This window comes from Vanessa atalanta, chromosome 20 (assembly GCF_905147765.1).
Source record: "Vanessa atalanta chromosome 20, ilVanAtal1.2, whole genome shotgun sequence".
Classification (NCBI taxonomy): domain Eukaryota; kingdom Metazoa; phylum Arthropoda; class Insecta; order Lepidoptera; family Nymphalidae; genus Vanessa; species Vanessa atalanta.
Genome location: NC_061890.1, coordinates 10,126,930 through 10,199,018, shown reverse-complemented (window position 1 = coordinate 10,199,018; position 72,089 = coordinate 10,126,930). Strand labels below are relative to the sequence as shown.

Genomic DNA, 72,089 nt, shown 5'->3' with positions numbered 1-72,089 from the left:
GAATAAGTAAGCGAGTAGTTGGGAGTTTTTTTTTAGGTTATCCTACTTCTGGTTTTTAATAATAAATGATACCCTACCCTTACTCCAGAGACTTATTTAACTGGTATTCACATCATGGAAATATTATCTTTTAACTTCAATTTATTAGAATCCCTTTTGATAACCACCGAATTTTTACATATAAGAATTTCGCGCGTGCCTTGGCGTGAAACATTCTCGACATTCGTTGGTCATACTAATAAGGAAGAGAGACAAATATATATGTTTTAATATAAGTAAGACAGAGTCAATGTGTTTTATTTTTAGTGTGCTATAAATTAAACTGCAAATCTGATCCAAGTTATAGTTTCGATAAAGAAAGGAAACCTCGTAGTTTACGAGAAGCCGACTGAAATTGAGGGCTGCGTTTCTTTATTTGATGTTATTCCAAGACTTTCAAGTCAAGGTCCACTGTCAATACGAAGATTAAAATAATCATAATAAACTAAATAAATAAAATTAATAATAATAATATTAAAAAGTTAAATAAATTAAACTTTTATCACTAAATTGTTTTTTATGAGTATTTTTAATGGACTGTAATTAACGGAGCAAAACAAAATAACAAAAGTAAAAACGTTACAAATGCCACGGATCAAAATAATGTGGAGGTACAATTAACAACGAGAAAAAAAAACCTGAGGCACAAATAATTCCACTAACTATAACGGTAATGATATAATCCCGTTTTCATTACGATCCAACTTCGACAAGTCCTCACAAAAAAAAACCTCACATCCAACTGAACCGCAACTCAATTTTTGTGTTAGTATGATAGGAAAACGGCTCAACGACAACGATCACGTTTCTATTCCATTGCGATAAAGTAACGAATCATTTAGTAAAAATAAAGAGAAATAATTCAGCTAAATATATTAGGGATCTGTCACAAATATAAATAAATTATTCGGTCAATGTACGGAACTAACAAAACTAGAAGCCCTAACAGACAGCAAATTCATTTCTGTAATAAGATTGAACGATTGCGAATCGTAAAAAGGATTATATCAAGTCCAAAGAACATATCTTGCACACAAAGCGTTAGTACATCCCTATTTGGAGTCCAACGATCGTCTAAAACGTTTCTAGGACACAACTCAATTGAGAACAACGTATTTGCTACCCACAAACAGAACTAAAGCTGCATCAAATTTGAATATCCTTTGTAGCACAGACTGCTCTTATAAAGAACCAGTAATAAAAGAAATATTAAAAGTCTATAGTTGCTGTTTTGACTTAAGAATTTGCAATCAATTGATTAATATTTGAATTTGGAAAACAATTACAAATACACATTTATAGTCATGTTAAATAAGTATTAATAAATGAGGCGTGTTATATACATTATCACATAGGCGATGAAGTATGTTGGGTTCGTTAATTTTAATATATTTAGCGTACAGAAGTGAAATAGCTTAAAAAAGAAATTAACTTAAAACAATTTACTAACAAACCAAAAATAGTTCTAATTCGTATCTATCTTAACATCAATAAATTTACAAAATCGTACATATTGAAGTAAACTACTTACTCACTTGAGCTTAATAATCCAAATAAAACACAACGTGCACTTTTAACAAATTACAAGACGCGCCGTTATCGACCTTACTATCCGCGTCCAAAAAGAAAAAATAATGGCGGTTTAATTCGGTTTCGCGCGCTTTTGTTTTTTTTTTGTTCTAGTGAGTCGTATGGATAAAGGAATCTCCTAAATATACATAAATTTAATTTAATTATTATTAATTTATTTTTTATATGATTATTAAATGTACATAATTATATAATCGATGAATAATAGTAATTACTGAGTTTATTGTGTGTTTTTCTCCGTAGATTCTACATTCCGAATTGGTGTAAGCTTTAGATTAAACCAATTTTGTAGAATGGCGATCCAAAAGTCCTTGTAAGAGCATATTTGAAGTATATTATGATTTTAATTATTTGTAAAATCGAAGCCAACCATTTTATACAAAGCATAATTAGTATCTATATATAATGTGAATTAATGTAACCTTCCTAGCAGAATTCCGGTAATACGGTGCTCAACCTTCATCATCCAATGGGCCAGCGATTCAATACGATTGAAGAATGATTATCGTGCTTTCAGAGGCATGGGACTCATTGTCAATAATAATCTTTTTATGGAAAGCCAGCAGTAACTCTTTGGTAACAGACGCTTAAATAGTTTCGCTCACAGAATTTACACTAACAACAAATTACGTCAGTATCGATATCAGTGGTTCGAAAGCGTGCATCTTAACCGATGATTTCGGGTTCAAGCCCGGGCAAGCACCAGTGAATTTTCGTGTGCTTAATTTGTGTTTATAATTCATCTCGTGCTCGGCGGTGCAGGAAAACACCGTGAGGAAACCACCTTTGCTTTGCCATGTGTCTAATTTCAACGAAATTCTGCCACATGTGTATTCCACCAAACTCCAAAATCTTATTTTCGAAGGGAGAGGAGTCCTAGCCCAGCAGTGGGAAATTTACAGGCTGTTAATGTAATGTAAATGTATCGATACACAATACACAGTTAAAAAATACATTACAAGATTAAAACAAAATACAAAATAAAACTTTAAAAGCAATATATCTCCGAGACGCGTTGCTATTTCCAGAACAATCTCTGAGATACTAACGAAGACTCCAGAGAAAACTTTAAAATAAACGAAATAAAAAAAAACACAGGCACCGTATCGCGAGTTGTTAAGAGTTCGTGAAACGTGCGTCGCGTCGTCTAGTTCTCTTTTGTTTTATCCGCACTATACGACAACTCATCTCTTTCTTTTTATGTGTCCCTGGTACTTGTATTCTGCTGTCGCTTCGAGCAAACGGAATGCATTCAGAGTTTTATGATAAGTTTTAAATTAAACTGAAATATAGCAGTTTTCATTTTTAGAGACACGAGACGAACGAACATTGTCATAAAACATTGTTCAAGAAAAGAGTTCTAGCTTTGCGTACCTTTAATTTGCGAAGCATCTGATTTTAATAGTTTATAACTAACTAATAATAATTAGAGATAATGAGTGACATAACAGATTTACTTTTTCTCCTTAAATCATACTCAAAACTACCAAGTATGTTAATTATAGTTACACATATAATATAAATCATTACACATATTTATTGACTGACGAAATTTACCAGCGATTTGAACAAACAAACAATTCTATAAGCATTACAGATAAAATAAACTCCATTAATTGCTATTTCTCTAAGACATATATACCACGTCAGTCACGTCCTGCGCAAATAGCAAGTTCACGGGGGCGAAGCTCGGTAGCTAAACCCGATAACAATACGAAAGTTTAAACTGAAAAGATTGATAACCCTCTTAGCTCTGCTGCCTACGTATTACATAGCCACTTGAGGTCAATGACCAAGAATAAAAAGTTAATGTATTATTATGTTATTAGAATATTCACGATATTATAAAGATGTAAGATTTTTTTTTTATATCGGAAAAATCCGGTTTTAAATAAATTTATCAAATCGATGTGAAACTTTGATTAAGTTTTCGTCTAAAGTTTCAGTCTAAGCTTAAGTCAATTTTGGTTCAGTACTTTTATAAACATGGAAAATATCTTGCTACTTATATAAACTCGTGAAAACTTAAACATGGCGTGTTTTACGATGATTAGTATGGCGCAGGTAAGAGATCACTTGGCGAATCTATCTCATTGATTTAAAAACAAGGTGATGTCGGAATTGGTAGCTTATATTCAATAAAAATGTAAGTTAACAATTAAAGATAGTGTAAAATGACGAAGTGTTATTATTTCCAGTTTGATGAAGATGATGAAAATTTTACAAATTTAAATAAATCATAGTCATGATATTATAATCGTTGAATAAATCGGTCTTTAATTAAATTACAATTATTTGTATTTGTACTTTATAATAAAATTTGAAATACAAGTTTATGAACTTAAAAAATACTTTTTTATATCATTTCAATTGATATAACGTCTATATAAAAAATAAACCGAGGCTACAACACGAGGGGCGATGGACATGATTTAAATATAAAAAAATTCTGCATCTATATTATTAGTAAAGATAAGACTCCGAAAAGTATCAATAAAAGAGAAATAAATTTATTTTTTATTGAATTACGATAAGAGCACCAGTTCCTTCGGCTACATTTTTAGCTATTTTTTTTACACAAATACATTCGTGAATTTGTCTTAAGGCATATTCTAATAAAATCTGTTTATTTAATCTTAGTTTCTGAAAATAGAAACTTGAAAGTACCTCCTCTATCTTTTAATGGGTCGTACAAGTATGTCACAGCCATCTCGACACTGATCGATGTGTTCTGCAATCTCCAACTGACGGATGACTGATACCGACCTTGCCATCTGCAGGATCTATCCTGATATTAAGGTTTTTGTGGATAAACTTGTGTTTGTTTTCCTTATATTGCCTCTACAGAATAAAAATTGAATTATTATTATGAATACTTACTTCGCACGAGTAAAATTGATTGCTAGATTTTCCCGATGTGAGAACAAAGGTTTTGCAAGGTCTACTTAGTGGTAATTCTTTGAGCAAAATCATTATACATATTCTTCATTCTAACGCCAAAAAGCAATACTTGTTTGAAGTGAGTGAGCCTGTATCTACAGCCATTCGGAACATAACATTGTGGTAGCACATGGGCGATGTACTTTTTACAGCAGACTATCACGTGGACCATTTAAATACATTATTAAAAAAAATAAAACAGATATTGTAAGCCGCATTGGAGCAGCGGTGAGAAATTTACAGGCCGCTAATGAAAAAAAAAAATGTAATTGTAATAAATATAAATAAAATCAGTCCGTAATTAAAAAGTTGTCTTTAAATACCCCATTAGGGTTAGGGAACGCGATTAGTTTCTACTCGTGGAAAAGTTTCGCAGCTTATGCCTCAATACATATACCCTAAATACCTATCTGGTAGATAAACATTTGGCAGATCTTTATTTGACATAATACGTTTGCTTACTAACGGTGTTTACCTTCAACTGCGAACATAAAATGTCTTATAAACACTAACTATGAAAAATAGTACTTGTCTGGGCTTAAACCCGTAAAAATTAAAGTGTTTTAACCAATGTTCTATATTGGCTATCTATTTGCCATCTGATTACGAGGATTAGAGATTAGAGAGAGATAGAGATATCTATGTACTTTATTGTCTAGTAATAGAAATTCTAGGAATATTAATCTTCAATGTAATATGTATTTTATTTTATTACTTAGCTCACATACAGGGCATATTTCACTAAGCTAGCAACTTTACAAATAGTTATTTTCTCGGCTTTATGATCTTTATTGTTAAGCGAATAAGGACTACGATGGATTGGTAATTTTTGAAATATGCAGCATAAGTATGAACCGGGAAGTGCTCCAGATATTTGTTGAATGCAATTTCCGAATTTCTCCGAAGATTCGGTCGATGTTCGACCAAATTGTAAAACTCAACGTATTTATACATATTTAAGTTGCCTCGTTGCAAAACTATATTTGCACTAAACATAATGAACAAAATACATTTTCTTAGCGATTAATTTAAGTTATTACAAAAAATATTAAATATTAATTTAATCTTGTGAAATAATATTTTAATCTGTTTCTGCTTAAAAAATGTAATATTGTTTTTTTTTTCAATGAAAGTGTTTGTTTTGTTTTAATATGATCCAACTTTGTGAGTACCAGTCGAAGTGCAGAATAACCAAAACTCATCCCATCATTTAAAACTTCGAACAATCAACAGAACGAAAGGAAAAATCTCACGTCAAATGTAGATACTTATCAGCTATACAAATAATACAATTCTTAGTATTCAGAATATTTTATTATTACATTGAATCGTTAATTATATTCGAATTTACATTATTTATATTCTCGTCGGTAAAATTTATAATTTCAACAACATGTAAAATATTATTTAAGCTAAGAACATTTGAATATCACGTAACAATGAAATATTTTTTCTTACAATTATAATTCACAAATAACACTTTTGTTAAAAATACGTACCTAATTATCATAATACCGGAAACATAAATGGAAGTCGGTTACGCAACTCTATGGTCTATTATAGTTCGACAAGAGCAGGAATTGAACCCCGGCTCGTTATGAGATTCTTCAGTAAAAATAATATTGGGATTTTGAAACCAATTCGGAAGCTGACTGGTAAGTACACTATTTGGACTCAGAATCAGATTTATAAAACAAATGGCAGATGGAGCACGCGGAACTTTATAGTAAACTAACAGAAGCAAATACAAAATCAATTCATCAAGGCAATAATTAATATGACTTTCGTCCTATTAAACAAAAGACGCGATTTTGTTGCTTCACTTTAATATTTTACACGCTCCATCTGTCTTTTCTTTTTATATTCGGTGTGTTTGGCAAACATCAAGTTAAAAATTATTATAATAATAGAAATGTTTGTAAATATATTTTTTTGCGTGTTTTTAGGCATGTTTCTTTTCTTCAAATATATAACATCTTATACTCATTAAACTTTTCGATTTAACATAAATGTCCCGAATAAAGTATTCCTTATTTAACCGTATGTATTAAATAAAAGGCAATGTCATGTCTTACTGACTAGCTATCAACAGCCTAAGTAATAACTCATAATAATATACTTTTAGTTTGAAGTGCTGTCTACTCGTAGACGCGCCCTAAGCTTAACTTAATCCAATTGACCCTTCTAAAGTGAAAATATTTTTAGTACAACAAAATAAATGATATTTAGTACATTAAAATATTATTTCCATAATAGTCCATCGTGTTCAATTTAAATAATTAAACATTATAATAAAAATGAAACTATTTGTTTATAATTTCGATTCTTTTTTTCATTCACTTCATTGTTTGTCAATTCCATGGTTCCCTGACAAAGGGCCCGATGTCTTGTTTAACCTTTTTCAACGTAACTAAATCTTATTATACCTCCGTCAGCTGCAGTGTCAGATATAAACGGGCTTTTTAAATTTAATTTAAGGAAAACAGACGAGCCAATTGGCCACTTGACAATAAGTGGTCCATCGACCACCACCACTGTGACCGTACCACTATGTATAAAGGGATACCAAGAATTACTACCTACCTGCAATTACTGGCTCACCTTTTAAAACGGGAGGGTAGAGTGACTACTAACCGCCCAGAGATGATTGCATTGACCCTGAACGTTATAGCTGTTTAAATTGAATTTGCGTGACTAGCTACTTAGTTAAATTAAGTAAGTAATGAAGCTCATGTTATTATGCGCTAAGATGTTTAACATAGGTTTTCTAACCCTTAAAACATTAATCGTGAAAAATCATACGGAACACATAGTATAATATTACGTGTACACAAGTTTATATAAGCTGACACTTAGTTAATAAAAAAAAAATATAATAGAAATAACGTAATATTTCGCTGGTGTTTAAGACTTAACAATAAAATAACGGTTGTTTATAGTGTTTCATTTAGAGGTTAAGACTTTCTACTTTCTGGGCTATAACATCATCCAAAATAATGTTTATTGAACGCCACAATATAACCATTGCCTTCGTTTAAAGATAAATCTTACTGTCGATTTATATCCCGGTAATTTGTTTCAAATTTGGTACTCGGTGTAATTCCATTGCCAAGTTTTGTTGACGCTGTTGTCGTAGACGGGTGATATTGGAGGCTTCGAGGGCTCCGGAATCTGCGAAACAAATTAAATTTTTGCTTTTTGTTTTTCTGAGCTGGATATGTTTGTGATAAAATAAACGTCACAAATCAAAGCATTATTGTTTATTCGAATTAGCTTTCACTTTCGTCGTAAACTACAATTGATTTGGAACGAATATTCTAATAAGAGATCCGACAAAATATATCCGTTGTTACTCTATCTATGTATTAATGTACTTAGGTATTTTAATTAAATACAATTATATTGAGCCGAGATAACGCAGTGGTTAGAACGCGTGCATCTTAACCGATGATTTCGAGTTCAAACCCAGGCAGGCATCACTGAACTTTCATATGCTTTATTTGTGTTTATAATTCATCTCGTGGTCGGCGGTGAAGGAAAACATCGTGAAGAAACCTGCATGTGTCTAATTTCAACGAAATTCTGCCACATGTGTATTCCGCCAACCCGCATTGGAGCAGCGTGGTGGAATATGCTTCAAACCTTCTCCTCAAAGGGAGAGGAGGCCTTTATCCCAGCAGTGGGAAAATTTACAGGCTGCTAATGCAAAAAAAAAAACAATTATATTGTTTTTTATGGAATACTAGGTGTCCCACACAGCTTCACTCAGGTTGAAAAGTAGCAGACACACAGAGAGACAGAGTTACTTTCGTATTTATAATAATAGTAAAGATAATTGTATTGGCCCGGCCGGAGACTTGTATCCTGACCTAGGGATTCGTAGCCGTATCGTGGCTAACTAGCCATTTAACTATCAAGACAGTTGTTATTAATAATTCGTTGTGTTCGATTCGATGTTCATATTAATTGTGACATTAATTTACCTGAATACTCTGCCCTGGCTCGTCTATCCCCCGAGGCTGAGGTACAAGGTTCAACGGCTCGTAGGCATCAGACACCCCACTGTCGGGTGAGTCGGGGGAGTTCATTGAATTGACGTAGCCTTGAGGCCCCCTACTTTTGTGCACGCAATAGTCACCAGTAAATGGATTCTGATAAGCCACTACAGTTCTGTAAAGAAGCAATATTGATTAATATTTGTTTCGGTCGGTTATGTTTGAAAAAAAAAATGTATGTCAAATTATTATCTTACAAACGAACGTTCCAGAAACTATTCAGGTGATAAAGATCTTATTCTCTAATCATAATTAAAGTTTTCATAAGACATCAGTTTGATAAGCGCTCGATTTGCAAATGTTTTTGGAATATTGCTGAATTTTTAATTGAGTTCAATATTTTTTATGCTCTAATTGAGTTACAATTATTAGTTACTGATATTTTAGGAAACGCTAAAAAGCTTTATAATTTAACTAGTCAAATAAGTAATTCAGAGAGACAGTCGTTTGTATAAAAAATTATTAATAATTGAATTAAAAACTGTTCCACTCTGCTCTGAAATCATAATTTGTCACTTGTTTCTTATCAAATTCATTTAAAACTTGAGCAATTCTATCATATCCGTATTCATTCAGTAGATATTTTCCTTTATACAAAGATGTATCCTAATAAACTGAACTAATTAAACTATCTTTCCTAATAAAATATACTAAGGTTGTTTATGTACATTTATTTGAGTATTATTCTAATTGTTAGTTCTGTCTTTGTGTATTTCTGATTAGTCTAAAGGTTGACTGGTAGAGAAAGCCCTCGGGCATTAAGGCCGCCTTTTGTATCAATTACAATAATTTAGCCAATGAAGTATTTTAAGCAAAACCTTTCTGTCACAAAATCTAATTGTACATAATTTCACACCAAAATTAATTAATTGCGCCATAAAAAGTAAAAACATCACTGATATTTATTATTATACACACACACATTTGTAGTAATTTAATAGATGGCACGATTCTGAAATACAGTTACCTATTTCAGCAACTAGAGCTACTTTGTATTGTGCAATTTTAATTTTTACATATATTATTTTTTTAAGAGCCGAGATGGCCCAAAGAGCCTAGATGGCCCAGTGGTTAGAACGCGTGCATCTTAACCAATGATTTCGGCTTCAAACCCAGGCAGGCACCACTGAATTTTCACGTGCGCAGTTTGTGTTTATATCTCGTGCCCGGCGGTGAAGGAAAACATCGTGAGGAAACCTGCATGTGTCTAATTTCAACGAAATTCTGCCACATATGCACCAAACCAAAGGCCTCCTCTCCTCAAACTCAAACTCAACTCAAACTCAAATTCCTTTATTCAATATAGAAGTATTACACTTTCTTATTGATTGTCAAGTTAAACACTACCACCGGTTCGGAAAAAGAAAACACCCTGACCTGAGAAGAACCGGCGAAAGAAACTCAGCGGGACTTTTTTTTTTTTTACGTCAAATTAATTATATACATAATTGTATATGAGTAGAAACAGCCAGGAGGCGATCGGTTCATTCCCAAGGTGTACTATCAAACATAAACTCACTAATTGTATAGTAACCTTTCGCACACAAGCGTTCCTTAACAATTTTTTTAAATTTCGCAACAGAAGCATTTTGAACGCTTTCTGGGATCCTGTTGTAGAAGCGTATACATTGCCCCACAAAAGAGTTACTGACTCTATGCAGTCGAGTAACAGGAGTAACAAGATTGTGTTTGTTCCTTGTACCAACGTTATGAGAATCACATTTTCTCATATAAACATTAATATTTTTCCGTACATACAAAACATTACAGAATATATATTGAGAAGCAACAGTCAATATCTTAATTTCTTTAAATTTATACCTCAAAGATTCCTTGGCTCCCAGGTTATAGATTGCGCGAATAGCCCTCTTCTGCAGCACAAATATAGTATGGATAGCGGCTGCGTTACCCCAAAGCATAATACCGTAGGACATTATACTGTGAAAGTAACTGAAATAAACTAGGCGAGCCGTATCAACATCGGTAAATAATCTAATTTTTTTGACCGCAAATGCCGCAGAACTCAGTCTACCCGCCAATCAGTTTATATGGGGGAGCCACTGTAATTTGGCATCAAGTGTAAGGCCAAGAAATTCAGTTGTTTCAACTGGATCCATCGATTCCCCATTGATAAGTACATCGGGTTTTACATTTTGCACGTTTGGTGTGCTAAATTTTACAATTTTAGTTTTTTTATTATTCAGCCTAAGATTATTTACGCTAAACCAGTGTACTATATCAGACATAGCATTGTTTACATCGTCATACTGTACCTGTTTCCTATTAATTTTAAAAACCAAAGAGGTATCATCAGCAAACAATACTATATCATGTTTGTTCCCAACAAGAAAGGGCAAGTCATTTATATATATGAGGAATAGAAAAGGTCCAAGAATTGATCCTTGTGGGACCCCCATACCAACTAAGACCCCAGGAGACCTTGTCCCTTTAACGTCAACCCTCTGAATTCTATTGTTAAGATAAGAAGTCAGAAGGTCGAGTGCAAATTCTCTAATTCCATAGTGATATAGTTTCCTGACCAGAGTTTCATGTTGAACACAATCAAAGGCTTTGGATAAGTCGCAGAAAATCCCTAAGGCATCCTGCGACCTCTCCCAGGCTTCATAGATATTTCTTATTAATTCGATACCTGCGTCGGTAGTCGAGCGACCCCTCAAATGGAGAAGAGGCCTTAGCCCAGCAGTGGGAAATGGAATGGTACAGGCTGCTAATGTAAAATATTTTTTTAATTATTATTATCACAACTAATTTTAATGCGCACAGAATAAATATCGCCTGTTAACCAACCTCAGCAACCGAATAAACAAACGATGAAAGTCATCAAAAAATATTTCAATATTTTTGAAATCATAACGCATCAAATTACTTAATTATAATTTAATTTATAAAATAATAGTACAATAATATGTGAATAACACTTAAGATCTAACCTCAGCTGTTCATTGACCTCTCCCTCCTTTTTGTGTGAGAATAGGACCTTGGTTGGCCGCAAGAGTATTGCCACCTGAAAGTATTAATTTATTATAATATATAAAATTAAGTATAGGATTAAGTTTTGTTACCATAATAGAAATACAATCAAAATTCGTAACCAATATGGCTCAATGAATAGAACACGTGGTTAATATTCAAATATCGTGAGTTCAATCCGAGCAAGTATCGGTATTTATAATAACAACTCGTGCTGGAGGGTGGAGTAAAAATCGTGAAGATTCGGGACAAACTGTGTGTGTTACTTAAGTTATATTTGCTCACTCACCTTTCAAACCGGAACGGCGGTAAACGTTTGGCGGTAATATCTGATGAGTGGGTACTACCTATCCAGACTTTGAGAAAGCCTTACCACCGAGTAAACTCACACGAAGCTTAAACGCAGTTGTTTTATTTAATAATTAAGGTGATATTATTTATAATTAATAACAGAATCTCACTGTATATCTTTTTATATTTTAATTATATAAAAGCATATTGAAGATGCGTATCGAACATTCATTTACTAATTAAATATACTTTTAAATCATTGAACGTATTAAGAGGAGAAGAGCTGAAGTGAGTTTTTTTTTAAATATTTTGTATGTGCTACAAAACTGAAGTCGGTAACAAGCCGGAGGCATATATATTTACTGTTTCACTTTAGCGATATAAACCACTTCATTTATTGACTACCTTACAAACAGGGCTTCAACCTGGTTGAGGTTTATGGCACGAAGTATTTTTTTATTTCATAAAGATAAACAGGAACTCTTTTAAACTGAATTTAATATAAATGTTTCAATAAAACTTGTCTTTATAATTAATAAAAAACATTAGTAAGTTACAAACTCTTACTTTGTTTATTTTATATTTGAATATAGTTAATCATACGATTGTAATGTGAATACTTTATGATCTAAGCTTGTAATGCTTAAAAAAACACTTAATATAAAATAAATAAAATACAATAAATAAATATAGATTAAAATTAATAAAAAAACAGAGTTTCATTAATAAAACTAATATATTTAACATGCCAAAATAAGCCAATAGATGTTCGACTTTAAACCAAAATAAAAAAACCCTGGAAAGAACGAAACAAGAAAATTATTTTCATCTATTTTTTTTGTCTAATAACTATTGAGTTATTTATTCAGAGGACAGCGAGGTCGCATGCGATCTTGACCTAAACGTTGCTCCATTGGTTACAACGCGTGCATCTAAGCCATTTTTCTGGATTACTCGGGTTCAAACCCGGGCAAACACCACATAACTTTAAACAATACTATACAATATTAACTATATCATAAGATATAGCTATTAATATATTTAATATAACGTCACATTCCCTACGTAGTAAATCTTATGTATTCATATTTAATAATAAATCGAGATAAAATATTTAACAAAAAGTAAAAAATGTATTTAATTTTTATAACTAACCAGCAACTGGCATAGAATTGGATCATTAGTTCCTGAGATTACTCTCTACATACAAATTTTATTTCCTTATAATTATAGAAGCATAAATATAGTGGCCAGCACAAGGAATGTCACAAGGATGAAGGATAAAAGCATAGGTTACCTGTCCACTGCGTTGGAGGCTATGCACGCGATACACGCAGTAACCACACGTGAATAGAAGAAGCAGGAACTGTAATATGGTATCATTCATTTAAAATTGTAAATATTTTAAATTTAACCGTATATTTTAATTAACGAACACAAATAAATCTTGTTTACCTATAACATTATAGTCTAGTGCATTCGAAGAAGGAATGAAAATAAACAAACCTTAGATCAATGTATTCCTGAGCTAAAAGCTCAGCTGTATTTTTTACGGCATTGTTTGGCGGACGGGCATATGGGCCACCTGATGATAAGTCACCACTGCCCATAGATAAAGGCGCTGTAAGAAATATTAACCATTCCTTACATCACCTATGCGCCATCAACCTTGGGAACTAAGATGTTATGTCCATTGTGCCTATGATTACACCGGCTCATTTACCCTTCTAACTGGGACACAACAATGCTGCGTACTGTTATTTGGCGGTAGAATATCTGTTGAGTGGGTGGTACCTACCCAGACGGGCTCGCACAAAGCCCTACCACCAAATAATATAATACAAATAATATGTGAGTATGCAATACAAACAGTTCTTGATTAATGTCTTTATTTATAATAAAAAACTTCACTTAACTACTTATATCCACTGTAATTACTTGCAAAGTTCCGATAACGGCTTAGTCGGCGTTCAATGCGCCATTTTTTTAAATACATAATGAATATCACAGATAATTCAAGCTCGATCAATGGTGACGCGCCGTTTCCACGTCTAATATTCTTTATTTGGCTTTTGCCCTCTTGTTGTTGAATGTTTTATCTACATACTTTCAACTATTCCTTTTAAATCTTATATTATAAAACACGTTATTAGCTAATATTCAACACACAACGCAGGATATTCAAGATCTTATTGTATATAATTGACTAAGTGTTTCATTGGAGAATAAATAGTAATTACCTACAAAGTTTCAAAGGTTCAAGCCAGCTAAGCATATGAAAACTGTACTCGCGTCTGAAAAACCCTTCGTATTACCTTGTTTTTAATATTTTTCGTCTAACATACACATACCGTTAATCACACACCCCTAACCCATACAGTAAGGGAATAATAGGGGTAACAACCCTGAACGTAAACATTTTTTTTCTTAGTGCCTATTGAAGATATCTTCATGAAAGTGAATCTGTATATGACTATCATGAGAACTTAAGTGCACTTGTATACGGCATATTTTTATTTTTATAAAAAAACATTTCAATTTATTACGTCCTTATAAATTGTCTATCAGTAAAATAAAATAACTACTGATTTTTTTAAATATACCAACGCTGTTTATTTTAAATCATTGTTCTCGAATTGAAAATATTTTGCATAGAATATCTTTGCTTTATCAGCCTTATACTATCGTTCATTCTACAAGATCGAATCTCCATTGAGAGCGGGCGCCAAAAAGACGATCAATAGAACTGGTATACTTCATCAGTAAGCAATTTTGAAATATTGCCAACTACAACTAACGCCATCTAGTTGACATTAAAAAAAATAGACACTGACACTAACTCAAAACTAAAAACTTAAATAAAAATATAAAACATACTAAACAATTTGCATCTCTGCTTAACTTGCCTATCAGTGCTATTCTCACTCTAACCCTCACTTCGAATCTCACTCGTGTAATGCTGAAAATCGTTTAACGTTACTATGAGATGTTGTATTGATGCGAGTATCCTTTAAATATTTATCATTATAATTATAGTCAATGCTGCATATGACTTTCTGACAGTTCTCGGTGGTGTTCTCTGGTTATTTAACTTACAGAAAAGCTCTACTATTACTAAATCATATATAAAAATAAAAGTTCTTATTCGGAAGTTACAGCAAAGAAATAGTTGAATAAATTAGCTTTTAAAACTACGTAAACATTGTGTATTGTTCACAAAATTATTCTATAAATCAACTAAGTATTGTTGAAGTAAATCGCTTACCAAAATAGCCAACAAAATAATATCAATGTAAATTATTATCATATTGTCACAACACTTCACGATAAACTCGTCATTATAAACAAAACAACGAAAGAAACACGTATTTTCAAAAAACTGTATGTTGTTCTCCTTCGCGGAGACGATAGACTGAAAATTAACGAAAAAGAATACAGTAACACTATTGGCTACATATGTTCCAGCTGTTCTATTATTGGTCAATATAACGATGTTACTGTTGAAGGACCAATCACAGTTTATTTCAGAATGCTACAGTTGAGATGTCGAAGCATCCACGTTTTTGGCAAAGACTATATACCTATTTGTAATACTTTTATACCTTTACACATCATTTTTAATAGTTTTTTACTGAATATAAAAACCGCGTGTCTAGATAAAAATAAAAACTATAAACATTTGATGAATTTTCAGAAATATTTATATTTTATTTACATTTAAACACACTAGATAATATAAAATTAAAGCTAAGTCCGGTTCGGAATGTAGATTTCTTTAACATTTTTTTACATACATTAGCAGCCTGTAAATTTCCCACTGCTAGGCTAAGGCCTCCTCCCCCTTTGAGGAGAAGGTTTGGCGCATATTCCACCACGCTGCTCCAATGCGTGTTGGTGCAGCGTGGTGCAATGTAGATTTAGCCGGGAGTAACTAGCAAGAACATAAGCAGTTACTCTTTTAGACCATTTAATTACTTGTTTATAAAATACAAATTAATTTATATTTCCTGTCTGGAAATCAACAAGTTTATAAAAAAATATTATCGTAGCTGTAAAAGACAGCTAAGCATTGTCTTCTGTATTACAATGATATCTGTTTTGTTTTTTTTTTTTGTATTTTGGACACATCGGCTTATTTAATACTCTTTGCTCCTCAGCGAGGCTTGGCGCCAGAACTGTCGCGACGTCTGCCTGCGAGCCCAACTTACCGATCTATATTCGTATGCTGATTCTGATATAATCAACTCTGATGAAGTAAAGAGGTACTCTTATCTTTAAATAACATAACAGTATAAGAATAAATCAGCCAGTTGATATGAATGGTCACCTCTGACTTGATATTTTAAAAGGTTTTACTAAAACGTGACTTAATATTAACTAGTGGGTCTCCCGCGAAACTTACACCACAATTTCGAAACCTATGACAGGTTTTGTTTTGATTTCATTTCATTGCAAGGAACTCATGTACATTTGGCGCCAAAATTATGACACCTCTTTTAAAAGATGAATTTATAACATCAAATAGTATATACATTAGTTCGGTTAGAATGTTCACGTTTTCATTTTTTTACTTATAAAGCCGCTCTCTAACCGGCCAGTAACGTTTTCCGGTCTCTAAAATTAATTCTTTGGTAAATCGTAACAATTTAGTAAATTGCAACAAATAGCTTTTATTTCAACAACCTCTCAACTTGTCGAATAATTCCAACTCGTCAAATATATTTTTTTTTTATTTAAGTCAAACATCATCATAATTTAATCAAATTTTATTAAATCGATCTTGGTACGTCACTGATTCCAGAGTAGAATGAATCAACGTGAGTATGGTACAACATCTCTTCGAGGAGTATGTAACAGGATCTCCTTCCACTCGCGAGTCAATCTTGGTCTAGAAAAGGAAAACCGATTGAAATGGTAATGTTTCCTTTAAATTTTATCGCTGCTAGTAAGAAAAATATTGGAAGGAATGCACAATTCAAAAAATACTGCGTCACCAACTCTCTGGTCCTTGATGAATTTTATTGGCACATTATAGAGGTTTTCATAAATTCGTTTTTATTACAAATATTGTTACTCAGGTAAAAATAACAGTCGGTAAACGCTCTGGTAACAAAACTCCTCTTCTTTTTTTTAGTTTGAAGTTTATTCCATGTATTGTAGATGTATTAATTTCTAGTAGATTTTTAGATTTTCATGAAGAAGGTGAAGCTTTGGCACACCTTGGGAAAGACTGATATCCAGGAGTAAATGATAATCTGTTGACGTAGACAATGACAGAATTCCTCACGACGTTCTCTTCACCAGACATGAAATGAATTAGAATTTCAAACAAAGTAAACGAAAAAATCGTGATATTCGCCTGGGAGAATCAAAAATATTTGATTGTCCACGTGGTCTGACCAAAAGGCTTAGTCGGGTTCAATTTGAAACGACAAGCGGTTCAAATTACTTACTAAACTTAAAATAATTAAATATAAACAGACAGTTTACCTTTTAACAACATCCATTATTGGAAAGTTTCAAGAAACTTGACCCAAGTAAACAGGAAAGGAAATTTAAACTTTATTGTTACGAACGAAGTCTTAATTAATTTAAATGATCTTTTTGGAAACATTACTCAATTGTTGTCTTGCTTGTTTCGAAAGATACGACGGCTCGTTATAATTGACTATCAGAATTAGAATTGTATTCGGTGAGATGTTTTGATAGCAGGTTGGCTCAAAAATCTTAAATTAAATGTCAGTGAAATTTACTTGGTGTTAGAGCTTAGGCATAGCCAAACGGGCTAGCCACTTGGGTACAAGCCACTCATCAAAAATTCTATTGCCAAGCGGTAATATTTTGGATTGTTGGATTCCGCTTTGAAGGGTCAGTGAGGCAGTCTTACTACGGGCTCAAGGGACACAACACCTTAGCATATTAGGTGACATCATCCAGCAGCTTCTCCAATCTGTGCCAAAAACGGCCATCGCACTGGTTCTAGTGGGTAGGAATATAACCTGGTTTGTCTCCCCCCAGGGTTCTAAGTATGTTTCTGAAGGTTTCGAATACTTTAAAAAAGACCCACCTGGTCGCACCCCGTTACATAAATTTTCCTACCGCAAAAGAACTTACTATAGAAAATACTTTATATTTAAATGTTCCAATTTGAAGTAGGTGATCCAGTACAATGGCTGCAGTGACAAGGGAAATAAAATCCTCAATCTTATGGTTGACAGCGTATTTATAGAACAAGGAAGAAAATTAAATGTTTCTGTCACTCCCATAGTCTACGGATAGGACTGATCACACATCAGGTGTACTTTCATTGGGTTCCGAGCATAACAGACATAACGAAATAGGGAAAAAGCGAGTGTCTACGAGAAGTTATCCTCTCTTATTGGCTCTTCATCGAATCGTCTCGATATCTTTCGATCACATGACGATTCTTTACAGTATGCAAATTGAGAATTAAAGGGTCTCGTTAGCTATGTGATTATATGTATATATTATAATACTTATTTATTTAGCAGCCACCTGTGTCGAGCGCAAGACTTATTTTGAGGTCCATCATATAATCCACTATAAAAGATATCCGTAGTTCAACTGATGATCGAGGGTGTAGGTTGTTTGCTCTTGCTGAAAGTTTCGAAATTCCCGAGAGCGCGAGACTATTGGCAAGACGCTCTCGACGGGTGTGTATAGCCGGAAATAGGAAACCAAAAAAAATACTACTTAAGGTATTGTGACACATCTGTTACATCCTTACCATAGAAAAATAATAAATACAAATAAATTAAAATTGAGAGATATATCTGTAAATTCAAAATAAATGCCTATTTAGTTAATATGCTTATTTGCAAGTTACCAAAACCTACTACCCCTACCCCCAGTACTCAATAATATAATATTTTAGGATACTCATACTGAATTACATGCTTATTATAATACAAAAACATATACACAATAAACTAAATAATAATTTTATTAAGTATTGCTGTTACCGGCGTCTTATTTTTACAAGTTGCTCTTATCCCAAAATGTATAAGAGCATTTTTATGTCTAAGTGTGCTAAAATAGTGAACTGAGATTTAGCTGACGATTGCTCATTCTGACCACTAAATTTTCATTTGATTTGTGTTTAAAGCAATTAATAGATCTCATGCTCAATGTTGATGTAAAGCATTATAAGAAAATCAGTATACGCCTACATGAACAAAAAATGCCGTGGTACGATGTGATCATTTTAAAGATGGATTTTCCCTTTAAAATCAAAATATCCGAAAATTTATTTTTAGTGCTATTCTATATTGTAACAGAGGCACTCGATAGATAGATAGAACATTGTCTTTTATTTAAAAAAAGATAGATTTATTTTCATTCCAGACAATATGTGTAATAAAGCTGCTATAAAAAGCAATTACTTGTTAAGTGAAACCATTGTAGATAAAATTACTGAACAAAGAGTAAGTACTACGTTTCAGTTTTCATTTTCAAAAGATTTCAACATCTATTTGTAAAAGAAATTAACTTTTTATGCAACTTACTTGTATTAACCAAGGTATTTGTTCTAGAACGTCTAGAACGTTCTAGTTGTCGTAGAACTAAGGTCCTTTATTATGATATTTGAAATAATTAAATTTAAATTTATGCTTTATTGTTTATATAACTTTGTTGTTTAATTATCTACTTTGAAGATTGTTCTTGCGTTGGGTTCAGTTAGAAACACGGCGTTTTCCCCTCTAACTTATTTGTAACTTTTTTATTAGAATTCAACGATTTACCGTCCTGGAGCCGGAGCAATGGAGTATAGGCGCCTATATCCACAAAGATATAATAAAATAAAAGAATTTCATAGAAAGATCTCTCATGCAGAACCAGTGGTTGCAGCCCTGCAAGTCCAGGACAAGTCTATTGCTTTTAAAATATTTATAAAATGGTTTTATCTGTTGACATCAATATGGTTCTTTCATCTTGTCTCCAGCTCACGACGGTATCTTAACTATTTACTTAAATTTTACGATTGAAAAATGTCGAATATTTCCTATAAAAGTTACTGAATACCTCGGCGGGTAACAGAGAGCTTCTTTGCATACATATTATGAAACAATTTATAGTTTTCTTTTATCTTTAAAGTTTCCGATCAGGAGTCATAAAACACATAATATGTATTTACTTGGTGGTAGAGCTGTTCAAACCCGTCTAGGTAGGTACCACCTATATATAGCTATACTTTATTGTCGTGTTTGGGTTTGAAGGATGAGTAAGCTTGTGTAACTGCAGGCACAAGGGACATCACATCTAAGCTCTCAATTAGTGGCGCTTAAGTGTGATGTAAGAAATGTTGACAACGCCAATTTCTATGAGCAGTGGTGACCACTTACCATCAGTTTGCCCATTTGCCCGTCTGCCTATATGAAAAATAAAAAAATGGATTCAATTTTTTTTTTTTTGGTTACTATTCTCAAAAGAGGGTAGCTAGCTGCGAGGGTGATATTTCAGTGCGGAAGAGAGTGCGTAAACACAGGTACACTCTTTTTTCTATCACTCTCGTCTCTCGCGTTCCAAGGCACGGGAATGTAATTACTAAAAATCAAGCCATAAAACATTATGAATGAATCTCCCACTGCTGGGCTAAGGCCTCCTCTCCCTTTGAGGAGAAGATTTGTAGCATATCCCACCACGCTGCTCCAATGCCGGTTGGTGGAAAACACATGTGGCAGAATTTCGTTGAAATTAGATACATGCAGATTTTCACACAATGTTTTCCTTCACCGCCGAGAGCGACATGAATTATAAACACAAATTAAGCACATGAAAATCAGTGGTGCCTCTGCCTGGGTTTGAACCCGATATCATCGGTTAAGATGCATGTGTTCTAACTCCTGGGCCATCTCGCTCTATGAATGCATGAATGAATTAAATATACTTTATTGTACACCACAAACAAAAATAAAGAAAGCTTAGGATTAAACACAAAAAATAAAATAAAAAATAAAACGAAATATATAAACAATTATTTCATGTATAATCATTATGACGGACTTATGGCTGATTAGCCATCTTTTCCAGACAACCCAATTATGCAACTGTGCGAGATTCTTGCCAAATCTTCTCGCTAAACCGAAATATTGATTGAAAATGATAAAAAAAAACATGACCTTTTATTTTTCATTAAATATTTACATGGAATTTGAACCTAGGACGATATAATCTAGCCACTATATGACTAGAGACAAAGACATCAGCCAATATTTATAGAAACAGTTAAAATATATACATTTTATGGAGGAGTACCTGTAAATAAGGTAGCAGTGTCAAAGATCGCGTTTGGCGAGTGGCGGATTACGTGCCTTATAAAATATTTACTTTTTTCGCTTTACACGTTTGCGAAGTTATACCATCCTGTTTATTTCTGGTTCTCTGTGTATAATACGAAGCCATTTGCTAGTTAAAAGGTAAAAGTGATCTTTGATTTATATTATTCAACGTGGCTTCGGAAAAGATTAACTACCGAGTTTGCCGATTCTTTTCCGTAGAAACTACATTCCGAACCAGTGGTAGCTCTAAATTCAATTTTATCCTGTAAAATTACAATATAAAAGTACTTTCTAAAGTCTTCTGGAATATTATATATTTGATTTGAGTAAATGATAGGATTAAAATAATCTTTTTTTTTTATTCTGGCTTTTATTTGTGCCAAGAGGAATAATCTTTTCATGGATATTTCAAAAGTAAAGAAAGAATAATTATGAAAACACTTGGGTACTTTATGTATTTATGTCTTATTATAAATTCAAAAATTTAAGCATGTTGCAATGTACTAGTTATAAGGATATTGCAATCAACAACGAGCGTTAGACTTGCATTGTTATCATCTTAACGTACATTAACAATTTTTCATATATATTCACTGTTCACCCTCACAGTCATCCTCCTGCCCTTATCCCAATTTTACTTGGGGTCGGCGCAGCAAGAAAAAGATTCTTCCATACTTCTCTATCAGACGTCATCTCACAAGTAACATTCTTTCTAACCATATCGTCTTTCACACAATCCATCCATCGTTTCTTGGGTCGTCCCCTACCTCTATATCCATCCACATCCATACTCAAAACCTTTCTCACAACATGAGACAACACAGTATCGAGGACAAAATATCAATTACTCCAAGAAATTCTATTGCAAGAACATAACTAATATAATTTATTAGAACATATTATAACGTAGAAGAGCAGTCGAGGGAACAAATCAGCCAAGAATTGGCAAATCCTTCGAGCATTAAAGCAAATAAATGTAAATTGCACCGAATATTCCGTTCGGGGTTAGTGCGGTCGTTTCGGAACGCGGGGCAGATGTCGACAAACCGAGGTGCGGTGATCCGAGACCTTGCCGTGGTAAAATCGATTTCATATAGATACTTAGTAAATAATAATTCAAGAAAATAAATATGAACTGATTTATGTTAGGTTTTTATACCTGGTAGTTTGTTCGAAGTATGAGTAAACTAGGCAGAGCCACTGGCGAATGTGATGTTGAGTGCTTTCAGGTAGAAGAAAGCACTAAACCTAGGACCTACCGGACATTAGCACTGTAACAAATAATAGTTCATACAGAACCAATAACTACTGTATTACCAGACCTGGGAACGAAGTTGTCCCTTGTGCCTTTAGTTACACAAGCTCACTTAACCTTCTCCCGGAACGCAACAATACAACTACTGCAGGATTGCTTTTACATGGCAGAATATAAGAAATAGGTGCGATCTACACCGGCGGGCTTGTACGAAGCCCTACCACCAAGTAAAAACTAACGAAATTAACAATATTTAAATAGTTAAAGCAAAACGGACTTGAGGGAAATTCCCTCACAAAGTGGCACGCCATAGTTTCCAAGCTCACGTTCCACAATGAACACTGATTGAAGAACATTACCGCACGCCTGACACGTCTCGTCACGTTTGGCTAATCTCAAGCACGAAATATTCTCGAAAATGATTTTTATAAGCCTTAAACGAGACAAATATTTTTGTGTATATTTGTGTGCGGTTGTACACATACAATACACGCTTGGGTATATAGTTTTCATTCCGCACGTGCCTGAAATGTGTAAATAAATTGGATAATCAAAGGTTTTTCCACTCGATTGTCAAATCTCTATAGAAATAAAGTTTTAGATATAATCAAGCCGTAAAAAAACGAAATGAATATCGATTATAAAAATTTAGTTATTATCACTTTTAATAACGTAATTTCAAATGTAAAATTACCACCGTAAATCCGCCTAGAAACTCAGAACTTACTTCTACTACTTCCACGATTATGTAAATTAATTATATACATTTTACCAGCATGATCGTTATCATCATTATCTGCTCGCCCGTAGACCACAATCTGTGTTCAGCGAGTACGCTTCGTAACAAGTGATGTGGCCGTCACGGGCGAAAGATATAAAACATCGAAATCATTATTACTGAACGTATTCGTTCAGTAATAATGATTTCGATATTGATATTGAAGAAGTTTTTGATTGTAATTGAAGATAACTAAATAAATATGGGTGGAATGTATTTTTTAATTATTGTAATTATGCAAGCTAAAGAAAAGAATACAGAGCAATTACGGCGGAGACAAGATCATAAGACAACGTCATGCCATTTGTCACCACGCAATAACACTCTTACCGCTAAAAGCGCCCAAAATGTTTTCAACTTTCTCTTACCATTCCCATACCATTTGCGTCTATTACCATTGACGCAAATTTGGGACCCGTGATGGTGCAGTGCTTATAACAGTTGAATCGTAACTGAACATTGTGATTAAATTACGTGCTGAACGTTGAAGGAAAACAGCCCGATAAATACTACCTTCAGAAATTTGGCTAAATATGTATTTACAGAAAATTGGACGTTCTCAAGGGGAGAGACGGTTAGGAGTGGGAAAGTCATAAAATAAATAAATAATAAATTGTAAATGTTCTCAAATTAACTTCCAAAATTGTCTCGTCGCTATTTATTAAATAAGTAACGATTATTAATAACAAAGTTTCTTCTGTTCCATTAATTATAATAACTGTCGCTAAATCATTCAAAGGATAAATTTATGACATTTATTGAACAAGTAATGGTTCAATCGCGGGCGACATCAACTTTCAGAATCTGTCAAAAGATTTGATATCCCTCATTTTAAGTTCACGACAATGATTTATAAGAAGTATTTCAATATCCTATATAGTATAATAGTTTTTTCTTATAACTTTACTTGAATATTTTACTTGTCCGATTTTCGAGTAAACATCTTAGTTTTAAAAATTATTGCAAAACGATAACGAAACACACACGCGTACATATAATGACGTGTGTCGCGTGCGTTGGTGTGTGTTTGGACGAACACGGACGCCTACATAAGCTTAAACACTTATATGCACACTCAATCTTAGTGTTTTCTTTATATTTTTATATCTTTTATATCGAATCATATTTGAAATTAAACGATTTTTGTTGAACCAAGAAATTAATAATAGATTAAATTTAAACACAAGCAAACACTAGTGCTTATTGAAATTCTAACCCGCGATCGTAGCTTATATTTATTTGACTCACTCAATCCACTGGGCTATTTTAGTTTTAATTAAATTATGTTCGAAATATTTTCAAAGCAAGCGTGCATGTTTACATAATATGCTCATAATATTAACATCGAAACAGTTTTATTACTAAACATTCGGTACACCGCACATATTTAAAATTTCCATTAACTATCGGTCCATCGAAGTACAAAACGCTATTACATTGAGTTACCAACACGAACGTTAGTGTGCACTTAGAACAATTACTTTGTCGGAAATCCCATGAAACAGTATTACAGTACTTATCGTGTCTTGGTGTGCATGAGATGACTGATGTGAGAGTATAGTCGGAAATAAATACATAAGATTATATTTCTTACACATACTTCTAAACACTCACAGACGTATAGTCAAATTAATCACATTGTATACGTAATTAATGTACATATATATTTCATCTTATAAAAACTAGATGGCGTTATGTCAAAATGTAGATAATTCTGAATCGCGATGGCAAGATTCGCTAATTGTTTGCATATAGCATTTAGGAATTTTTTGAATAAACATGGTTACCAGTGGCACCTAATAGTTTTATTAGTAAAACGTTAGTGTTGTGGAGAATCCTTAGGATCGACTGAGTTAGTTGTTCACACATATAATAAAATACTTGTAAATTACGTAATGACTAATGAGTGTACTTGAATTAAGTATACCTTGTTATTGATAATAATTATTAAATATAATAATCCCATTGTTTCTAGTAAATATAATTTATATTGGTCACTGTGCTATGACAAAAAAAGCTTTTAAAAGGGCAGCGTATAGAAAACCGATAATATAACGCATAAAAGTGATGGCACTTATTTTTGCCCTTTGTTCTGAGTACTCGAGCCTACCCTGCAATTAAACGGTCGATTCACTCTGCGACGCTCAATAAATTTTAATCTTGTTCACATCCAGTAACAATTTACCTGCGGCAGGGCTACAGGCCAGTCTGATGACCCCCACCTATTTATAGGTACCTACTCGCAATTCGCGAGTTCGAATTCCACTTATCATAAATTATTATTAGCAAAAGACTTGTGTTGATTTCATTCTACCATCATTTCAAGCACCATCCCCCATGAATCGTCTCGACACAATCATAATATAATATATTGTGGTTAAGTCTTTTATCAATATATTTTCTTAGAAGCCTTCATTATGACGTAGATTTATCTTCTTCTGCTGTAATTATATTACATTAGACAAATGTATAAAAGTAGAAATAATGTAAAAATTCATACATATTAGTGATTAAATTCAGTGGATTAAAACTTGTGGTTTTAAAGTTAACGCGGTGCTGAGCCAACTTTGGTTGTGTAGTCTGATGAAACTCGTGAAGGATTTCACCACTAACTTTTTATTTATTTATTTTTTACTTCTATGATACCGATAGGAAGAGCAAGTAGGCCACCTGATGGTAAGTAGTCACTACCGCCGTAGACATATAGTAGACAATGGTGCTGTAAGAAATATTAACCATTCCTTACATCACCAATGCGCCACCAACCTCGGGAACTAAGATGTTATGTCCCTTGTGCCTGTAGTTACACTGGCTCAGTCACCCTTCAAACCGGAATACAGCAATACTGAGTACTGCTGTTTGGCGGTAGAATATCTGATGAGTGGGTGGTACCTACCCAGACGGGCTTGCACAAAGCCCTACCACCAAGTACAGTAATTATCAGGTGACCCATTTCCAGTCCACCTTACTATGCTATTGTACAAATATATATGTAATTTATTAGTATTAAAAAATTAGAAAATAAGTTAACAAAGATTAGGACATCAAAATTATATCTAACTAGCTGAACCTGCAGCATTTCCCGCTCGAAATTTATAAAACTTTACCTATATCACACAAACTGTTACCATATGACCCAAGGGGTGTATTAAAAAATATCCTTCCCTGTGACTTAAACTTAGGCAACAGTGTCGTAAGAAGTATTAACCAACCTTGGGGACTAAAATGTTATGTCCCTTGTGCCTGTAGTTACACTGGCTCACTCACTCTTTAAACCGGAACACAACAATACTGAGTACTGCTGTTTGGCGATTGATTATCTGCTGGAACGTACCCATAAGGGCTTACACTAAGCCCTACCACCAATTAAATCTAAATTGGTTCAGGGCTTAAGCGTAATACTTACGAATAACGTAGGTAACTTAACGTACGTAGCATACGATAAGTTGCCTACGTCATGTCTCTCTTTGGGAATGCTTTTGCCTTTATGATCTCCAAAATCACATGTCTTTATTCTATTAAAAGAGTATTTTTTAAATAATTATGATCTATTGAAGCGGTTGAAGTCAAAATCAAAGTCAAAAATCTTTATTCAATATAGAAGTGTTTACACTAGCTTATTGATAGTCAAAAATCTACCACCGGTTCGGAATTTACACCTCGGACCTGAGAAGAACCGGCGAAAGAAACTCAGTGGGATATTTTTTTTCTTTTTTCCATTTTGCGTTTACAATAATAATTATATTTTAGTTATTTGAAATAGCCTGGAGGCGATCATTACATTTCCAAATAAATAATAGAATAATACGATATGAAGAGATATTTTTAAAACTATTAAACATATAAAACTTTATGTTATTAAATGTATGTATGTTACTAAATAATCGAATAAAAACTACCCTCATAAACATTATCAAAAACGTCATAACTTCGAATAATGCACAAACTAACCCAACTCAAAGTCCATATAATTTGCCACGGCATATTCTACAACAAAGCATTCATCCTTGTCTAGTTACGGAATTAAAACGGGGTGGAGAGAGACAGATGTATACAAAGTTTCGTTTTATAGGATAATGGGTAGGCCTCGACCTGCAATTATTCGCTCGATTCACTTTGTGTCGCCCAATAAATTTTAATTGCGTTCGCCTCCACAAATATTTACAATCCTCTGCTTCCGTTATCTGGATTCCTATTTCTACCTGTTGATTGCTTTGAATGTCTGTTTCATTTAATTCTTGGGAGTAGTTCTTCCTTGTTCATAAAATTGATTCACCGAACTCTACAACATTGCTGTACATAAGTTGTGGATAATTGTAAGTGCCTGTAAGTTCTAACATTATTTTAATAATTAAATCAAATCAAAATATACTTTATTCAAGTAATGTACAGTGTAAGTTGCGAGTACTTTTGAATTTACATTTTACTTGACTAAATTCAATTTAAAACTAACTATCGGAATGTAGATTCAGCAAACTACTTTTCCGTAATAATATAATAATTTCGTGTCAATATAACTTCTATTAGAACAATGCAAGAACTACAAGTACACAAAAAAAATTGTTTATTGTAAATATCATTCAACTTATATCACTTGTAAGTTTACTGTAGGCTTATACAATTGAATAGGATATTTTATTAAGCTGCGTATCAGCAACTATTAATGGTCTACAAATATTAACAACAATTTCAGAATACTGAATGAAAGGAAACTTCAAAGAAAATCCGTAACGAATGCTCCACGCTGATACTGTAGGCTGTAATCACAACCCGGAACTAGAGGGTGCGTAATGAGTCTTCAGCTCTTTATCAGACAGAATATTTTAATTAACGATTCAAATTATGGACGAATTTATTAACCTCCTTGGATGGCTAATTATAATGAAACATTTAATTATTTATAAAAAGATTCATTGAAGGATTGATTTGGAAAACCAGTATTTGATAACAAAAAAGAAACAGAAGAACAGCATTGTAAACAAATATATATAATATATATATACATATATATATAAATGGGTACGTTATTTCTTAATAAACCTCGTCACCTGCTGACTGTATGTGTGAATTTATCCTTACAACTGAACTTAAAGTTCCCTGTATCTATCTGAATTCTGCCACATGTGATTCATCCAGCCCGCATTGGATATGCTCCTAACCTATTCAAAGGGAGAGCAGGCCCTAGCTCAAAAGTGGTACAATAAAGGCCGGCAAGGTCGGCAGATGTCATATGCTGTGGTAGTCACTTTCCATCAGGTGAAACTCCTGCTTTTTTGCTCACCATACCAAAATAAATATACTACTAATCGATTGAATTTTTCACACTTTTTTTGACAATCAAGTATAATTACAAGTATGTTTTACCGGCTCTCTTCATTTATTTTACAATTTACGGTAATTAGCAAATGTTACTACAGACAAAAATAATATGATATCTTACTTCCCAAGGTTAATGGCGCATTGGTGTTATAGGGTATGTTTAATATTTTATACAGCACCGATGTCTATGAGCGATGGTGATGCCCTACCATCACGTAGCCCATTAGCCTTACCTATTTGACATTAAAAAAGTATTAAAGTGGGGAAACAGAGAGTGCCTTTTTCTTTAAACGTCATATTTAGATACTATAGTATCCTGTAAATATATAACTGTAAACAAGATGTTCTGAGCAGTTGGCCAACCTCCTTTGAGAATAGTTGTCGCGGTGGAAATCATTCAGCTGAATATAATGTCTAATTATAGTTTTCCCTTTGACCTGACCTATAATTTACTCGTTAACCGCACAAACTCGTAAATAAGTCATATATATCTGACAAAATAAACAAAATACAAGATAAAACTCTCGCCCCTACATTTTGTTTTAATATATGTTTGTATGTATATACATACGTTAAATATGTAACACTTTTTTTTTACCTCGAGTTTTAACTAAAATACTATTGTCCTGAACTTCTATTAGTCCTGAATCTCAAAGATGGTATGTTATAATTTATATCAATAAAATAAGACTAACTGAATAAGTGTTTGGTAACGGGTTCATTTCCTGATTTTTTTTATTATTTTTTTTATAAATATTAGACAACATCACATACATTACTCTGATCCCAATGTAAGTAGCTAAAACACTTATGTTATGGAAAATCAGCAGTAACGACGGTACCACAAACACCCAGACCCAAGACAACATAGAAAACTAACTTCTTCTACATCGACTCGGCCGGGAATCGAACCCGGGACCTCCGAGTGGCGTACCCATGAAAACCGGTGTACACACTCCTCGACCACGGAGGTCGTCAAAATATATTAAAATGTAAAAAAGTTTTACAAAATACATACTGTAAGCAAAATTTCAAGTAAGTTTAAACAACAATGACACAAATGTAACCAACCCCACAGTGTTCCTTGCAATCACTTTACATCCAAGACTTCAGTTGTAATCCCACTCCCCGACAGCGAGACTCGGCTCCGCAGCAAACGCGGTTACAAAAGTTTGACAACTGATTTTGATACGGTTTGATTAGTATACTTTGGTTACTCTCATCGTATTATATTTTAGTAAATTGCTTTGGGGTAACATTACAGATATTGAAACTATTTTAATACTACAAAGAGATCTGTTCGGTAGCTTTGAGCTAGAGACTGTCTTCGGGATGGATTCAATGGAATATTCACAATAATATAGATTAATACAATAGTATTTGAAAGAAACGCTGATAATCATTGTATGAACACGAGAAGGAAAGGTAAACACTTGTGTCTGACTTCGTAAAGTTAATACATCCTGACAGTTATTTTTAGCTTTGCCTATTAACGTTTATGTCAAAAAAACTTTGATATATAAAGCATATTACTCAATACAAGATTATTATTAGACAAAAAAGCGTGGACTTAGTATTTATTGATTTCTAGACAGGAGACATAAAAATTAATTATACTTTACTGACATAACAATAAAGCCTTTATTGCTGTTTTTGTTTATACAAATAAATTATAAAACAAATTTTACACTATTGACTTAAACTTTAATATCGTGCTTTTTAATATCGTCCTCCCATCTCATAATTTGTCTACCTCGACTTCTTTTACCATCTCGCGGGTACTACTCTGTTACTGTACTGTTACTGTTACTCTGTAATTAAAATTGTGGAAAAGAGTAACTACTGGGTTTCTCGCTGGTATAACACGAAGATTTAAAAGTGCTTTTATAAATCTACTTGAATAAAGAATATTTTTAATTTTATCACCCACTTAACATATATTCTATCGCGTTACTTTGTTCCGGAAAGGGAAAGTGAGGCAGTGTAACTATACACTCACTAGGTTGGAGGCATATCAACGATGTAAGCGAAGTTTATATATGTATTTCTTACAATGCTATTGGCATTGATGATGGTGACTTAACATTAGATTGCCTATTTGCCAGTTCACCTACCTACCAATATTTACATTCCATATTTTTTTTTTTGTTCAGAAATTAATTTCTATTATAAATTCCTACTGTTAAGGGAAATATTTTCTCTTCGTATAAATAGCAGTTTAATTTTAATCGCTCTGGCAATGATTCAGATCGGAAGAACATAATTCTAGTGGAAGATCTTAATGGCTGGCAAATTCTGCGGTTTGAGGCACTCTCAAACAGCGAGTAGCTGGCACGACGCTGGCATGACGTAGGATGATTTATTCATCGAACCAGTTGGCTTGGTGAGCACAGATAAAATAAGCCTATGCCAACTTTACGAAAACAAATTTATGTCGAAAAGATAGTTTGTTTTTGTTTTTTAATCAAATAGAACGTCTTTTTTCGTGATAACGGTCTTCCTATATAGTTCACTTTAAGCACCCGTATATATTATCTATATATACATACATATGTAACCGTAAAATTGTAAATATCGTTAGAATATAATCTATCTCGCGAGATTGAGAACTGTCGAAAGATTGTGAACCGTGACATACTGCTTACAATTAAATTTATTTTTAACACTTTTCGGTAGATTATAATCTATCGAAGCTAATTAAAGTGAAATTATAAAAGAAATTTTTGACGTTTTATTTTGAGTTAAATCACCGTTTACATACAAGATAGGTTACAATTCTACGGTGATATATACATACTTTTCGGTAAACAAAACGTTAGCGTGATTCAGGAATATTGAAATTTAAACAGCATAAAATATTAGATATTATGACATACATAAATAAGTATATATTAATAATACGAAGAAAAAAAAAGATACTTCTATAAGTCAATTATTTTATACCAGATTATCTAAAACGCAACCAGGTAGGATTTCCATCATATCGAGATTATCATTGTTATACATCACCATCAGTATTAAAGTAAAAGATTTATACATACATATGTCACGATAGTCTACCTCAGTTCAATCAAAAAATAAAGAATTTCATTTGTGCTCAATTCTAATCATATGGTTTATCTTATTAATTATTATTTATTAATAATAGTTTAAAAAATGTATTGTATTTCTTATTTTTAATTATTATGCTTATGTTTAATTCATATTTTCAATTATTACATTGTGTAATATGATAATACATGGTGAGACTACCTGTAAGTAGTAGAACTTTTGCCTTGATAATTTTGAAATGTAATTTTTTATTTTGTATTTGATATTGTATCTACTGTTGGTTGTCCTAATGAAAATAAAAAAATAAATTACATAGGTTTGTTGATATAGTTCTTTACATCTCTAACGAATCGGCGGTAGATTTTTGAGAAGCAATATTAGCTAAAATGTAACTCTTCAATCAAATAAAGAGTTTGATTTTGATAAAATCAATGAGGACTTCGCCTCGGATTGTAAGTGTTATTACAGAAAATGTTTAAAAGAAAATATTCTTCAACTCATCCTACACTTTATAACACATAACACAATTTGTGAATCAGATTTACCTGCAGAAATATCAGAAAAGCATTTTGATCCCTACGCGTTTCAAGATAGGGTCTAGATAAGGCTGATTTATCCTGTCATATGAGCGCCATGTCACATTATGCTATATGTAAATGGAGGGTGTAAGGCAATTGACTTTCTAGTAGACATGAGCTGAAAAGCGATAACGACTAAGGAGATTTTATGATCACGGGGAGTACACATATTTTTGATCGAATTCTGTATATGTATACAAACAAATAAATAAAATTGAAGTTTAAAGTCGATATGGCTCGTGTTTGAATTTATTTTCGATTAATTTTAATGCTTATTAATAATAAATAGAAAATCTTTTAAAATATTATAAAGGTACTTGCTTGTAAGCGTTCGTAGAGGCAGTTAATTGCTGGAATAAGAGTATTTATATCGTGGCCATATCGATTGAGCCCATAAAACAAAATAGTCACGTGACCATTACTTGCACTGGAATAAATGGAGAGATTCCATTTATTTCCTCACAGCTTCCCGGCGTTATGAAGTGTCGAAACAATCGGATTTGGTCTGTTCGGTTTAATTCAATCGAGCACTCGAGTAGCCACAGGCATTAGTGGCGATATCTCGAGGAACGATATTATACAAGGAAATGTAATTTGGGATATGGAGTTGCTTACATAATATTGTTAGAAAAACCACGTAACGTCAGTTATATAGCTTTTTCCCAAACGTTGCCAACTCTGAGCATTATTTTTTTCTTTTTTATTTTATAGGGGGCAAACGAGCAGGAGGCTCACCTGATGAAAAGTGATTACCACCGCCCATGGACATCTGCAACACGAGGAGGGTTGCAGGTGCGTAGCCGGCCATTTAGGAAGGAGTACGCTCTTTTTTTGAAGGTTCCCAAGTCGGATACAATATATTCTGCTCAGAGACAATCACCATCCAAGATATATTTATTTATTGATAGATTTATACACCATCGGCATAGTCACTAACTAATTATTGAGTAAAAGTAGGAAACATATTCTTGTTCGGTGTGTACACTACAGGCGTTGACATTATAGATATGTGGCATTTATATTGACAGTCCCAGTTGGACTGCAAATCCAGCTTTGTATGAAGCTCTGAAACCTACAATGCGTAGAAGGTCAAACCACATCAGCATACTAAAAAGTTATGTAAATATCTGGAGGTGAGCCAACGACGATAGGATGAGGGGGGGACTCATCCTATCGTCGTTGGCTCACAGAAATTTTGTGAAATATGAAATTAATTAGTTTGGTTTATTTTGTAGTAAAATAATCATTTCTAATTAAAATTTTATCTCTTTTTTACATTTGAAAGCTTTGAAACATTTACATCTTAAGGATTTTAAATTTACGTAGCGCTTGTTAGGGAGATTGTCCAGCCATTAGAGCACTAGGACTATACGAAATCTAATATATTAATCACGTGTTTGTGGGCGAACTAAAACATAATTAAAAAACGCGTGGTGCTTCGATTTTTTTCCCAGATTTGAATACGCAAACCTCGGATGAGATTTAAGTGTTCTTACCGCTAGGGCATTTTGGTTTTTGGCCCTTGTCTGGAATTAATAAAATAAATGAATATACATAATATACGTATCGTTTTACTATCGTATCCTATATCGACCCTCATCATAAGATATTTCTTATAAGTAACGACCTTAGTCAGGTCAATACTTGAGGACCCTTCGTTTCAGTCTCACCCGAGGACTTTCCTTAATATTGGAGATCGATGACTTGACTCTTTACACGCTACTGACGACCGTCACAACTTCCACCATGTTTATTTTTTTATGACATTTAACATATGTTGAAAATATTATTTACTAATGGTACTTATTATAACAGATAGGTGGACTGGCAACTGGACTAACTAATGGCAAATGTTCACCACGTCCTGTAAACATAACTGAAAGAAATATTATTCGTATCTTTAATTGGTTCTTTAATATTTTTTCTTGGTGGTAGGGCTTTGTGCAAGCCCGTCTGCGTGGGTACCACCCACTAATCAGATATTCTGCCGTCAAACAATAGAACTCAGTATTGTTGTATTCCGGTTTGAAGGGTGAGTGAACCAGTATAACTACAGGCATAAGGGACATAACATCTTAGTTCCCAAGGTTGGTGGCGCATTGGTGATGTGAGGAATGGTTAATATTTCTTACAGCTCCATTGTCCACTTACCATCAGACCGATATGCACGAAAGCCAAGCAATGTCATTAAAAAAATCAAATGTTGAAAGACAAAATAAGCAAGGAGTGGTGCAAGCCCGAGATGGCCCAGTGGTTAGAACGCGTGCATCTTAACCGATGATTTCGGGTTCAAACCCAAGCAGGCACCACTGAAATTTCATGTGCTTAATTTGTGTTTATAATTGATCTCGTGCTCGGCGGTGAAGGAAAACATCGTGAGGAAACCTGCATGTGTCTAATTTCAACGAAATTCAGCCACATGTGTATTCCGCCAACCCGCATTGGAGCAGCGTGGTGGAATATGCTCTAAATCTTCTCCTCAAAGGGAGAGGAGGCCTTTATCCCAGCAGTGGGACATTTACGGGCCGCTAATGGTGCAAACCCGAATGGGTTCCTAACCAGACGGGCTTGCGTTGAATATCATAAAAGTGTTAACTTGTTTGATTGGAAAAATAGCCTTGTACAAAGTGAAAAATATATATTAGAAAGATTATGAAATTTCTATTCAAATTAACTGTGTTTCCATTCCGATATTATTTTATTTTTTAACGATAATTATATAACAAATATAAATTATTTTTTTATTCGGATAGACTGAATATATTCCGGTCAAAATAATCTACTTGTAAGAAACTTACGTCTTTTAATTTTCAATAAAGTAATTTAAGAATCTTGAAATCTTTCAGTGAACTCCTGAGCCCAGACTAGTAGAATAAAAATGGCAACCAACATCAAGTCGACGTTCGAGAGTAAAGTGACTTAGAACAGTGTAATAAAATCAATCGGAACGGAAAACGATCGGGAATCGAATTCCGAACCGCTTTGAAGGAAATTACGAGACGTCAAATGGAGAGTTGCGGGTACGTAATGGTAATAGATTGATTCCTAAATGCATCAATAGCGAGCAGTCGGTCTGTTTCGAGAAAGATTTATCGCCTTCGAGAGACGCTGTGTTGACAGTTTATCTATCTTGTTATATAAAGTCTTATTCATTACTTATAACTGCTGTATAAATAGAAACTTGGAGAAATTTTATTTGAAGTGATTCTGTTTTTAAGGCTAAGATTAAAAATGCACCCTTAACAGCTGATTTCAATTTGTCGTGTGATTGTACTGCTGTTTGAACATGTGATATGATTATTTATATATAGTGTTCGTAAGTGTATGAATGCTCAATGTATTTTGGCATAGGATACCGTGATGGGAATTATCATGAAGCTCTCTTATTTGCCTTGTGATAATTTGTAGTTCTATAAATTAAAATTGATTAAAATATCATGCAATGAGATAATAGTGAATTAATTTCAGTGCCGATATCAGTTACAAATGCGTCAGTAGCCGAATCCCAATTAAAAATAAACAAAAATGCTAGATTAACAATGCTTCACTCGGCTCTTGTTTACGCTACTGCTGATTGTGGTATGCTTAATTAAATTATATGATCACAAAGGATTAATTTACTAATTACGCAGTATATACTGATATTTATATTGTACTCTGACAACTCCTGTAACGTTATGCTACGTCATTGCTCGTTATATCATATTTTTATATTAAGGAATCGATGAACAGGTGCAGTATACCATGTTCATATTATTTTATAATGAGTGAGTTTTCTTTTTTGTTTATAGCTTTGAGCATACAAATAACATTTCGAGATAAATACGGTTTTTTGACGACCTCCGTGGTCGAGTAGTATGTACACCGGTTTTCATGGGTACGTCCGAAAGTCCCAGGTTCGATTCCCGGCCGAATCGATATAGAAAAAGTTAATTAGTTTTCTATGTTGTCTTGGGTCTGGGTGACTGTAGTACCGTCGTTACTTCTGATTTTCCATAACACAAGTGCTTTAGCTACTTACATTGGGATCAGAGTAATGTATGTGATGTTGTCCAATATTTATTTATTTATTTAATAAAAAAAGAGATATATAGGGATCAACCCCTAAAGTAAAATAATATATGAAACTCTTGCAAAATAGGAGGTAACACCATAAATCAAACCAATGAAAATTATAAAATTCAATTTTATTGTAACATCGTTTTCCAAAAAATAATGTGCGTTGTAATTTTTGTTTTACTTATAACTTGACTTAGTTTCTTTATTAAGTGCGTTCGTAATAAGTCACTCGGAACGTTCGTTCCGATTTCCGATAGATGGCGTTACTAAAAGAGTACTGGTAAGTACCAGTTTGTATAATAAATGCATCTTTTGTACCTAAACTATTCTTCCGGTTGATTTTAAACGTTATATATACAATTCATGTACGATATTAGATATAATTTTGCAAAAAAATTTAAATTATTAGAATTATTAGAACGCATATTTAATGATAAATTTCAAATCGTAACGAACATTCCGGACAAAATAATTATTTGCTAGTTTGTATTCCATAATTAACTTATTATATAATAATAAATCAAATGGAGTTATCATGCTATAATAATAACATAATTATTTAATGGTATTTTGTACCAGTTTTTTTTTAATTACTTTGACTCATTCACCTTTCGTTCTGGTTAGCGATAGGTAAAATATACACCTTTATTTCATTCCAATGGCAGCAGACGTAAAGATAAACAAACCTTAGATTTATATACTCCATGCAATTTGCTAATGTCATGGACTATAGAGTTCTTAAAGTATTAAGTAGTAGTAAGTGTTTATTTATAATACAACACTGTTCCTTAAAACTAGATACCTATATATCTATTTTCATTTTACTTTTCGCCGAAACTCAAAGCGCCATTTTTTCACAAAATCACAATGAACAACACAGCTTGTTTCGACGTATAATATCATATCAATTCAAGGTTAAATTTGTTTATTTTTATTATCTTCCTGCCATTGGAAATGACTACATGCGTTACCATTGCTCTGCCATTCCTAATGAGGCCAACAATAAATGCCATTACATAGGACAGTTATTTCATGTTTTTTGAAGAGTGTATTAATGTAATACACTTCTAATTAATTTATTAGTAATCAACTAGTGGTAATATTACAAAGTCGTATATTTTTTTACTGGTTTTGTCTGCTTATGAAGAATCGGCTAGTGGAGCTAGTTCGGGCGCAGATGGTACGATCTTCTCCTTCAACGGAGAGACCAAAGATTCATTGCTAGTTGGCATACGTAACAGTCCCCGCTTCGATGCAACGGTTAGGAGTAATGTCACTGACACGAAGAATGACACCAACTGAAAACAATGATTAAGTACTTAATTATTTGTCTAAATAATATTTATTCCATAACCTCATAAAATATTATTTTAAAAAAAATTGCCTACTGCTGGGCAAAGATCTTATTTTCTTGTAAGCAGGTTATTCTAACACGGTGCTGTACTGGTAAAGAAATTTATTACAAATATTCCGAATTGAAATCACAATTTTGGGTAAAGAATTTTAAATTAAAATCCACGTGTCTACATTCTGGACCAGCCCATCTCTATCTATAGCATATATGAGCATATATACCCAAATGTGAGTTCTAATTTTTATAACTGTTGAAGTCTACATCATTTACATGTTATAAATTATTAATGTCATAAATATTACTTTATTCACATTAAAATTGTATTAACGCTTAAGTAGAAGAAACGGGTTTGCCTCTGAACCGATTACGTATAAGCACATTCATTTATAAATGAATGTAATTACGAAAGCAACATTTTAGACACATAAAAATGAAGTCCGATCATTAATTATTCAAATTTTATAACCATACAAATAAAAAAAAGCAAACAAAAGAAATATATGAAATACAATATACCTGCACGTGATAAATACATAATAAATAGAGTCAGTACATAATGGAAAATGCATTAAATTTAGTTAATTTTATTGATTAACATTTCAAATCTCGCTTAAAATATCATTCAAACACGTCCTTTGTACTATTTGTAACGTTACCTTGTGACCTAGTTAATATAATTATATTTGTAATGAATAAAACGCAACTCACCGCCGATACGCCGAAAGTAGCAATCACATCGTAAGATAAAAACATTATTATATTATTTAACAAAAAAACATAAACACCGAACACGCACTTCTATTCAAAACTCAACAATTTATGTCGAGAAAAGGAAGGAAGAAATGTCAACAGTGATCACGACTCTATTTATTAGCACAGTAAATACCGTGCTGAGCATTTCAACGAAATCAACCGTAACGTTAAGTGTCGATCGTCACTGTGCAGAAACACAAACGTAGCTGGAAAACTGGTTTGACATTATCTAAGAACACGAAGCGGCAACGTGGGACACTGTGTCGATCCACCCGTACAAATGCAACGCAGTGATCGCAGGCTTATTGCATTAACACACCTGTTGGAAAACTTCAATGTGTGTGCACGACGCGGCAACGTCGCAAATATTCGTCGTTTAGCTTCCAATCTTATATTGACTCACGAGTTTGTTTTGGACGTGTTGTTTAATTAAAGATTAAATTTTAATAAATGTAATTTAAGCCACTAAAACAGTACAAATATATATATATATATATATATATATATATATATATATATATATATATATTTCTTAAGTATATACACATAAAAAGTATAGTATTAAAGTAATTACTTTCGGTAATTAATATTTTGCAAGATTTTGAATTATAATTATATATATATTTGACGATCTCCATGGTCGAGTAGTGTCTACACCGGTTTTCATGGGTACGCCACTCCAAAGTCAATTTAGAAAAAGTTCATTAATTTTCTATGTTGCCTTGGGTCTGGGTGTATTTGGTGCCGTCGTTACATCTGATTTCCATAACTCAAGTGCTTTAACTACTGACATTGGGATCACAGTAATGTATGTGATGTTATGCGATATTTATTTATTTAATTTTTTTTATAAAATTAAATACTTTTTATGTAATCATCTTAATATTATTGTTTTGAAATAAGATATACATATATATGCTTATATTATTTTATTTTACATCAAACATATAATAAAAAGCGTCATATTGGAAAGCTACTCAGCCTTTTATATTTATGCCATGTCTATAAAAACAATATAGATCGTAAATTATTAAAATATGTCCACAAAATTCCACAACTCATTTCGAATTCACATTCGACTCACGTTAATATACTATTTTGATGAGTGTAATTATCGTTTAAGTGTTATGATAATTATAGTTAACTGGTGGTCCCGTGGAACTTCGCGTTTAATCAAAAGGTTTTTTAGTAATTTCGAATCCTATGACAGGTTTTATTTTGATTTCATTTCGTTGTACGATGAAACCTTTTTTAATTAATTTTTTTGTCATGTAGATACATTAGTTCAGTTAGAAAGACTATAATTTGTTTAAGTTTTTAATTTTTTCTTATATAGCCGTAGTGCCGCACTCTACCACTACCTTTTTAAATTAAATTGTAACAATTTAGTAAATTTCAATCAAGAATCCGCTTTAATTTTGCGCACATCTACGGCTGCAGCACTTCAAAATGAGACCATAACTAATTTGTTATGTACAGCTATCGTCCCATAATCACTGGAACAAAAATCGGCTTACGCTATTAATAAGATGTCGTGTATCAATTTTTTTTATATTTCACAATCCTCTGAAAATTATATAATAATAATTATTATTATTCATAATAAATAAAAGTTGTTTGCGTCAAAAAGGTTGAATGTTACTCAATTTAATATAAATATATAATCTTAAAATATTATAGAGATTTATTTACGACAAATGTTTTTGAATGTACGTAATCGTGTAAAATAGGATCCTTTGATAATGTTTTCATTATTTTGTAATACCTTCAGATCCTCCTGCCCGCACTGGAGCATCGTAGTGGAATAAGCAAATCTTGTCCTTACGAGAAAAGATTATTTAGCCCGTATGTTCCACTGTTAGGTGTATTTTTCTTACTTAAAATACGCATTTATCGTACTCTATATGCCCATTTTCTGGGTGATAATTGTCACTTTACTGCAATCGAATCGAAAGATAATCATTGCCTTTTAACCAATTTCCTATTCTACTAACAAAACCATCCAGTTGCAGTTCGATCGAAGTTTGATCGGAATAGCATCGTTAACGTATCGTTAATCGTTATAAATTAGTAGAATTGCCCTGCTTCTTAGGCAAGATCACAAGTAGATTAACGTGAACCTCACGATTTGCCCGTAAAATTTGACTTAAAACTCTGTTTCGACAGAAACTCGGTAGCGGTCTACGACTAGGAGATCAAAACCTCCTTACAGTGATGGCCTCCTTAACAAAACAACCATGAAATTTTACATTTGGCGTGTTTGTTAATCGTCTCTTTTGGGCGTATTAAAGTATTACAGAGGTACTCTCCAAGCCTTAGAATTTGAAGGATTACTATCAAAATATAAAATTATTTTTCAAAAATTACTCTTCAAAATTAACTTATGTCAGAAAATGGCCTAGTTTTTGCCAGAAGCGATAGTATTTTTTTAAAATAACTAATAATACCGACTTAATAAACAATAATTTAAAATCAATAAATACCAGACGCTACATGAAATTTTCTGTTACAAATTTTGATACTCGTAAATTCTTAAACAACACCTTCAAAGTATTAAATATATTAACAATATTTATTCATTTTTACATCAAATTTAATCTTTTTTTTCTTAAAGACTATTTTAGTCATTTTTTTTTATTGCTTAGTTGGTGCCTAATGGAAATAACCACGCCTCACACCGTCTTATTTTACATATTTTACTACCTATTAAAAGTATAAAATATATAAATAATTAATAAAGAAACAACTTTAACATGGAAGGACATACTTTTAATACCTAATACATGACAAGCAACGTGAGCAAAGCCGCGGACGACAACTAGTCATTTATATTTTGTACAGATAGTAAATTAAAAAACAAAATAACTTTTAAATTTTATTTATAAACGCTAAAGGAACACTAAGGTTTGTTCTGCTTCTTGTATTCCTCAAGTATCAAGCACGATTTCTCGCTCTATAATACAAGTTTGCGAGCCGAGCTGACGAAGCGATGCCTTCCCAGGTTTCCGTGTTTATTTGATCAATATATTGAGGTGGAACAACGAAACTATACCCGTAACCAGGTAACTCCAGAGTATAGGAAAAAGGTACGCCTACCTCCTGAAAAAGAAATGCAAAACATTATTACAATCTGAGCATTTTCCCGGATATTATGAAATTCAATTAAAAAATCGTACCTGTCCGTAATCCTGAGCACTTCCCGAGCTCCCGTACAGAACTAGATTACTGTTTCCAATTAAATAATAAGGAGCAATGGGCAGTTTCTTTACATCAATAGCTGCTCCCATCGCAGCCGCAACGTGATGTAACTGAGCAACATTGGCAGGTAGAGTTGTGTTACCAAATCCGAATAGAAGATAGTTTCCATGACTGTGAATATTCAGATACAATTGCAAGCGGTCTATATTTTCCAGAAGAATGTCTCTGACGTATCGTGTCTCTGGTTCAGAGAATGCGACGTGGCCTGGGTACACGTTGGAGCAAGGATCAGATGAAACGCCAATGGTGTTGAAGTTAACGTCGAAGTTTCTGTTCGCGTCGACGCCCCAACATTCTGTGCTGACCTCTGCGTTGTAAGACCGAGTACGGCGCCAAAGACGGTCCTATGATAGAGATATATTTATATATTTGATTGTAATTGGTTGTCTCGTTGGTTTAGTGGCTAGACATTAGGCCGCAGTTCCCGCAGGAGTCTTACCGTCGCAGTAGTAGCTTAACATATCATGGCCTAGATTGATATTAGGAAAACGGATCGGATGGATCAAACCGAACGAGCAAAACTACTAATTTTAGATATACATTAAAATACAATAATAACTGTATTTTGTGACGTATTCAAACATGATATGTAAATTACTTATAGAGGATTATAGCGTTTCCTATTTTTGCTATTTTAACATAAATTCTTAATAAATATAAATCTGTATGTAACTGAACTCCTAAACCATTAAAAAGAATCGATTTAGTTTTTGTGTCTATATGAGCTTAGAATGGAGCCTCCAGATGGGGCTGGTATTGGGAATCACTTAAAATTCCTATTTTCCCTAAACTAACTTAGGATGGTCAGCTAGTAGTATGTGTGCATACAAGAGTAACCTTAAACATCACTTACATCAGTGTGGCTGTATTCATAACCATCAGGATTGGCGATAGGCAACACGATCCAGTCAATGTTTTCTAGGAGGTCTCGATCCTGATCTCTCAGATTCTCTACTAGACGGTGGATAGAGTACAAAGCGACAGGAACTGTCACCCACTCTCGCGCGTGCAGCGTTGCATCGAGGAAGTAAATCGGTTTGCTAGTGTTGGAAAAGTTTGTAGTTGATATCTAAGGAAGCATAACAAACAATTAAGAAAATTATTTTGCTAAATGCAGAAGTATCTTTATTTTAAGTATATCAATTTACTTATTCCTATAAAACATACAAATACATATATAAAAAATCTCCACTAAATTGAAATGATAATAAACTACATCAAAGTGTTCAAAAGAAGTGCCATTTACCTTTAAATACTTGATAGCACGACCTTCGAAGCTGTCTCCCGCATTCACCAGCGTCACTAAGCTTGGATATTCTCGAGCTAATCTCTCCATATACGCGTCAACCTATAATCAATTAATATACATTAAGTTTTTAAATACATTTTCTATTATGTAAATAATAGTTAATTTTTATATTATTGATCAAAATTGTAGTTCTGTACATGCGAAGATAAGATGAGAAGAGATTATTGCAGGTCTATGTATATAAAAGCGAAATACTACTCACTGATTAATCATAAAATCTCAGAAACTACAACACCTACAAACTTGAAATTTGGCAGGTGTAGGTTAGGGTGTAGATATCTAATAAGATTTTTTAGGATTTTACGAAACTCCACCCTTAAGGGGGTAAAACGGAGGTTGGTTTGTAAAGCAAGTAGGTAAAGCCGCAGATTCAGCTAGTATCCTTATAATTAATCCATTTGGGTTGTCTTTTGAACGTAAATATTAATACAAAATATTGTACAATTTTTATTACTGCAAAACAGACATGAAATTGTACGATGAATATAATCAAAGTCAAAAGTCAAAGTCAAAAATCTTTATTCAATATAGAAGTGTTTACACTTGCTTATTGATTGTCACAAATCTACCATCGGTTCGGAATTTAACACCTCGGACCTGAGAAGAACCGGCGAAAGAAACTCAGCGGGATATTATTTTTTTGTTTTGTACAATAATAATTATATTTTAGTTATTTGAAACAGTCAACTAAAAAGTCATTAGTGTTGTAATATCCTTTAGCACACAAACGCTCTTTAACGATTCTTATGAATTTTATAATTGAATAATTCTGAACGTTTTCTGGGATCCTGTTGTAAAAACGTATACATCGCCCCAAAAAAGAGTTACTAACCCTGTGTAATCGGGTACTTGGAGTAACAAGTTTATTCTTGTTCCTAGTGTTAATAGAATATACGTCACAATTTCTGGAAAAAACATTTATGTTTTTGCGTAATATAAAATTCATTTGTTTTTTTAACATTAGCAGCCCGTAAATTTCCCACTGCTGGGATAAAGGCCTCCTCTCCTTTGAGGAGAAGGTTTGGAGCATATTCCACCACGCTGCTCCAATGCGGGTTGGCGGAATACACATGTGGCAGAATTTCGTTGAAATTAGACACATGCAAGTTTCCTCACGATGTTTTCCTTCACCGCCGAGCACGAGATGAATTATAAACACAAATTAAGCACATGAAATTTCAGTGGTGCCTGCCTGGGTTTGAACCCGAAATCATCGGTTAAGATACACGCGTTCTAACCACTGGGCCATCTCGACTCATAAAATTCATTGTTTTTTCATAAAACTCCAAATCATATATAACATACCTCAGCGTATCTCGGGTAGTCTTCAAACGGCATCCTATTAGTCCTACTTTGTTTCCAACTAGTTACGTGTGTGTCGTATGCTTTGAGAAATCTAGAAAACAATGTCAGCCATTTTAATAAAATTGATCGACATAGAAACGTCTTTAATAAAAGAAGAAAAAAAGATATATATTACGAAGCGAATCTGAAGTATTTTTGAAAAGCATTTGTCTCATAATGTACTTAGGAGACTTTTTTGTAATACCTACCTGAAAAGGGTACTAAATTTAAATATATGAAATTTATTCCAGTAGGTGCAGAAGGTTTGGGAAAAAGTTTAGGTACAATATAATATTTTTATATTAATAACTGCGCTTTATTATTACTGTTTTGAAAAAAATATATTATTATAATATATTTATTCTACTTTTTCACTGCAATTTTTTTCAGTTTTTGAGGGATGTGAATGTGAATGTGAATGTGAATTTTATAATGTTTAAGTATGTACATGAACCAGCTATGAGGTACTAAATCAAATGCTTTCTTATGATCAATATGCATAGTTTAAATATTTATTTTTTGATAGCTTGCTTAGAAACAACCATATCAAAAGTTAGTTAGCATATTAGACCAAAATTGATTTCAACTTTTTACTTCTGAGATATATGTTAAATTCATATTATCATTATCATGGTTGATTGTATTTAGGTTTCTATAAAATCATTTCTCATTGTTATTGAATAAGCCATTTTGTTGTTTTCTCAGAGTAGTTTTTTATATCTACGTAAAAGTTTTGAGAGAGCGCTTAGTTTTTGTTTTATAGTATCAAGAATGTGAGTCAGATATTAATTAATTTTAACAGGACAAGCGTCCAGTTTATGCGCTTGTTTAAATACTCCTAATATTTTATAGAAGAATTTGAATTATTTAACGTCATTCAGAACTATAATTATAACGGGATACTCGAATAAAGTGTACTTTGATTTTGTTCACTCACAGGGCAACATCAGCAAGATGGAGTTGATGGTTTATACCATTATCTTCTAATGTGTCCAAGAATTTTAGCTTATTCTCAGGAGACACCATGACCAATGCGTTACGGAGATCTGGTGCGCCATGGTCCCATAAATCAACGTTTAATTCTACTTGCAGATTTAAAAGAACCAGCTGGTCTGATCGATCACGAAGATTAACGGAGTAGACCGAATATCTGGAAAATTGAAATAAAATATTAGAAAACAGTAGTTCGATTTGAGGAGTGAGAAGTAAATGAAAATTCTCTATTACAAAACAAAAATGTTATGTACGTGAACCAAACAGTCTGATGGACCATCTGGGGATATATATCTTCAAATGAAGATCCGTGTGATTAATCCTAAATGCCTCGACATCTTTTTGTTATATTTAATACCACATTAATGGTAATGAGAGTGTCTTATTTAGAGTTTATAATATGTGTATATAGATAGCCGATTAAATCCGGTTAAGCAGGTAGAGGTATTCTGTAAAAAAAATCTCGAAACTCACCGCTGATCACGTGCGTAAAATGACAGAAAGTGACATGCGACATTGAATATAATAATTATAAAACTTCTATACAGGACACAGACACGTTTTCATGTGTTTAATTTGTGTGTATTCATCTAGTGTTCTGCCCCTAGGGTTGCCAGGCGTCCGGATAAAACCGGACATAGTTAGGCTCTTTGATTGCGTGTCCGGCCAAAATAAACGGTTTCATGCTTGTCCGGCTTAGAGATACATTCGATTTGTTTCATTCGTTTACATTTCATTAGAAATTACCAAGATTCATGTTAATAATCAGAAATGATTGATTTAAAAAAAATAGATTTAAGAATACATATGTGGCATATATTATATGCCACATATGTATTATTATTATTATATTATTATATTCTCCAATCCGCACCGGAGCAGTCTATTGGTATAAGCCCAGAATGTTAGTGTAGTAACATCCAAAAATAATATTTGAAAACACATACCCAGAATAATCCTCATTATTTCCTAGCGGGACTGCATACGAAAACGCAAAAACACATATCAATACTAGTAAGATACTCATTTTCACTAATACTGCGTCCAAATACCGAGACAGTTTATCTTTGAACACATAAAAATTGTATTATTATAATCTTATCTAATGTATAATTTTATTATGCTATATCGATTTACCTATTTTTATTTAGATAAAACTAATTGGAATATAAAAATATCAAATAACAGCGAACGCTCTATTCGAATCATCTCCTAGTCATTATTAGCCAGTATTATTAAAAGCACAAGGGACGTTACGTTTTTAGTCCGTTATTTTGCAATAAAGCATTCACACAATCACATGCTACGATTACTAGAACGAAATACGCTAGAGACTGTGTTGGTTTTAGCTCGTGACACAACAGGTGTGTTTTCCTGATCTACTCATCCTTAAACTGCTTAACAATAATTATAACAAATATTATTGGCTAGTGACAGAATTTACAAATTATTGAAATATAAAATTCTTTATATTTTCAGTTGAACTCTTTGTTAGTACTCTTGGAGACTCATTACAAAAGACTCTTTATTTTATTTCAATGGCAGGAGTAGTAATAAAAAACAAACCTTAGATTTACTCCATTCCTTAGATTTTTTCCGAACCGATACGACTTGGGAACCTTCAAGAAAAGAGCGTACTTATTTCTTAAAGGCCGGCAACGCACCTGTAACCCCCCTGGTGTTGCAGATGTCCATGGGCGGTGGTAATCACTTTCCATCAGGTGAGCCTCCTGCTCGTTTGCCCCCTATATCATAAAAAAAAATATCTATTCGATTTATTAATAGCTCTACTATGTCATGTGCAACCACTGAATGTATATAAATATTTTTTCTTTCTTGGTGGTAGAGTCTTGTTCAATTCTGTCTGGGTAGGTACTAACCTCTCATCCTATATTCTAGCTCCAAGCAGCAATACTTTGAATTGTTGTGTTCCGGTTTGAAGGGTGAATGAGCCAGTGTACTACAAGAACGGGGGATATAAGGGTCGGGGCAAATTAGAGACCATTTACCATCAGGAGGCTCATTTGCATAATTTTTAAATAAAATTATTTTTCATTAATTTATTTATTTTTATTTTTTATAATTAAATACAATTTAATCATTTACATAACAAATATTATTATTACGGCCTTAATTTTGAAATTAGTTACTTCATTTTTATTCATAATACAACTCAACAACTTTAATTTTACTTCAAAAGGTCCGATAACAACTTCGCTAACATTCAAAATGCCGAAATTTTACTAAACCATATTCAATACCACAAATTATTTAAGACAACCTGTGCCCGCGATTTCGTGCGCGTTTGAATTCAATAAAAAAGCGTGATTTTATTAGTATTTTACATATAATTCTAAAATAAAAGTAGCCTAAGATAGTCCTTATTAAATCAGCTATCTGCCAGTGAAAGTCCCGTCAAAATCGGTCTAGTCGTTCCAAAGATTAGCCGGAACAAACAGACAGACAGACAGACGGACAAAAATTGTAAAAAATGTTATTTAGGTATATGTACCGTGTATACATGCATATCCATTTAGTAGAACGCGGTTATTATAATATCACAAACAGACACTCCATTTTTATTATATGTATATAGATCTCGTTCAATTATAATTTGTCATATGACTTCAAGGCCAAAGTGATTTGCTTGTTTTTGTTGCTGACGTATTAAGAATGTAATAAGTGCCAATATTTTTTTGCATTTGCCAGTCGTATTGAACAAATGAAGTAAAATAGCGATATTGCCTTGACGAAGTCTTCCTGAACGATTTCGATTGTGGGAGCTATTCATAATAGAGCTAGCCAACCTCAGGACAATGCGCAAACTCACTTTATGGTCCTGTGGGACTACTATTATGGTGGTGTAGCAATCAGACACGACCGAACTGAAGGCGCAGGAACTACACTGTCAGCTTCCAGACAAACGAGTTGTTACTGAGAATTTATTGAACAAAAGTCCAATAACATGGTCCGAAAATTGAACGCAGCCAGACCAACGAGGCAACTATGAATAATGAACTAAAACATCAATGTCAATGGAAATTTATTTTAAGGAAATGAGATTTAAAGTATAAAAAATTTAAACCACTTTTCCCAAAAGCAACTTTTGGCACTCTTCTTGCTTTTAAGTGACGACATAATTATAACAATCTTAGCGTATAAGGAAAAAAAAAAAAATTCTCTCGAGTATCTTTTCATTATTAAATATGGAACAAAAATTGTATCATTAAAACCGCGTAAAATAATAATGCTTAGTACTTCCTATAATAGTACATAAAAATTGTGCCAAAGGTGATTTAATTTCATCTCAAAATTCACAATTTATTTTTGTATCAGATATTGCAATATATTTAAAATAAAACTTTGCATAATCCATTTAGAATCATGTAAAAATTCGATACTATATTTTTATATTAAGATAAATATTTTTACAGCAAATAAAATAATCCGAGTCCTAATTATAGCTGTAAAAGATATAAAATGATAATGAAAAACGTAATCATTACGTAAGTATTATCATTTTGTGTATCGTCAAATTGTCTTGCGAAATAGTCCAGACCATGAGAAGGCACATATTATTTAAATTAGCTCTTTGTATTGAAATTGGAAACAAAAGCACTCCTAGTAATTTATTCAACGTCTATCCACTTTGTAAAATGAGCTCTCATGAAATAAATATTTTGAAAAAATTAAATCAAATCTTGTCCAGTTTAATATAAATGCTAATTTTATAGTGAGCAATACGTTTTCACTAAGGATTGCTTCACGAAAGACGCAGGAATAGCGCTACTCATAGCCATCGAAGTAAATTCAGTGATTTATCTGTGGAATTTATCTCATTGTGATCAAAATGCTTGAAATATTTTTATATATATATCAATTTAAGACCACTTTAACTTAAGGAGTATAATTAAATAAAGCTGAAAATAGTTTAATTGTACAAAGCAAACAGTTTACTTATCAAATGAAAGAGTCATTTATAAACAATCAAAAAAATTCAAGAAAAATCGGTCAATGTTATTATGGAATTATTATATTTTTCAATATTTATTCATAGAAAATCTTTGCATTGAATTTTTTTTTTTCGCTAAGCTCGGCATAGGATCAGTTTATTGATTGTTGCTTTTGATATATTGTTCCAGCTTTCTTTTAAGTCTTTCGCGTAACGTTTTTCTAAGTAGGACAACGTTTATGTACATTTCTGTCAAGCTTTTACCATAAATGTTCAATGAGATCGAGATCCGGATTCTGCGGTGGTCATACCATGTTTTATCATACCTCTTTCATCTATTTATGCTCTAAATAACCCCTGTATCACTTGCAACTGTGTAAGCCTTTTGGAAAATAAATCTATTTGGATTAACTTTAACAGATAAGTTCTATTGTTTTGCTGAAGAAATATTTTATACTGCTTCATATATCGTCTTCTCTACTCGTCTCTCTCATCTCTCTCGTCTCTCTCGTCTCTCTCGTCTTGGGAAGTTTGGAGTTCATTCTTTCAGGCTGTTTCAGTGAGGATTGTGGGAAAGGGACAAAGGCGTGTTATATTAAAATCAAAATGTTTAGTGGTGACTTGCTTCCATACGAGTGGTTAACACGCGAAAAAAGATTGAAGCGTCTAATAATAATTCCCTTAGTCAAACTTACAACGCCTACGACTTGCGACCATCTCTTTAACTAGAACTCTACTTCTCTAGAAATGTTCTCCGTAGAGATCACCCAGCCTTTTTTAATTCACTGCTGATCTCAGAGCGCAACAAGATAAAAATAAGAAAATCAAAATGAAGTCACTCATCAAGAAAGGGTCAACGTAATGCCTTTAAAACTTTCTTCAGTAAATTTTTAGTTCATTTCCGGAATTACTCAAAGACTCAAGTGAGAGATGAAGCCTCCGGACAGAATCTAACTTTTTACTTAGTTCAAACTTGACTGTCGAAAGTAAATTATATTTTAAAAATATTTTTTGTTAGCTTCTTTAATCTGACGTTCACTGAGATTTTAAAAGCGCACCCGTTTTCAACGGTCCATTTCGCTAATATTAATAGTAAGTTCTGCTACATGACCAATTCAAATAAATTTTGCTTGCAAGCTATTCTGGTTAGATAGCACCCACTCATCAGATATTCTACCGCTAAGCAGCAGTATTGCTGTATTCCGGTTTGAAGGGTGACTGAGCCAGTGTAACTACAGGCACAAGGGACATAACATCTTAGTTCCCGAGGTTGGTAGCACATTGGTTATGTAAGGATCAGTTAATATTTCTTACAGCTACATTGTCTATTTTCTGTGTTGACCACTTCCCATAAAGTGGCCAATTTGCTCGTCCGCCAAACGATATCGTAAATAAATAAAGACATTAATTAACAATAACAAATAACAAATTATACTGTTATATTAAGCGATACGGCTAGAGACAGAGATAGAGCGCTAGAGAAGATAGGGTAATAAAAGTAGCCTGGGGTGGGGGGCGTAACGCTTTTAGTTACGTGACGATTTCTGTTAATTCACTCTACTATAAACCGCGTAAAAAACGTCGTCCAAAAAAGTCAGCAAGACTTAGAATTCAAGATTTGTTACAGGATCAGGATTAAAATCGCCCACTTACTAGACATACTACTGCTACTAATCAACAATATTTGTATTGCTCCAATGTTTACCGGTTCAAATGGTATGTAAGTCTATTTACAGATGTAGTACGACACCACTCAGATGTAGCATCGGCAATTCATAAAATCGAATTAAGTGCGTCTTCAAAATTATCAATCTTTATGTGAAAATGATATTTACAGAAACATAGTAATTTGTAATGTCATATAACTTAATACATTCGCGAAATTGACAGTTTTTTTTTTAATTTTTCGATGCAACATTTAAATTGTGTCGTACTATACCAGGGACGCAAAAATTACATCCCGTAGTTGACGCATTGTCTGCGTATTTCTTAAATCGCCCGCGAAAAAGCAAAGATACAACAGACAATTCCAATTGAATATATTTAGATTTTTGACGTAATATATGTGAATCATAAAATAAAATCAAAAATAAAATGTGTGAAAATAAAAATAATACACCTAAACCCACAAGATATGGCTCACAAATTGCTAAGGTAATTTGTAAAGTAAGGCGTTCGAAAAAATTCGCAATTTCCACATGGGTTTGCGTTAGAATAACTAGCCTAATATCTATCACCTAACATGACAATTACATGAAGATGTTGATCAAAATTGCATTACATTTAGACCTTGACTTATATCATACTACTAGGCGGGCTCCCTGTACTGAGATTTTGTGCAAATAGTACACAACTGATTGTGTGAGAGTTCTTCCTGCTTGGGCTAGGACAAGCGGGGTACGGGCCTCGAGGCATAACGCCTCACCCGGGCATATCCTCAGCGATAGCGCACAGCTACCGTGTCATTGTATTTTGACCCTGTGGGTCCAGGTCCTATAGACCCAATGGTGTGTCCAGTCCGTTGTTATGGTTGTACAAATCTTGTGATTGTCAATTCCAGGTGGGTGTCATATCCAGTGGTTGCGTCGTCCTATCGCTGCTCCAAGTCATCATTGCCTACGTCGGGGCAGGTGGTCGGCGACGGGAGCTCATGAGGCTGAGCACGCACGTCGGGTGGTCTTGCGACAACGACCCAACTCATTAAGTGCAACGAGCTCATGCCAGCAAATGCTGCTGCTTTCAACAACTGTCATATTCTGTAATATGACAGTTGTTGAAAGCAGCAGTTTGTTTTTATTCTTAATAAATTCGGTTTTTTAGTGGGCCATATAACGACATTACTATTTATTTGACATAAATGACATGTATGTCAGACTGCAGACATCTTGACATGCCATTTCGCTTACTCTTTTCTAAATTTATCTAAGAAAGAGCAAAACAACCGATATATCAAAATATATAGATTACAGAACATGTTTAAAATAGCTATACCAGAAACGGAAAAGTTAAATAATAATTTAATTTTCACAAATTTTTTTATTTTATTTTTACAAAAACTATTTAAATCTACTATTTTTAGTAAAATATACAATACATGTATGTCAATGTCAGTTAAAACAATTTCGATAAATTTTATAAAGATTTTTGGAGGAAGATTAAACCGAGAACAAGACAAATACATAATTTTTTTATCAAGCTTTATTAAACATTGACTTTTGCTCAAGCCATTGTATTCCTTAGGCTTTTAGTTACGATTTCTTGCTCTATAATACAAGTTTGCAAGACGAGCTGATGCGACGATACCTTCCCAGGATTCTGTATTTATCTGCTCGATATACTGCGGAGGTACTTGGAAACCATACTCATAGCCAGACACCTCCAGGGTATAGGAGAACGGTACACCTACAGCCTAAAAAGAAGTGGTCAAGTGAGTATAACAGAAAAATAACAGCTTGTTAATAACCCACTGCTAAGCTACAGCCTCCTGTCCATTTTAATAATAATGCTTGGAGCTTACTCCACCGCTGCGGTTTGGTGTCCATCATGTATATACTATATGTATATATTTATTTATATTTATAGTTTTATGTGTATTATTATATTTTATATACATATAATTTATCAAAATTATTGAACCCCTTCCCAAATTAGTTTTACAACCAGTCCTCTGCCCAAAAGTGACCTGGATGAGATCGCTGTTTTAGCGATAAGGCCGCCTGTTGCGTTCATGCAACTTTTAATGTTAATCCTTAGGTATAATTTTGTAATAAGTGTTGGTGCAATAAAGCATAAATAAATCAATATATAAATAAAAATGAATATAACGGAAACTATTACAATCCATAAAATAATAGCAAATGTATAATCTTATAAAACTTCGTGAATATAAACGTGAAATAAAATCAAGTCATACCTGTGCATAATCCTGCGAGCTACCAGAGCATTCATACATTAACAAATTGCTGTTTCCAATCAAATAAAATGGGGCTTTATCGAGCTTCTTTACGTCTATAGCAGCCCCCATCGCTGCTCCGACTTGGTGTAACTGAACTACATTATGCGGCAACGATGTATTACCGTATCCGAAGACGACGTAGTTCCCAAAACTGTGAACATTGAGGTACAATTGCATACGGTCTAAGTTTTCTAGAATAACATCTCTGACGTATCTCGTTTCGGGTTCAGAGTCAGCTTCATGTCCTGGATAGATGTCAGAGCATGGATTTGATGAGACGCCAAGAGTATTAAAGTTGATATCAAAATTTCTGTTGATGTCAACGCCCCAACACTCCGTGCTGACAGATGCGTTGAACGATCGAGTACGGCGCCAAAGACGTGCCTGTATTAAATTAAATTACATTACATAATTTTATTTGCCTATTTTATCGGCATTATAAAAGCATCGCAAAACCAACATCATGTCTAAGTTGCTCTTTCTGGAAGTACAAATATAAATAATAATTTTATCGTTGGCATTTATACCATCGTATCCGTATTAATAATACTATGAGTAAAATGGTATTTGAACACCTTAAGCAATACTCACATCAGTGTGGCTGTATTCATAGCCGTCAGGGTTGACCATCGGCATCACGATCCAGTCGATGTTCTCTCGGATGTCCCTATCCTGATCCCTCAGGTTCTCTACTAGTCGGTGTATAGTGTACATAGCGAATGGAACAATCACCCATTCTCTTGCGTGCATCGTAAAATCTATGAAGTATACCGGCTTGCTAGGGTCGGTGAACTTTGAAGTTGATATCTTTAAAAAAATTATTGACACACTTTATTTAAATAATATTAGAATTTCGTCTAAAACTTTGACAGTATGATAACCGAATCCATTGAATTCAGTCAAACTAACTAAGAATATTCAAAGTCAAATAATAAATCGTAATTCAATATTATAGAAGCGTTATACGTGGTTTAGTAACTGCCAAAAATCTCCCACCGATTAAGAAAAAACCAAAGTGTGTCGTTTTTATTTTCATCAATTGAATTTTTAATTAAATCGACCAGATGGTATCGTTCAATTCCAAAGGTTTCATCATCTAAGAAGTAATTGGTTTTATAATATTCCTTACGGAAAAACTTTCCCTTACACTTTCTTGGAATTTCACATTTAAAGATTTCTGAACGTGCTTGTTACCTTCAAGTATTTGACAGCTCGACCTTCGAAGCTAGGTCCAGCGTTCACCAAAGTCACTAAATCTGGATATTCTCTCGCTATTCTTTCCATATAAGCATCAACCTATAATAAACAATTAAAAACAATTTGTAATTTAAATTATTTGATAAGATGATTACGTTAATAATAAATGAAGCTCTTTTATAATTAATTCCCTGCTCGTGAAAGACAGATCAAAAATTTAATTATTTGAAAAACAAATTTATTGTCTACAAAATATGTTGGCGAAGAATTCGAACGGGTATAAACCTCTGCTTAATACATATTTTAATAATAACTAATATCCAACGAAGACAAATGTACTTTTAAATATGATTATAATTTCTGGAACAAAAGGCAAAAACCTTTTTCTGTCTTTCTATTAAAAAAAAAAAAACATATATTACCTCAGCATATCTCGGGTAGTCTTCAAACGGCATCCTATTAGTCCTACTCAGCCTCCAACTAGATACTTGTGTGTCGTATTCTTTGAGAGATCTAGAAAACAATGTATCACTGTAAGCTTTGTCCACTTTAAGCCTCTTAGCTGTATGACTGTTATCAACATTATTAATATGACTTTATTTGGTACAAATATAAGAGGATAAGTAGATATTACAGAATTTAAGATCTCTCGAGAGTTGATCTTCTACGAAATATATTTTTACATCGTCTCGTTGACATCGGACATCTTAAGTTAAATTCTAGCTAAACATTGTTTCAAATCTCTCAAGTCCGCTAAATCGGTAAAGATGTTATAGTTCACTTATAGTGCTTATTGCAAAATATATATTATATCAGGTCAATCGGACCTATAGTTGAACTCTACTTAGGTCCGACTGACTTGAAATTAAGCATAGATAATCTTTTCGCCTTACCTATTATTGAAACTTTAAAGAAGGGAATTTAGAGGGGTAGCTTCTTTATGAACATTATCCGAACGAAGTTGAGATGCTTAGCTAGTGTCATTTATTAGAAATACCTACACGTGTCCAGTGAATCGCAGCAGTGGAGAGAAATCATTTAAAACAATCTAATCGTTGGACACCCAAATAATTGTTTTATTTTATTTATTTATACACTACTCAATATTTATAGTGTGTTTATCACATAGTCCCACAAAAGCAGGGGTTTGACTGCGATATCAATAAATGAGTCTCGTATCGTAGTGCTTAAATTATGAATTACATGCTAAGCATGTTTACATAATACCTTAGATTATTTATAAGTACGCAGAACAAAATAACTAAAATAAAATGGGTAACTTTACTATCTAAGTGTGTGTGTGTGTACTCAGTTGCCAAGAGATAGCCACTTGGTTTTTATTCGAAGCGTTCTCACATTGACAGTCTGTTTAGACATGAAAATATTCTAAGTATAATACTATACTCAATTAAATAAAACAAACTGTAGATTTAACGACTTAATAAAGTTTTATCAAATGTTTTCTTTATAAATATCCATGAAAGAAAGAGAAAGAGTATAACTTAGACATCCTTTCAAATTTAATATGAAGTAGACATTCGAAATTCTTCCACGACTAAATGAGTAATATTCTGGTACGAAACGGCTATAAAATGTCGGTCCGCCGGTCCTATATGAGGTGTGAAAGAAGAGCTATAAAGCTCCGGCTACACTCGTTTATGGCTGTTCAGCCGCTGAAGATAACATAAACGGTAGGGCTTAGTTGCGATAAGCGAAAATCTCTTGAAAAATGCTGACTAGTGTAAAGAGATCACACTGATAAAAGGCCTCGTATGAAACAATATTTTTAACATACATTGTTTATATTTACAAATACATTTTTTTTGTTTAAAATAGTCCTTATTTTGTTTAATTGTGGATTCTTGTTTTATTCTACGTTACCAAATAAAATTAATTCTTAGTCCTAAGATTACATCATTATATTAACCTTATTTAGTACGATTGACTATTCGATTTCAAATAAATTAATTAAAAAATTGAGAGATAAACTAGTAAGTGATTACCAGCCATAATTTACAGTATTAATGTTCCAGTAACCTTGGGAGGTAAGATTTTACATGCCCGTCTTTAAATTGTCGCACCCTTTAAACCTTAACTCAACGGCACAAGTGTTGCTCCTTGGCGGTAGAATATATTATGATGAGTAGGTGGACGTAGTTGATATTTCTAACAGACCTAATGATTATGGGCGGTGACCACTTACCATCACAGGTAAGCGCTGGACAGGTGGCACATTTGTCCATCTGCCAAACATTTAAAATAAAATATACACGTATATATTTTCAAGGTTTATCGAAATTTCCCCGGAATAAGATTAATAGCATTTCATATTTATTATTGTTAGATTTTAATATTTTTTATGGCTTGAATAATAATTTAACACGAATAAAACATATTGGTTAGTCTAGAGTCGATACTAAAATCGATGATTGATATGCCTTTTATCGAGGATACATCCTCTGATTATAATCGGATAATTTTTAATTATAATTGTGATGTAATTATGTTTCCTGAATTTTAAAGTTTTATATTAATCTTTATTGTAAATCTAGACTGTCTGTTTAATCATATCTCGCTTATATCAGGAACTAAAAAACAAGTTAGAAGATTACGTAGAACGTGAACTATGTAAGGTTAGTATAGAAAGACTTGTATCGGCTTTAGGATTCTTTTTTTTGATTTTTTCTAAATATTAAACCGAGATGGCCCAGTGGATAGGACGCGTGCATCTTAACCGATATTTTCGGGTTCAAACCCAGGCAAGCACCACTGAATTTTCATGTGCTTAATTTGTGTTTATAATTCATCTCGTGCTCGGTGGTGAAGGAAAACATCGTGAGGAAACCTGTGTGTGTCTATTTTCAACGAAATTCTGCCACATGTGTACTCCATTCGCATTGGAGCAGCGTGGTGGAATATGCTCCAAGACCTTCTCCTCAAAGGGAGAGGAGGCCTTAGCCCAGCAGTGGGATATTTACAGGCTGTTAATGTAATGTAAAATTCTAAATATTTAGCCAGAGTATAACCATGAAGCACAGGTACTATTATAATAAAATAAACTGATTAAATATGAGTCATTACTTACGAGGCTACATCATCAAGATGCAGATAGTGATTCATGCCATTTTGGTCTAACGTGGCCAAAAATTCTCGTTCATTTTCCGGTGAGACCATGACCAATGCATCTCGAAGTCCTGGAGCGCCATGGTTCCATAAATCTACATTTAAATCTTCTTCGAGTTTGTGAAGGACTATCTGGTCTGCTTGATCACGAAGACGAACGCCATGAACCGAATAGCTGTTGGAAAAAAAATAGAAATAAGTCATTACTGATCCGGTTGTTTATCAATTTTTTGGACTAAGTTTCTGGAAAAATGTACTAATAGTTTTTGTAAAAATTGTTTTAAATAAATAACACAAAACTAAATCCATGTGATATTTACATTGTTTTCGAAATTAGCAATACTACTAAAACTTTTCTTTTGCTATGAAGGCAGAAACACAAATAAGCCACTTTAAAGAAAGTTCCTCTACATACGAAGGCGGGTTCTCTAAGAACAAAGCGAAGCTCACCGGAGCTTTTCAATTTTTGAGTAGTGGTGAGGTGTTTTCTAACAGCTAGAAAACACCTGGAACTCAAATTTAGAATATTATAGGCTAATATGTAGATTCTATAGCACATTTTTTGTTATTAAAAGGACAAATGGTTTAGAGGTATGAAATATTAAAAACTCCTTTCACTGCTATTACGACTCCAATCATGGATACTCAAACGCTACTTTATGCGTGTAATCACATCGGCTCAACAACAATGCCAACTGGAGTACAACAAATTAAATCGATTAAAATCAAAATATACTCCATTCATGGTTCTTATCAGCAATTTTGAATCTAGCCACTTTACAAGATAATATTCGACATTGTATCAAGAAGAATCCGCAAGCAACTCAGTAGCTTCTCCTTTCCTGATATTGCACAGAAGTCTATCCTCCTATTGATATTATCGTTTGTATAAACCAATGATTAGAATGAAGGCACATACCCGGAATATATTTCATGATTTCCTGCTAATACAGCATTAACAAATGCCAGAACACACGACAATACAATTAGACTAGTCATTCTGACCAAAACTGCGATTGAATATCATACTTTTGGAATTTTAACAATAAAGTAGTAAAAATTGTATTAATTTTCTAATCTTTATATCTTATATTTACTATCATTATGTTTTATCAATATACCTGAACTTAATCGCACGATAACTTTACGAGATACGACATTATCGTCAAATGACGACTAGTTTATACGATTATTTTTTTGAGGTACAATATTATTGTTCAAGCCCATCTGGGTTGATACCACCCACTCATCATACCTTTCTTCCACCAGACACTATTATTTAGTATCGTTGTATTCCGGTTTGAATAGTGATTGCGCCAGTTTAACTACAGACGCAAGTGCTATGCTTAACATATTAGTTCTCAAGGTTAAAGCCGAGATGGCCCTGTGGTTAGAACACGTGCACCTTAACCGATGATTTCGGGCTCAAAACCAGGCAGGCACCACTGAATTTTCATGTGCTTAATTTGTGTTTATAACTCATGTCGTGCTCGGCGGTGAAGGATAACATCGTGAGGAAACCTGCATGTGTCTAATTTCAACGAAATTCTGCCACATGTGTATTGCACCAACCCGCATTGGAGCAGCGTGGTGGAGTGTGCTCCAAGCCTTCTCCTCAAAAGGAGAGGAGGCCTTTAGGCTGCTTATGTATGTAATGTAATGTAATGTCTCAAGGTTCACTTGGTTAATATTTCCTACAGTGTCTAGTGGTGGGAAATACCGTCAAGTAGCCCATTTGACAGAACACCTACCTAATAATAATATTCTATTATAACAACTACCAAATATAGAATCAAAATGTTTAACAGTTCATACCTATTTCTTAGTATCTTGTTAAACGAGGTAAACGTAATCTATAATATTTTGGCAATATAATAAGTATATTTGAAGTGGGATTTGTGCGATAAGATAAGGTCTTCAATGTCAAATTAATTCATTAGAATGCAACGGTTTATATGTGAAACTCAATTTAAACAAGAGTTTATGTAGTATTTACTTTGTTCCTTGTACAGATAATAATATGTAAAAATTGTGATTACTTGTCATTAGTTGGTCCAATTAACAGTTTGCATTTTTGAGGTACACAATTAAGAATATAAAATGACAACAAAAAAAAAAAAAAAATTTTTCTTCATATTTCAGGATAAAGCGAAAAGTATTCCCACAAAAATTAAAAAAACAATCTTCCAAACAGTTCATAAACGATAAAATTAAAAAAGGAGGTATAAAAAAAACAAAAGCAAATAACACAGGATTGATAATCTCCTTTTAAGCGGTTTTTATTAAAAGGCGTTATTTTATCTTGCCCTGTTTGTTCTTTGGTTCAAATTTTGTGATTGAAACTTGACCGATTGATTTTATATTTGGATTAGTTCTGATGACAATACAATTTAATATATTTGGAATCATTATAAACGTTGTTTTCCTTCATCGCCGAGCACGACATGAATTATAAACACAAATTAAGCACAAGATAATTCAGTGGTGCTGAATTATCTTGAATTATAATTATTATTCTTGGGTTTGAACCAGAAGTCATCGGTTAAGATGCACGCGTTCTAACCACTGGGCCATCTCGGTTCTACTGAATACAGTACGCCATGAAAAATTACGTATTTAAGATGGCTGCCGATAGAAGATTTCATGTTCGTTTCAATCACTTTAATATGGGCAATGAATATTGTTAAACAAAATATCCCAGCTAGATTCAGGATGGACGTATGAAATAAAGAAAAGGACTTATGAAATGCTTCAAATCTTATTGAAAATGAATACGTATGTATTGCCATATACTTATGCCACTGACGACATTATGATTTTATAATTACTTAACTAGTTTGCCATTCCAGTGAAAATTATGTTTGTACGTTATACTTAATAAAACAAAAAGAAAGGCACTTCACCAAGTTTTTTCATAATATTTAGACAGCTTCAAGAATTAAAGTAACAGGCACGGCATGCCAGGAACACCACCAGCAGACTCTAGATATACTCAGACAGGAAACTGCAGCTGTTCATACGTAAGATTCTAATCTCTAATCTAAAAAGAGTCCAATCGATATAATATAATTTTTTTTTTAATAATACCGTGTAACTTACAGCAATTTTTTTCGAACTTGTTTATATATATATTTGCTATTTTTATTCTTTTCTAATTAATTAAAACGTTTTTTAATGATTTTTAAGTATATTATTAAAAGAAATGTCACCACGGGTCGCGTAACGTATATAAAACTTCGAATTCGAAGATTAATAGAAAAACAATAAATAACTATGAAGTAAAATAAATAAGAACCGAGTTTTGTTGATGCAATAAAAACATTTTTATTATAATATATAGCAATGATGTATACAATATACGTGCCACACACACACACACACACACACACACACATACAAGGGTGTAGAGGAAGGTGACGAACGCGACATAAAAGAGCGTCATGCCGTTTGCCGTCACCGTCGCCACCAATAGTTACTTCACATCAAAATTATAACTATACAAGATCTTATTACATATTTATTGCATGTATTTTTGTAACTAGGTAAATAGGTGGGTAGTCCATATTGGTAAAACTCAATTTACCGACCCATTCCCGTCCAGACATAAATTACACTTGGCGCCTATCGTAAGTAATACTCTGTAATACCGTAACGCTATTACTTCTATTTATTCTTTACAGAATTAGGCTAAGTACTCACAATATTTTAAAAAAGAAAAACGGTATAATATTGAACATAAATTGAATATAGGGCCTATACATATGCGTCAATAACCTTCGCAAACAAAGTCAAAGTCAAAGTCAAAAACACCCATTCAGAATTTAACACCTCGGACCTGAGAAGAACCGGCGAAAGAAACTCAACGGGATATATTTTTTTTAATGATTAATAATTAATTTAATTATTAATTAAACAAGATGTTATGTTCCTCGTTCCATTAATGTTCAATGGCTCTCTCATCCTTCAAACCACAAAAAATAGTATTAATTGTTACTGTTTGACAATACTATATATAATGAGTGGGTGATACCTACACAGGAGGGCTTGCCGGAAACCCTACCACCAAATAATTATTTATTAACTTACTGTTATTTCGCATCGGAAAGTAATAAATCTGAGAAGAACCGACATAAGAAATTTAGGGCAATATTAATTTACATACCATGTATAATCTATAAAAACATCATATAACATATACAAGGTACAACGGCAAAAATAGTTACATAATGGTAAATTTGGTGAAAACAAGATATGTCACGTTTATGAAAAACAATCATAAAAAAAAAACTCTTTACTACAGATTCACCATAAAACGTCACAAAAGTGTCTCGACGTTCGATATAGAAATCAATGCCAGCGAAAACCAATTAAAAAAAAAAGGGAACATTACCCTGTATTGCTTTATTGCGATTCTGTATTTAAAAAACTAAAATGACTTGTGTTCAACGCAAATTTAATTTTGAAAATATTGTTATATTTCTGTTTTCTAATTCGACTAGCAAACGTGTGTCTCCAGTCTTATCAGACTAATTTGTCGTGAGCCCGCGCTCTGAGTTATGACAGCGTTACACCCAACACTATTACTTCCACGTTTTTTTAGAAACCCTTTATCAATATTAGGTTTATACAAACTATATTACGTACACCCTCCAGTTTATTAGTCTTAGTTTAAGATATTTGCCAATAGGATAATCTTAACCAAAACCAATTAATTTTCTTGTTCTTAAACCTGTAAAACTGGAACTATGTCGAATAAGAATCTGCCACAGTATATTCCTCAAACCATACTAGACAACTTGCTGAGCTTCAATTCCTCTCTTCATAAGATGAGGAGGCCGTGTTATATTAGTTAAGATATACATTAAATATACCCAAGAAGATGTAGGTCTGTTGACATCAAACAGGTAGCAGAAAAAACTTGGTTGAGTGTTACAATCACCAGAGAATAAATGGAAAAATTTGGAGGATACTCTAACTAGGTAGGAACATCCAGTTAATGAAAAACAATTAGTTAAATATTGTTTGTGTGTGTGAAATTAAGATAAAATATAAAAGGGGTATCCTGTTTTTCTTCATAAATATACCTTGTTGCCTTTCTTTATGTAGTTAAGTGATAAAAATGTTAAACAAAAAGTGCGTAAATCGAACCGAACGATTAGTTAAGTGCTGTAACTCTATCTATCAAACGTATTGTTATTGTTAGTTAAATAATTATATAACCAAAAATAGTTTAGTTCTCGAATCGTACATTATATTCCTTCTTGTTATTATAATTAGTCTTATCTTAATCATGTATTCTTTATCATTTTATAATTATTTTAAACGCTTAATTTTTACTGTGTTATTACCCTCTATTGCTTTTTTTCCAATAATGGTGAAGTATTGTTCCTCCTATGCAATATATAAAACACACATATTCTACTCACTATACAGTTCTTTGTGGCTCACTTAATAAACGGACGTGTGTATGAGTTCTCATTTTACTTGCGAGCCGTCCCCCAGATCGGGCACAATCTTTTATCTGGTAATTTTAATCAAAAACGGAGCTTGTATAAACATAGCAATGAATTTAATATTTTCCGCGCCGAAAACTATTTAAATTCCACAAGCAGTTTCTATGGAATACAAAGAGTGTTTTGGCGAGGAATTTTCAAAATAGAATGAAGAATTTTCTATCAATCTATCTTCAATAGATTTCCCGACTTCAACCATTTTTCACGTCATGCAGACCGGATTCAAATAAATTGCTTTAAAAATATTTTTCTAAGAAATAAATTCGACTAAAACTGCTTAATAATAATGATATTAGTCGATATTCATCAAAAGGTTTGCCTTTAATTAATGATCTAAGCTATTGAGCGTCAAAATATATTAACCCATCGTGGATTCTAAGCTGGAAAATTAAAAATGGTGGTGGTTGAATGGCCAGACTGTTCATCGTTGATACTACCACTGCAACAAACTACATACCTATATGTGTAGTTTAAGCTTAATTTACATGTACAAGAGAATATCTTCGTTCTCAAGGTTGGCGGCGAATTCACGATGTAAGGGATGCTTAATATTTCTTACAGCGCCGATGTGTATGGTCTCCAGAGCACTTGGTGCTTTTATTAGCCTTTCTCGTTATTTTAAGTTTACAAAAAGGTTTTAATTAAAATGACATTTGTTATTAACTGAACAGTTCACCAATTTTCATCAGATTGAACTTGCTAATTCTATTCTAATGTTAAAAAGCAAAGGTAACTGTCAGTTAAACTTTTACGGATAAACCAATGAATTGAATGTCATAAAATTTGATACGAAGCAAGCTTGAACCTCAAGGAAGGCTCAACATAGGCTTTTTTATATCTAACACTTAAAGACTCCTAAAACGGGAACGAACTTATTAAAGCAAAAGTTACTCCCAATTATCTGATTACAGCTCCAAACAATAACATCTCCTGTTTTCATAACGAGTATGCAAACATACCTTTAAAATCAAAACCTTTTCATCCATTCGAACCCGCATTTATCAACATGTTTACATAAAAGTTTACAATTCAAATATTTGTCACAATATACCGAGCTGATTCAACTTCTTCAAACTTATGTCGTGAAAGTTAAATACATTTCGATGGAACTTTTCGCGTTCGACAGAAAATATCGGAGTCCTATAAATATCGGAGCCGGTAGCAAAGTTGCGAGTGATAAGAATACATTAGTTCGTTTCGCGACGGATGATAATAATATATTTTTCAATTTTACGTTCGATAAGTCGAACAGCAAAGTTTTGTTTGGATCCATCTTATAGAAATGTCTCGTGAGTTTCGACTCTGTAATGAGCAACTCAACTTACGCTGCTCCTTGTGGTAAACTACTCTTAACAAACTGCCTTTATTGGAAATAGCTAAAATAACTTTTTTTCATTGATTTTAAATTAATATATTACAAGTAAGTAAGTAACAGTCGTATATATTAATATTATTTTAATATATTATGTCTGTATTACGAATAATTGATAATATCATCTGTTGGGGCTAAGAAAGGCCGGCAACGCACCTGTAACCCCCCTGGTGTTGCAGATGTCCATAGGCGGTGGTAATCACTTTCAATCAGGTGAGCCTCCTGCTCGTTTGCCCCCTATAACATAAAAAAGACGACTAAAGAGACGATGGATGGATTGTTTAAAAGACGATATGGTTAGAAAGAATGTTACTTGTGAGATAACGTCCGGCAGAGAAGTATGGAAGAAGAAGACATGCTGCGCCGTCCCCAAGTAAAGTTGGGATAAGGGCAGGAGGATGATGATGATTTTTTGGGGCGGAATAGTTTTATTCAAATCTGTGCTATTTATATGTGTATTTACCCTTTTAGATTATCCTTTTACCTACATATTATACTTTGTTCAAATTAATTCTGCTGTAGTTTTTTTATTTTCTTATCGAGTATATATTGTGTCATATACTCGATAAGAAAATAATAAAACTACAGCTAAATGTAGACGATAAAGCAACAAGTCAATAATTTGAATCACACACTAATGTAATCAACAAACTTATTACAGTCTACTCGAATAAAGTATATTTTTACATTGTTACGGTTTGTAATTTCGTTTAATTAGTATATAATTATGAGACGAGTAAAATTTAATCAATTAAATATTTTCTTAATTAGATCTTGTTTGTGGCTTTGTATGCGAGGGTAGTTCTAATTATATCACCAATTAAGAATACGGTGATATTATTTGACTTCTTTAAAGAGTTTTTCGAAACAAATGACTTGTTTTATTAAAAGATGACAATATATTTTTTTTAATTTAAGTTGTCAATATTCTCGAATAAGGTTTCATGGTTTCATTTTTTTTCGAATAGTTGGTGGGTCACCTTCGCCAATCCTTACACCGTCAATACATCATCCGTTAATGGACGATGTGACTGTTTATACCAATCTGAACAAAACAGTTCAAACTATTGCCATTTGACGTAATAACTGATAATAAGACGCAGTACCTGGATGTAACACCACCTGATAGAATCCAGTATCATTCCAATATTATAAAGTACGTTAAAAGAGGTTTTATATTTACAAAATAAATAAATAAACGTAATTAATTATCTTAGAATTATACCAAAACAATGTAATTAGTTTTACAATTACCGAAAAAAGATCCGCCAGACCCGACTCAATGTCCAATGAGCTCTCGCGATCACAAAACTTGGGTCATGTTAATAAAAGAGGCGGGAATACGATTTTTATTTCCTTCTTTTGCTTTATTTATTACAAAATAGAATTCGAACGCATTGTTCGATTTTTAGTAAGTAGTCTATCTATAGTTCACTTCTATTTTCATGCGAATCACGCAAAATCGCTGAAGGTTTTGTTATGAAATTAGTACCAGTATATTCAGTGTGTTTCACAGCCTGATTTTGGCTAAACATTATACAAAATATAATCCAACGTATAACGTAGCCACAGCCAAAAGTAGCCTGTCCTGTGTATGCTTTGACTTTAAAATTACAAAACGGAATTTGATGCAGTTTTTTTAATAGATAGATTGATTCAAGAGGAAGGTTTATATGCATAATAAATGCACAATATAGTAGAGAAACACTGATAATTGTAGAGGTTTCTAAAGTGATGTCGTAAATAAACACTTTTTTTGCGCCTACATTGCAAACGCTGGCTAAACCCTACGAAATAGATCAAAATAAAGTATTACAGTATTGTACAATTAAAAAGTCTTCAAAAAAGTTCCCTATGGTATATGTCTATCTTTGGGATAGCCCACGACAACCATTTCTTTATCCTTTTCTTTTTACGAAAAAAAATGGCTTATTTTCGAAGCGATTTTAAGCAGTACAGCTATAGTAGTGGATACGGTTTAGGAGTGTTAAGCGATTTGTCGAAGAAAAACAGTTATAGATGGAAATGAGGCAGTTTATTTAAAGTTAAAATCACTAACACACACTAGAAGTCAGAAGAGGTAGAAGAAACGAAAGATTAGCACAAATTTACACAGAGACAGTCGTTACAGATTTAAGATATTGGAATAGGACGCAGCGGATACAACTTGCAAGAATATTGAGATGAGCTGATGGCATGCAAGCGTACAGCTGACTGCGGATCGGCCGGTGCATCGGCGCGAGCGCCACCCCCGGAGACGTAGAGCGATACAGCAAGAGCGGGCTTCGTCCGATCTATCAATTCACTTCTAATGAACGATGATTGCGTGTCCGCTTTACATAGAAGTTAAATTATATATATTTTAACAATTTTCATTTTAATGTTTAATTACAATATATATTTTTTTGTTTCGATATTTATATAATTATGCAACACAGCATTAATCTTATCCAATTGAGTACCTTAAATACATTGTGCATTTAATATAAATCAATATGGCCCTTTACAGCATGTAATTTAAATGAATAAATTCTAAGATATTACAAATTTAAAATTCAGGAACATAGTCTGTATTGTCTAATGAAAGAAAGCTGTGAACGTTGTAAGATATTCTATAGTATATTTATTATCAACAATGCGAAGCCGGGGCGGGTCGCCAGTGGACTATAAAGTTATACTTGAAGGTCTCGTCTAAACTCCACACTTCTGTCTCATCCCAGGCATCGCTTTAATTTTCCAGCTGCTTCAGTAATGTCACTCCACAAGACAGCAGCAGCAACCAGAAGTCTCGCCCGATGGAAAATGACTTCCACCGTCCATGGAAATCTGCAACACCGGTAGCTTCCTGGTGCGTAGCCATCCGTATCCCTTCTATTTCAAGGTCAGAATGTGTTTATCTAAATTTTCTATTCGACCGCAAATTTTTCTGAGATGGTTTAGAGCCATCTTATTTGTTTGTTGTTGTTCAAATGTTTTCCAGAAATTCAGTTTTTGCTTAATAATCTGTTTTATCTAACTCTTTTCCAGCATCGCTGAATGTGCTATTGGGCTTCCTGTTTACTGTGAAGTGTTATTTTTAGCTCTCGTCTTTAAAATGACTATTTTTCTTCAAACAATTTCAATAAAATCAACAGTATCATTAAATTTATTATTAGCAAGTTTAATTATGCCCAAAAAAATATTTTCAACTAAAGATAATTACTGATGATAAAAGTATTAAATAAATATGTACTATTATACTAACTATAAATTTAGTTTTCAAATTAATCACATAGACCTCGGTGTTATATATAAATGCATTATCTACCTGTCGAAAGCCGAAATGGGTAGCAATTAATATATGTCGCAAGTAATTTTATTCCAAAAAGCTTAACCCACGACACCACGTTACTCGAAATAAGGTTATTATTATATTATTACTGAACTTACTATACCTATTCATGGTATGATGCATCTGAATTAACAATAGAACGTTAATTTAATACCCCTGTCGTTTCCCGCCCTCACTTACAAAATGCGAGCACTCCTCAACGTAATCCGCAGCGAGGCCTAATAGACTGTCACAATAATCTCGCTACACGATACGATCGAGATCTTCCAGCGAGATGTTCATTGTTCAAGGATTGTCGAGGATTGTCACACTTAACAATCCCCTTTTAAAATTACGAATCGTTACAAGTTGATTTTTGACTTGTGACGAAATCTTTGATAAGAAACTCGTCTTAATAATCAAAGGCTCTATTATTAAAAAAGTCTATACGTCGAAACGTGCGAATTATGGGACTTTATAACTAATGGGCCAGCTGATGGTAAGTAGTCGTAACTCTCATAGAAGTTGGCCCAATTACATCGGCAATGCGCCAACCTTTGGAACTAAGCTTATGCTCGTAGTTACACTAGCCACTTACCATTTAAACCGGAGTACAATAATACTAAGTATTTCCGTTTGGCAGTACCATATCTGATGATGTTTAGGCGGTACCCAGAGGGGTTTGCACAAGCCCCTTCTACAAAGCAAAACATATACATTTTATGTTTCAAAAGTTTCAAAGTGGAATCAAGGAAGCATCGTGCCATCTCTTATAAATACAAATAACAACAGTAAATAAAATTAATTCATAGAATTTCTATCCGAGTACAAAATCTATTGGAAATAAATTAACTTCGCATTAATCAGTCGCAGTAAAAGCAATTTATATGTTAATGTTTAAATCTCAGAAAACGTAGGAAATTAATCTGGACTTTCTACAACATTTTTAATTCAATTGCATCCATGACTTGAACTGCTTGTTTTAATTTATTGAATAAGAACACCAAAGAGTTTTCATATACTATTTAGTGGTAGATTGAAGAATCACCGCTAGACCACATTTTGGTGGTAGGGCTTTGTGCCAGCCCGTCTGGGTAGGTACCACCCACTCATCAGATATTCTACCGCCAAACAACAGTACTCAGTATTTTTGTGTTCCGTTTTGAAGCGTGAGTGAGCCAATGTAACTACAAGCATAAGGGACGTATCTTAGTTTCCAAGGTTGGTGGTGCATTGGTGATGTAAGTAATGGTTAATATTTCTTACAACGCCATTGTCTATGGGCGGTGGTGACCACTTACCTTAGTTCGTACTGTTATACCCTGGCTCTGCTAGGCTTATTGCTGACAGGTCTACTGTGACTAGCTTGTACAGCGGTTTGCCAATAAGTCTACTTTCGAATTGTAGTCCAGAGTTCAGTTCGTCTTTATCCTCTGACTCGAGCGGTTGCCTAAGGATTTATTTCCTCGCGTACTTAAAATTATCCATATCCGTAATTAATGTTATTAAATAAAAGTTCGTGAGTGAAAATAATTTCTCTTTTTTTTAAAAACCGATTTTTCAAACATCGCATAACAATTTTGGTGGCAGCGGTGGGATACGGAAATTTCCAGTTGCCAGGCACCGCTCAGCGAACTCGTTCCGTATCTCGAAATTAAAATAAAACAAAGACAAAGTGTTCTAAACCATATCCTGTGTTAGTGCATAAACATAAGTGTAATAAATAATACTTATGGTGTTATCCTTAACGTTTCGTTACGAAATCCTGCTAGATCCTGTGAGAGGTCTACTTATTCAGTGAGAAATAAACCATTGCAATAACTGAGCTGTTACTGTCGGCATCAATCTACTATATCCTGTAAAGAAAACTATTGTGGGGTGAACCAAAATTTCTAATCTTCGGCTACGTGAAAGGTGTTCTAAACTCCAAATCTGAAACATACATACATACATTCGGCGTACATATATCCTGCATCTGTAATACGACCGAGAACCATATTCGTCACTCGAAATTATCCGAGAATCGGTAACTGGAGAAAGGCGTCTGGATCAAGTCACAAGAACGTGCCTTATCTCAGCGGAATGCTCCCGGTCACCGGCGCTTTCTTATCGGCCGCCTTCGCGCTACTCTTACTGTGAGTCTTTGGTCATTGTCTAGACTAAATTTAAGCTATTTTTTATTTATCGCTAAAACAATTTGATGTTTGGTATTCATACCTGGAACTTTTAATTTCGTTTCGTAAATACAATTATGCCAAAAGTTCCCAAAACTGAGGAAAGTAAATTAACTGTTGAAATTCCTGAACCACATCAGGGTGAAAGTGATACTGAAGTGAAGTCACCTGCTCTTTCTCCTCGAGTTACCAGGAGAACTGCAGCAGCTCACGCAATGGCTGAGCTCGAATTAAATATTTTGTTCAAATTCATTAAACCATACGATGGTAGTAGGGAAACTATTAACTCATTTCTTGTAAACTGCGATAATGCTTTCGCTCTTGCATCCGACACTCAAAAGCCTATTTTGTTTAAATTTATTCTCAGCCAGTTAAATGGTAAAGCAGAAGTTGCCTGCTCTATAAAAGAATTTGCATCCTGGGATCAGCTGAAAGAGTTCCTAAAAACGCAATTTAGTGAGCGTAAACACTATTCGCACCTTCTTACCGATCTCCAAGAAAATAAACAAAACCCACAAGATAGTGTGAGTCAATACGCGTTACGCACAGAGACATGTCTCTCTCAATTATTAACGGAAATATCTTTATCCAACACTAAATCCAAAGAACTAGCTGGTCGTACTGCAGCCATGGAAGACCTCGCTCTCCATCACTTTGTCATGGGACTTCATCCCCGAATCTCGAACATTGTAAGATGTAAAACTCCTAAATCACTAAATGAGGCGATCAATTTCGCTATTTCCGAAGAACGCATACAGCAGACGCTGTACAGACGCCCACAGGTGGACCAAAGACCCAATAATAATAACAATAAATTCAAAGCCGGTCCTTCTAAACAAAATTTTAATATGTATTCTTCTCCTCAGAGACCAAGCCCTTCGCCACAAGGTCCTAGCAATGTATTTTGCCGTTACTGCAAAACCGCTGGACACGATATCTCTGTGTGTAAGAAACGCGAATATAATAACAATCGTTTCAGGGTTCAACAAAACCAAGTGATTAATCCAAACCCTTTCAGGCCTTCCCCTCGTGTAAACTTCCTCGAACAATCTGAGGAAAATATCGGCTATGACGAAGTAGACTCGCCCGCCGATAATTTAAACGAATAGAAGTCTCGTCACGGTGTCGCCCGAGACAAAGTCCAAAAGTCGACACACCAATAAAATCTTCAAACTCCAGGGACCACTTGGGTAACCAGCCCCGAATAAGCGCCCTATCCTCAAATTCCAGGGACCACATGGGTAACCAGCCCCGAATAAGCGCCCTATCCTCTAATTCCAGGGACCACATGGGTAACCAGCCCCGAATAAGCGCCCTATCCTCAAATTTCAGGGACCACATGGGTAACCAGCCCCGAATAAGCGCCCTATCCTCAAATCCTAAGGACCACTCGGGTATCCAGCCCCAAAAAAGCGTCCAGTTCTCTAATCCTAAGGACCACTCGGGTAATAAGCCCCAAACAAGAGTCCTAATTCAGAAACCAAATAAGGCCAATCAACAGGGTAACCAGCCCCAAACTGACGGTCAGAAAAAATTCAAATCAACCCTACATGATGTTAACAATCCAAGTATTCCTCCCTCGTCTAACGATAATATCCATAAAAAAATCTATGAAGTGAACATAGATACTACCAAAAGATTACTACCTCACGTGTTACTTGATACACAAGCATCAGACATACCCCTTTCATTGTTGGTCGACTCAGGTTCTGCTATATGTTTATTAAAGAAATCCAGCATCCAAAATACCCAGAAATTAGTCAAAGAATCGATTAAACTTAAAGGCATAGACCCCAATGATGAATCGACCCAGACTGAAGGTCATTTCCAACTCAAACTAAAATTGAAAGATAGTAAATCCATACCATTCAAATTCCATGTAGTCCAAAACATCAATCTGCCTTATGACGGCATCATAGGCACCGACTTCCTAACCGCCTTTGGATGCAAAATAGATTATACACATGATATCTTGAGAATAGGAAAGTTAGATCTTAAACTACATTTTTCTGAACCTTTCTTCGTCATTCCACCTCGTACAGAAGCTGTTATCGAATGCTCGATTCAAAAAACTGATCTTAAAGAAGGTATCATTATGGATCAACATATTTCTGATAATTTACTCATATCTAATTGCATGGTAAAAATAAAAGAAAATAACCGCGTTAATTTAACTGTCGCCAATATATCAGAAACCTTTGTAAATGTCAAAACAAATTTAAATCTCAATATCGAAC

General features: G+C 33.5%; 3 protein-coding genes and 1 long non-coding RNA gene across 4 annotated transcripts; all 4 read right to left on the bottom strand.

The window, feature by feature from the left end:
- Window positions 1-7,480: 7,480 nt before the first annotated feature.
- On the bottom strand, window positions 7,481-15,287 carry LOC125072000. The gene is made up of 5 exons (XM_047682462.1): window positions 15,172-15,287; window positions 13,204-13,272; window positions 11,576-11,649; window positions 8,553-8,739; window positions 7,481-7,740 (listed from the first exon to the last, which is right to left on the bottom strand). The coding sequence occupies exons 1-5, from the start codon at window positions 15,211-15,213 to the stop codon at window positions 7,648-7,650; spliced, it is 465 nt and encodes a 154-aa protein (XP_047538418.1). The 5' UTR covers window positions 15,214-15,287; the 3' UTR covers window positions 7,481-7,647.
- Window positions 15,288-36,356: 21,069 nt separating this feature from the next.
- Window positions 36,357-38,589, bottom strand: LOC125071758. Its single transcript, XR_007119937.1, has 2 exons — window positions 38,308-38,589; window positions 36,357-37,543 (listed from the first exon to the last, which is right to left on the bottom strand). It is a non-coding gene; the product is annotated as an uncharacterized LOC125071758 (long non-coding RNA).
- A 2,645-nt stretch (window positions 38,590-41,234) lies between these two features.
- On the bottom strand, window positions 41,235-46,283 carry LOC125072133 (carboxypeptidase B-like). The gene is made up of 7 exons (XM_047682644.1): window positions 46,204-46,283; window positions 45,201-45,413; window positions 44,225-44,315; window positions 42,857-42,958; window positions 42,464-42,679; window positions 41,529-41,954; window positions 41,235-41,451 (listed from the first exon to the last, which is right to left on the bottom strand). The coding sequence occupies exons 1-7, from the start codon at window positions 46,281-46,283 to the stop codon at window positions 41,287-41,289; spliced, it is 1,293 nt and encodes a 430-aa protein (XP_047538600.1). The 3' UTR covers window positions 41,235-41,286.
- A 6,149-nt stretch (window positions 46,284-52,432) lies between these two features.
- LOC125072132 (carboxypeptidase B-like) lies at window positions 52,433-69,829 on the bottom strand. Its single transcript, XM_047682643.1, has 8 exons — window positions 69,813-69,829; window positions 69,000-69,128; window positions 57,446-57,658; window positions 54,783-54,873; window positions 54,358-54,459; window positions 53,755-53,970; window positions 53,122-53,547; window positions 52,433-52,617 (listed from the first exon to the last, which is right to left on the bottom strand). Exons 1-8 carry the CDS (start codon window positions 69,827-69,829, stop codon window positions 52,453-52,455), a joined length of 1,359 nt encoding a protein of 452 aa, XP_047538599.1. The 3' UTR covers window positions 52,433-52,452.
- Between the last annotated feature and the right edge of the window lie 2,260 nt (window positions 69,830-72,089).

Coding starts and splice junctions, on each gene's coding strand:
- LOC125072133 (XM_047682644.1), bottom strand. CDS start 46,283: ATGAGTATCTTACTAGTATTGATATGTGTTTTTGCGTTTTCGTATGCA. Junction 45,414..46,203: donor AATAATGAGGATTATTCTGG/GTATGTGTTTTC, acceptor TCAATTTTCCAG/ATATTCGGTCTACTCCGTTA. Junction 41,452..41,528: donor GTGCTCAGGATTACGGACAG/GTACGATTTTTT, acceptor TTTCTTTTTCAG/GAGGTAGGCGTACCTTTTTC.
- LOC125072000 (XM_047682462.1), bottom strand. CDS start 15,213: ATGATAATAATTTACATTGATATTATTTTGTTGGCTATTTTG. Junction 13,273..15,171: donor TTATTTTGTTGGCTATTTTG/GTAAGCGATTTA, acceptor ACCATATTACAG/TTCCTGCTTCTTCTATTCAC. Junction 7,741..8,552: donor AGCCAGGGCAGAGTATTCAG/GTAAATTAATGT, acceptor TTTGTTTCGCAG/ATTCCGGAGCCCTCGAAGCC.
- LOC125072132 (XM_047682643.1), bottom strand. Junction 54,460..54,782: donor ACTACCCGAGATATGCTGAG/GTAATATATGTT, acceptor TGTTTATTATAG/GTTGATGCTTATATGGAAAG. Junction 52,618..53,121: donor GCTCGCAGGATTATGCACAG/GTATGACTTGAT, acceptor ACTTCTTTTTAG/GCTGTAGGTGTACCGTTCTC.